The sequence below is a fragment of the Cottoperca gobio genome, chromosome 19 (genome assembly GCF_900634415.1).
Source record: "Cottoperca gobio chromosome 19, fCotGob3.1, whole genome shotgun sequence".
Lineage (NCBI taxonomy): Eukaryota > Metazoa > Chordata > Actinopteri > Perciformes > Bovichtidae > Cottoperca > Cottoperca gobio.
In genome coordinates, this window is record NC_041373.1 from 6511745 (window position 1) to 6583833 (window position 72089).

The following is a 72089-nucleotide window of genomic DNA, read 5'->3' on the forward strand; positions in this document are numbered from 1 at the left end:
GATGAACACAATTCAAACATCATGTTGTTGAAGGGCTAATTGTTACAGTTCGATGTTACTTGGCTTTCCGACATGTGTATGTGAAAACGTAACTGCAGATTATACTATATCCCAAACCATAATCGTCTTTATTGTTTCTTTCCTTAGATTGAGATCGGGTTGTTGCTGGGAAACAGTCAGGTGATTTTTGAGAAGTCAGAGAGCTCATCCATGACCCTGGTTGGTGAGTGTCAACAATACTTAAAATAAATAAATACTTTCATCTTCCAGGCAATTGTTAACTTTAGAGTCCTTTTGTTCATTTATACAAGTTATATGAATGATATAACTTGGTGTTAACAATACTCTTATAACTGTCAAATAAATAAATCTTTGCATCTTTTTGGTCTAATCTCCACCTAACAATGTTAGTGCAAATGTTAAATACAGCCTCTAAAGCTGCCATGAAGATGACGATAGTGAGCTGCTGAAATCACTGCAAACCTCACTCTAATTTATATATTAAAGAAAAGTATGTTTTTATATTCACTGGCTGCGATTCTCCAAAACACCACAAGGGGGCAGACTTCACACATTTTGTTCTGCTTGCTTTCCCTCTCACATTAAGTTGGCAGTGGTTCAATATTAAAGTCCACCTGATGGGCAGTTCACCTTCATAACAAGGTTCACGTGTAATATGTTCCGGTTTTATGAATATTGCGATCATTTATTTAATTTAAGCAGTTGTTCAATGCACCATATTAGTTTCACTGCTAACAATTCTCAAAATAACTCCTGCAAAAGTGTCTTATATCTGTCAATACATTATTTTTTAACTGCTGTATACACAAAAGCAGAATGTAGTATAAGTATAAGTCCTTGTCGGTAAATAATCATAACACATTAGGCTCTCCTTTTCAGCCAAACATTCAAGTGTCTGTTTTTGTGTCACCCCTCCAGGGAAAGCCAAGACCCGAGAGTCTCGCCAGTCCATCATCAGCCCAGACTGGAACTTCGAGAGGATGGGTATTGGCGGCCTTGACAGAGAGTTCTCTGACATCTTCCGTCGAGCCTTCGCCTCCCGAGTCTTCCCTACAGACATCGTAGAACAGATGGGTGAGTTTCCCCCTTTTCTCTTTATCCCGCCATCACTTATTTATTAGTTTGTGCCCGTTTCATCGTCTCACTGTGAGTCAGATGATGATTTCAAGAGTTGTGAGGACATTTTCACACTTTCATCCATGACCTTTCTGAGTGTCTTCGCTTAGGAGGAAGGGTGCATCTACTCATGTGTGAGAGGCTTGTGCTCACTCATTGGGGGGTGTAGTTTGGTAGAAAGGAAATAGTGCCTGCATGAAACTGCTCACAACAACCTCTGTAGATTGTTGAGTTTTAAGCACCACAAGCCGAGTGCATCATGTTCCATTGTTTTGGAGAGAAGACCGACATCTCAGCGATGTCTCCAACACTGTGCAACGCACAACAATGTCTGGCTGCCAAGAATCTTTACATGTAAAATATTAAGAAATTTAAAATTGATATAGTATCACAAAACATAATATAAGTGTGTATCAATATTTTTCTTACACCTCTAACAGGTAAGAGGAAACATTTGTGTTTTTGATTTTGGTGTGAACTGTCCCTTTAAGTACTAATTTACATCGATGTGAGAACAATTCCTCAACATGCTAATGTTCACAGCTGCAATGAGCAGAATTGAGTAACACCTGCCAAGAAAATAATCATTGTTTTCAGTTATTATATTCCGCTTGTGTTGAATCCTTAAATCAACATTATGACAAACGAAACTTTGAATCATTCCTTTAAGGAATGAATCTTTGCCAGAATCAGTGAAACCCAACAATGAACAATTAGCAGACAAGGCAGCTCCGTCTGTGCTGCCCGGACCATGACTACAAACCCTGGCATCCCCTGACAGTGATCCCTGCACACACTCATTAATAGATCTTTGACAGCTGTCAGATTACCACGGTGATTCACTCTGCAAAGGCCATCAGGTAGTCTTCTTTGTGACTCATACACAAAAAAACTCCCTTCCCAAACAAATACAATCACATCTGTTCTAATCCTCGCTCCCAGATCTAGAAGTCTTGTGAAAACCTGTTGTAAAGACCTCTGAGCTGGGCAAATACACACTTTACTTAAATCTTGTACACATACCCACAGCGTTCAGGGCCTGTGGCAGCGTCCAGCAGTGTGTGAGCTGACCTTTAGCCAGGCGCTTGTGTGCAGGAGTCGGCCTTTGGCTGTGGCCAGCTGGCCGCTGTAATGAGATGGCATGCCCTGATAGAGCATCCAGCTAAAGGTAAAGCTGTAATTGGCAGGCGTGGGGAGCAGGGAGAGCAGGCGCTGACAGAGAGGTGGTGTGCGTGTGTACGTTGCACATTTTGTGTGTGCGGTGGAGCAAAAGTTTAGAAAGTTTCACCTTGTCTCCCCTTTGCTCCCCGGAGAGGTGAAGCAGACAGACAGAAGCTTCAGCACACAACACAACCACATAACTTTTCCCTGCCTCCTCCCCCACCTGTCTGTCATCCTGCCTGCTTTTCCTTCAGCAGGTCCAAATGGCAGCTCAGATGGTTATCTGGGGCCTCTCAATTAGTCTGGGCTAAATGTCATTAAGCAGGTGCAAAAGGCCATTAAAAGACCTACACTGTAAACTTGGTTGAGTGGAGAACTCGCAGTCTCTGCACTTGATCTTTATGGAGGAGGAATAAAACAAAGGAAATCAGCGGTGCTGTGATGAGAACGGCTGGAATAACTGTCCAGATTATGCTGCCTAGTAATAAATTCATGGTCAAGTCTGGACTCTGAAATCTCCAAACTGTTCATGAGGGCTGAGCGATTCATCACATTTTATTTTCAATTACAATTTTGCTTTCCAAAGATTGTGAAAACAAAGTAATGCAGATAAAACCATTATTGTGTCACAATGATGCTCTTCTTTTGTCTTGTGTTATAAATCCAGCGCACCACAGCCTTTCCTTTACAGCTGTGCCCTTTGACCTTTTTAGCTATTTGAGTTATTGACTGGAATATGTTGGATATATTTTTACCAACTTTTTAAATACATTATATCTGTCAGAGTTTTCAGATTTTAATAGGTTGTGGCATTGCACTATAACATTTGATGTCATTTATTATAGTCTAATTGATTTTTTGATGTTTTAGATGTTGAATATTTGGGTTTAGTAGTTTTCTGTAGGTTGTGGAACATTTTAAATTTATTTAAATCTAAATTATTTAAATATTTTACATTTATTTAAATGCATACATATATAGTAATATTTATATATATATTAACAAATTTAAGTGTTAAAGAAGTCATCTGATTGGGATCGACCTAACAAAGATAACTAGTAAGTAATAAGTAAAAAAAAAACAAAAAGTACAGCGTGTGCTCAGTTTGACTTCCATTCTTCTCTCCCTGGTTGTGTCGGTCTCCAGGCTGTAAGCATGTGAAGGGCATCCTGCTGTACGGACCCCCAGGCTGCGGCAAAACCCTGATGGCACGACAGATTGGCACAATGCTCAAGGCCCGGGAGCCGAAGATCGTCAACGGCCCCGAGATTCTCAACAAGTACGTCGGAGAGTCTGAGGCCAACGTCAGGAAGCTGTTTGCAGACGCAGAGGACGAACAGAAGAGGGTGAGGCGGAGGACGCATTACATTATATATCGAAGGCACAAGAGCACTCGGAGTGCATTTAAAAACTGCAAAATTGAGCTTTCAAGAGGTGTGCAATTGAAAGCACAGCTAAACAAAAAATTACAAACTCCACATTTTGTGATAAATTAGTTTTATTACGACTTCCAGATGTAAATGACTTTGCTGAACTTATTATCTGCACATCAGATAGAATCCCCATGAAACACTGATAAGCATTTCATCTCTCTAAACAGAAAGAAAAGTAATTTCTGGAGAGTGGAGAGATCTGCCCTTTAGCCAGACATAACTTTGGTAAAGGTGTGTGTGTGTGTGTGTGTGTGTGTGTGGAAGGGGGGCAGTGATGGTTGGTTTGGATGGGGAGACACTAGCATCGAGCTTCACTCTGCACCACTTAATGAGGGGCTGGGCTGTCTTTGACCTCCTATTAGACCTTCCTACACACACAGACACACACACTCACACACACACCATCCAGTGTGTAATAAGGACAGCTCCACACCTGCTTTAAATGCTACGGCTGAGACTGACAGGCCTGTAGATGGAAGGATAACCCCCCACCCTGCTGCTCTCTCACTTCTTCCATCTGTCTCTCTGCTGAGGGTCAGTTCTGATTTTCAGGGCAGGATGAAAGAAAAACATCGTCTGTGTCTTTGTCGTCTTCATGTCTCCGAAAGAATGCAGAAAATATAACCAGGATTTTATTTTGAAAAAGCTTTAAGTTCACATTCATCATTTTACATAGTGTCAGTTTTATTAGTACGTTTGAGCTTTCACCTTAAGGCTGGTCGACACTTTGTTAAACAAATGTTAAAAGATTTGAGAGACGCCACACATGACGACATGTAAAGATAATATTTGCTGTCTCCGGGGGTCACCACACACAGATATTGAACATGTTTAATATTTGCGATACAGGTGATATTAGACAATAGTAGACGGCACATATTTACACCTTTCTTTCTCTCTGTCATTCCTTCTCCTCCTCGTCTCTCTGCGGCACAGCTCGGTGCGAACAGCGGCCTTCACATCATCATATTTGATGAGATTGACGCAATCTGTAAACAGCGTGGCAGCATGGCGGGCAGCACAGGCGTCCACGACACCGTGGTCAACCAGCTGCTGTCCAAGATAGACGGAGTGGAGCAGCTCAACAACATCCTGGTCATAGGTGCTCACACACACAAATAAACACACACATTCTCACCTGCATTTCCGCAGAGTGACACACTGACAAACTCACAGCCTCTCAAGAACCATTTATCATTTTCATCTGTCCATCTGTGCCTCCCTCAGGTATGACCAACAGGCCTGACCTGATAGATGACGCCTTGTTGAGGCCAGGAAGACTGGAGGTGAAGATGGAGATTGGTAAGAAGTGAAGAACGCACTGATAATGTTTCACTCGGAAAGAAACTCTGAATGTTTTAGATTTCAGTAGTAACTTTATGAGAAAAACTCACAAATTTGCGAGAATATACTTGAATGAATTTTTTTTCTTTTCTCTGAATATTACCCCCTCCCTCGGCCCTGTATTTTGGTTTTGCTTACCTACAATAGCCCCAATACGCTGTTGATACTTTGGCTGAATTATTTAACTTCCTTAATGTTCACTGGTTTACAGAAAGTTAAGACCAGCAGCTTGAGTAAGTAGTTTAGTGTCTGCTCCCAGCTGTAAACGTGGGACTTGATCTGTGTCAAAGAGAGCATTAGAGCAGCAGGACTCCTCACGTGGCCATCGTACCTTTCCTGCCTGCATGACAGTCAGTTTGAGTGAGAGACATAATAACTCTTTTTGTTGAAGCTTGAAGTCCCCTCATTTGCCCTCTCTCTCCTTCCAGGGTTACCGGATGAAAAGGGACGCGTTCAGATCCTCCAAATCCACACGGCAAAGATGCGTCAGAACGACCTGCTGACCGCTGACGTAGACGTTAAGGAGCTGGCAGTGGAGACGAAGAACTACAGCGGTGCAGAGCTGGAGGGCCTGGTCAGGGCTGCACAGTCCACTGCCATGAACAGACTCATCAAGGTCAGTCCTCGAGGGACACTCGGTATATTACTGCACATATTACACTCTTTATTGTCCATGTCCATTTACTCTCAATTGGTTGATTGGTGAAGATGAGTTAAGTAAGGACTATTAATTATTCTGTTTAAAAAAATATATTTTTAGTGATTTGTAATTTAGTCTATAAGATATCAGAAAATAGTAAAAAAAAAACAACTGAACAATTGATTATTATTATTATTAATATGAATAATAATAACAATATATTTATTTATGTAACACCTTTCCTACAGGGGGTTTATTTCAAAGTGCTTTACAATAAAGTAAAAAACAAACAAGAGAATAAATAAAAACAAGTGCAAATATTGCGCAATAAAACCAAACAATCAAATGAATAAAAAACAAAAGAGGCAGCAGATAGCAAGAGCAGATATGCTGAGAACAGAAGAATATGTAAAAGATAGAAATACAACAAATCAAATGTGACAGCTAAATAAATCATTTGCAATTGTTGTTAAAAATGTTCACAGAGCTCACATCTCTTTTAGCCTTCAGAAGGGAATTCCATAGTTTCATAGTGCTGAGGGTCGAGGATAAATCCACTGGTTGTTTCAGTGCAGGGCATCATTCACTGGGGAGGGGAGGACATGTCCCCCTCACTTTCAAATATCTTGTCATCCTAAATAAAATGAATAATCCGATTCCATCTTGTGTAAATCTTTGATAATACTATTAAATGCTTAAAGTGTTTTTAGAAGCAGTCAGTGGAGTAATGTAATGTGCAGGAAGGGTACGCTGCTTTACTGTGCCACTTCAAATAGCCACCCAGGTGTGTGTGTTTGTGTGTGCGCCCTCACTTAAGTGTTTTATCAGGTGCGGAGGCTCAAATCTACACACTGAAGGTGAAGTTCTCATCTGTTAAGTGTTCTGCCCCCGCAGACACACACACACACACACACACACACACACACACACACTGAGCAGCAGATATTGGAGGGTGTTGATAAATGACAGACAAGGGCCTTACACATGTCTGAAGACTGTGACGTTTCTCTTCACTCTTCTAAACACTTATTCTTCCCTCCCTCCTCCTCTCGGTCTGACCTTTCTGCTCTGAGGGAGTACATTGTCTCCTGACACATTGTGCAATCTAAATGTGCAATACTTCATGTAATGGATTTCATTAGAGAGGGGCATGGAGTTCATCCAGGAATGAAAGTAACTCATTATCTGCTGTCGCTCAAGTGTGTGTGTGTGTGTGTGTGTGTGTGTGTGTGTGTGTGTGTGTGTGTGTGTGTGTGTGTGTGTGTGTGTGTGTGTGTGTGTGTGTGTGTGTGTGTGTGTGTGTGTGTGTGTGTGTGTGTGTGTGTGTGTGTTGCAGGCTAGTAACACGGTGGAGGTAAACCTGGAGACAGCAGAGAAGCTGCAGGTCACCAGACATGACTTCATGGGCGCTCTGAATAACGACGTCAAACCTGTAAGTTGCTTTACCTCTCTCTCTCTCTCTCTCTCTCTCTCTCTCTCTCTCTCTCTCTCTCTCTCTTTAAAAAGAAAATCTCTTTTCTGTGTCTTATACGTTTTGAATGAGAAATAAAGTAAGAATTAAAAATGTGACATTTACAGCCTTATCATACAAATAACCCAACGTTCAAAACAAACAATTCTCTATCTCCACATCCTCCCTCTGCCATAAGAACAACTCTGTTGAAAATATCATAACGTACATTTGAAAAATAAATCCTGTATTGTTTTGGTGTTCAGGAAGTAACCAGCGCCTTGTTTTTACAACCGGGCATCGAAATACACAACATATATTCATTAGAAAGCCTTCAACGTCAACATTTCTCCCAATATCATGTGGATGATTGTAAGTGCCTTGAGATTGGCTTCCTGAAACCCACACTGTCTCCAACATTTGGCATCCCCTCCAGCAACATGTTACCATGACGTTTTTATTCTCAATCTAAACTATTCAAATGCGCTCTCAACTCTTGTTCCTTACAGATTTATAAATATTTCAGGATTGTTTGATCAGCCTGCAGCACAGAGCCTATGTAAAACATTTGAAAGTGCAGTTGAAATTCCTTTTCTCACTTGACCTCAAACACAAATCCCAGACCGAAACAATATTCCTCTCTCTCTTCCTGTCCAGGCGTTTGGTACCAACCAGGAGGACTACGCCACCTACATCATGAACGGGATAATCCGATGGGGTGACCCGGTGTCTGCGGTCCTGGAGGACGGGGAGCTGCTGGTGCAGCAGACGAAGAACAGCGAACGCACACCGCTGGTCTCTGTGCTGCTGGAGGGTAGGACTCACACATGCTAACCTTAGGCAACATCTTTAGTCATTATGCAACACTTTACACACAATAAAGTCTCATCAAGGCCCTAAAGTAGAAACTGCAGTTTAGCCAAACTAACACAGTTTAGGTTGTGTTACTACAAACAGCTGATTTGTGTTTGATCCTCTCCCGCAGGCCCACCTAACAGTGGGAAAACAGCGCTGGCTGCTAAGATCTCTGAAGACTCCCAGTTTCCCTTTATCAAGATCTGCTCCCCCGACAAGATGATCGGACACTCCGAGATCGCCAAATGCCAGGCCATCAAAAAGGTAACGCTAGACAATTTAAAGAAATGAGAATTGATCTAGCTGTGTGTATTTAATTATTCATCTAAAATATATTTCATCTAGAGGATGAATGTGGGGCATTGAGGGATTTACCATGTAGAAATACTCTATAAAATATGTGATTTGATCGCATTTTAACCTGGAAATGTTAATATACACAGTGGAAAAACAAACAAACGTATAGAAAACAAATGTTTTAGTCTCTAGGTAGAAAGTATGTCAAGGTGTGGAGAATGTATCTTCAGTAGAGATGCAATTAAAGTTAGACTTAAGTACTGACTCAAGAAATATGGAAGAACACTTTTTGAATTGAAAACATTTACAGACACTATTTTTGATTTGACAATTTAACTAATACCATAACAAACAAATCGTTCCTTTTAGTGCTTTTGGGTCGTGCATGAAGCTGTGTGTCTATTTCTGCTTTCATCTAAACCTGTTTTGTCCTTTTTATTCCCTCCTGATAGATATTTGAGGATGCCTACAAGTCCCAGCTGAGCTGTGTGGTTGTGGATGACATTGAACGTTTGTTAGGTAAGACACCCGTCGGGACCAATCAAAGAGTCACTGTACTACAAGTCAATACATACCTAAAGTACTTTTTTATTTGGATGGACATTAAATTGTGAATGAGAAAATTGTTAATCTGTGTCACCAGACTACGTCCCAATTGGCCCTCGTTTCTCCAACATGGTGTTACAAGCGTTACTGGTGCTGCTGAAGAAAACTCCTCCAAAGGTAACAAACACTTTGTTGTGATATTTATTCGTAGCATGCTCACTGTGGGGATGCTAGTCCTAAGGTGGCAGAAAGAGGGCAGCAGATCTTATGGATGCCAGTGCAAAGTCTTGAGAGGAATTGTTGGACTGGCATGTGTGTGAGCGCCTGTGTGTGTGAGTGTATGGTTATTAAGCGAGTGTTTTGCTCCGGGCCCGTTGTGCTCACAGTGAATGGTGGTGGTAGAGACCCATTTCTCATAGTTTCTTTGGTTGCAGTTAGTGTGTGTGTGTGTCTGTTGTTGATGGGTTTGTGAATGAGAGTATAGCCCACTATATGGCTGCATGTGCATGAGAAGTGGCGCAGGGCCTGCTGTTGAATGCCTGGCTGCAGTGCTCCTCTGGGGTTGTAAAGCGCTGAGCCCAGCAGGGTGCCTGGGGCCGGGGGAGGCCAGGGGGACAGGGAGGAGAATGGGCTCTGTGAGAGAGCCAGGACCTGGCAGCACCGCCGCCTGTGTGGCACCTCATCTGCATGCAGCATCACAACCCCCCACGCCATGGGGGGGCAGCCAGCAGCCATAATCCCCCTGTCTACTCGCCACTCCTCTGCCTTTCCTCCTTCGTCGTCTTCCCCTGGTCCTTCTCCAACTTGTCGGCTTAGTGGAGCTACATTTCTTTTGCTTCTCTTCTTTCTTCTCTGCTCACGTTTGTCTTCTCTACTGTTGTGTCCTGTTGTGTTTATGCTCTGTCTTCTCCTGTCTCATGTTATTGTCTATTCTCCGTGCTCCTGTTGTGACTTAAGGCCCCTGTACACTGTCAACCTTCATCTGGGACAGCCCAAAATCGCTAACATGACGCTTCAGATGGTTTGTTACAAAGAACCATCTGAGAAACGGTCATTGGAAACTGTTTGGAAATGGTAAAGCACTTTCAAATAAATGCTTGGCGGGTGATTGGATGAACCGTCCGTCAATCAAACTCTTACAGAAGCAACTCTGGAGAAGAGCAGAAACCTCTTTTCCAATTAAGGAAAAGCCTTCAGTGCCGTTCAATAAAGAAACACTCCAGTTCTGATATAACTGATGCTACTGCAGTGTCTAGGCTAAACTCTTTAGGAGCCGCAATTGTTGTTTTGAACGATCATTCGCACAATCATGTGGCAAATGTGGTGAAATCTAAGGTCAATCCAGAACGGTGGTCCTACATCTCACTCAGACACGGCCGATTAGAGCTTTGGCGATAAAAGACATGCCTGCATAATAAATGTCACAATGTGACCGCTGCTGTAAGCCACATCTCCAGACTAACTAATCAAAATAAAACCTGAACAGCTGCAGAAAACATTGTGACAGATTTGCAAGCATTTTCGAGAAACACAATACTGCACTTTTTTCTCTTTTGAAGAGCAGCATTCATCATCAGACATGACATGCCTCAGAACTAATATCGGACACAGACTTGTGGTAATATTTTATTCGAGCCATCTCACACAGTGAACCTGCGAGCCAGCTGTTATTACACAGTGTGTAGGTGCCTTCAAATAAAAACACACAATCCATAATCCACATGACCCAATCTCCATTTATATCCATAACACACACACACACTTTTAATTTGGACCCACGAGTCTTCTGACTGTGAAAAGGAAAGCAGCTAAAGAAAATGAACAAATGACGGTTTGAATGAACAAATTGAGGTCTGAGCTCACGTCTGCTTCTTTCAGGGCCGTAAGCTGCTGATCATCGGCACCACAAGTCGTAAAGACGTCCTCCAGGAAATGGAGATGTTGGATGCTTTCAGCACCACCATCCACATTCCCAACATCTCAAGTGGAGAGCAGCTGGTCGAAGCCCTGGAGGTAACACACGCACACACGCACGCACACACTCCAAAACAGAAGCTTGCACAAACACACACACGTTGGCATGCATACACTGAATCCATGCAGCGGCACTTTTAAACCCCACACTATTTAATACACTGATTTGGTCAGCGAAGGTGTTAGAAATGTGTTTTTCAGAACCTATTATGTGCATTGCTTCTACGTTGACGCACTATTTCGTTGCTGATATTTTATGCACTGTAGTGCCAAATTCTTTGGAATAATCCCTGAACTCATTTCCCAATTTGAATAATGAATGAACATTTTTAATCCGATGCTCTCCTCTCTTTGTCTCCTCCACAGCTGCTGGGCAGTTTTCAGGATGTGGAGCGGGCCAGCATAGCTGAAGCTGTAAGGGGCAAGAATCTGTGGATCGGGATAAAAAAGTTGCTCATGCTGATTGAAATGTCCGTGCAGGTGAGAAAGAGATACTTTGTTTGCTTTTGCGTTTTTTAGCCACGCTAGCAAGAATGACTGTAGTGATAGCAATGCCAGTCTGTCGGTCTGTAAACCGCTTTGATCCAGAACTGTCTCCACAACTCTGGGATGGATTGTCATAAAAGGTTGCTGCAGACATTGATGGTTTCCAAAGGTTTGATTCTGATGAGTTTGGGGTTCTCCCCTCCCTTTTCATATAGCGTCCACGGTTTTAAGTTAAATGTGACCATTGGATGGATTGCTATGAAATATATATTTGCCTCAGCTTTACTTAGAGGAATACTCCCCCCCCCCCCCCCCCCCCCCCAACATTTCTATATCAATGAATGTTCCTGTGTTACCTTGTATTCGTTTTTCTCTCAAGCCTCCACGGGAAACAAAGAATTAAAATGGGAATGAATTGAAGTAAACGGCCACATTTAACAGCTAAACTATATAAAAACATCCGTTTCACTCTCTCACACTAGTCGTGCAGTATAATCCAAATCTCATATTGTCGTATGCTCACTGCTACATACCTTACTGTCTGAAACTCTTCCGCACAAACAGTCTCACGCTTGTGCAGACGCGCTACTCGTCTGTGCGAGTCTGAAGTGTGTTAATCAGCACGTTTTAGTGAAAATGCATGTGTTTAGGAACTAGTGAGCATACGACTAACATTATACCTGCTGAACATTAGCATGTTAGCATTGTCAGCGTGCCGACATTAGCATTTATCTCATAGCAATGCTGTGCAGTACAGCCTCGCAGCTGCGAGCGTTCTCTCTGAACATATCCACATTTTTACTGAGCCCGAGCAGCCCGTCCCTCCTCTTCCTCCACATCTGGCCGGCATTCTCAACAGTCAACAGAATCTGCCTCCGTCACAAAGAACTGTCATCTATTAGCTGGAATGACAAACTGTGTGGCTTTGCTCATGATTTGTTGAGCAGCAGGATCCAGGACGTCTCTAGTTCACAAACCGTTCTCCAGCAACAGTTGAGATCCAAAACATTCATAGCTAATGAAACCATGTTCTCCGTAGCTCTTCAAGTAACATTCACATGTTCTGAATCAGAGGGAAGCTACTCATAAGAACAATCATACACACCTCATGGTTTTGGTGTACCTACAATTTAGAGCGAAATCAATAAGGATCAGTCATCCAACACATACTGCATTAAACGCATAGAAGAACACACAGACCACCAACTCACAGCAGATTCTTGGCTTCCTTTCAACACGTCAGTTGTATGTATGTAGATGAGTACAGTAGGCATACTCACCTTTAGGGGTTTTGTGGTTTGGCCTCAGAGTCATGTTTGCATTTTTCAAAGAGTCCCTGTTGACTCTGTTGCTGCAGTTATTTCAGTTTTCCCAGTAACCCAATGATTTACTTGCAAAGCCTTGTAGGGGCCCTGACCCTGTCAAAATATTAGTATAATCAATTCAGTTAGTTCTGTAAAAAGTCAAGTCATACATCACTCTCTGAGACGCAGTGTTCTTGGGAAACTTATTGATTTGAATGAGAGTCAAATGACTGCTGGATCTTATCTTTTTTCTTTTTTTACACATTTCTGAGGAAATAAATGTTTTTGTTGTTGCTCTTTACAAGTAATGCAGCTCCATTAAAACAGTGTTGCATCGACTACATAGTTAGTGAACACCTGTTGCTGGGGGTGAGCTTCTGCATAGAAAGCTCGTAAGCTGGCTAACAGGACAATAAGTTAACAACATTAACTGCTCTTATGTTATCAACATTTGTTTGATAGTATTTAGTAATTCTGAAACTAATCAACAGTTTTTAATGTGACCAGGCCTTAAAGCTGGGGAAGGCAGATGTTTTAGCCTATTTATTTTGCTGACTTCTGCACCTTCTTATGGATCTGCCGTCAGGCTTTAGAAAACCTAGACCGTGACAGGAGACTTTGGCCGATTGCCTCCCGTGGGGTACAATAACGGGGGACTGAAAGTCAGGATCTCTCTGCTGCTGCCTGGATTCTGTTTTTAATCGCTTTCTTGCAGTTCCCCCAAACTAACTTTAAAATTCGGATACGAATTCAGTTCCAAAAGACAAGTTTCAGTTGCATATTGAGACCTGAACATTTACAGTAGATTCCAACTACACTGTTAGAACGGCATGATCCACAGATGCTTTGTTTCACTGCAGCTTCCTCTGCAATTCTCCTGAGACAAGAGTGTGGGCTCCATATTGGTCAGTTCATACAAATAAATCCAGATAGTTTGTTATTGTTGTTTGCTAAAAGCTATCAGACTTGCAGAAACAGACCGAAATCTGACTGCTGGTTGGTGTTAATCCCCCCCCCCCTGACTGTGTGTCTGTGGTATGTTGATGATGTGTACCGCCTGTTTGTTGAGGCTGGATGCTGTGTAATTGCTGTGGTATGCACAAATGCAGCCATGTTCTGCACCCCACACCCCACTATGAGCCTGAAGAAGTATGAATATGTGTTTGCCGAGACATGCTGCAAACACACACACACACACACACACACACACACACACACACACACACACACACACACACACACACACACACACACACACACACACACATTCATAGTGAGTCTTCTCTTTATCTTTTTTCCTCTCATTCCAAAGTTTCTGACTGCTCTCATGTCTTAACTCTAGTAGCTACAGGCGATTCCAGACGTACTGTAAGTTATTGCATAGGTTGCCATTAATTTTACTTCCTCTCACCCTCCCCTTCTCTACAATCCTGTTTGTACAAACGTCAGCGTGAACTCCAGGACCTGCAGACTGCTCCCATGTTTCAACACCTTGTTCTGAATTTTGAATGAAACAGATGTTTGTTCACAAAGAAAATAAGACCCGTTAGTAAATGTATGTTTATTACATCATATGCATGTATGCACTAAGAAGTAATGTGTCTGGTTTCTTTTTTTCTTTTTTTTAGATGGACCCTGGATCCAGAGTGAAAAAGTTCCTGACTCTACTGAAGGATGAAGGAGCGTAAGTATTCGTTTCCTGTTTCTGAGGCCACTCCTTTGAGTAAAACTGACCGTCAGTGACACTGAACACTCGCACCACGCACACATCTGTTACTTCTACCTCTCAAATGTAGCAGACAAAAGGAAAAGAAACTAGATAGAAGCACAAAATGTTTACATTTTGATCATTGTATCAAGTGTGATGAATAATAGACATTGTGTCTCTCCCTGCAGACTGGGTTCTGATAAGTTTATCTAGACTCGGCGGAGCCACATAGTGAAAAAGAGGCATCCTTCAACGGTAAGACTGCAGAGCCTGCATCAGGCCACATGGTCACATTTCATGTTCCTCCTGGTGAAGGGAGCTAATGAAGAAATCTGTTAGTTCAGTTTAGTGATGTATTGCCTCAACGTAAAGTTTCTTGCACCAATGATTTACAAGTCGTGTCGAGCAGAAGTTCAACCACAGAGTCTCACGGAATGTGAGCTTCACTAAAGCCAGTGAAAGTAGAGCAGAGCCATTGTGTTGTACTGTACAGATAAATAAACACTCAGTCATCATTACTGTACTGGTACAACTCAGCTTTATGTTTCATTCCAAGAGAAATCTACCTAGAAAGAAACTGCAGACATGCATTTAAATCTAAATACACATTTTCTCCCTGTTTTAATGCATGGATGGATCATTGTGTAAAGCAGATTCCACTATTTAAAGTTGTATTCCTGTTCTAAATTTGAATCACCAAATTGCCTTAAAGGAATAGATCAACATTTTGGGAGACACACTTTTTGTGTGAGATGAGAAGATGAACACATTCTCACGTCTGTAGGTACGAAGTCAGAGTTCGATGAGTTCAGCTCATGAACAGCTCAGCGATCAGAAACTGAAGGGTGAAAACAACCAGGTGTGTATTTGTGCGGAGCTAAGTGTGGGATAGTTTCTCAGTCGGATGCAGTGACGTCCTGGAGTCTTTTCATACATAACACTTCATAAAACCACAACTTGTCGTTTCTACCCTTCCACTTCTGTACGGATTAAACACGTAATCTAATAATCTTTATGCTGATCTAAAATAACCAGCTGCAAACTCTTGGCAAGAAATTAATATTTCAAAAACTTTTCCTTCAATCGTGTTATTATTCCTAATATCTCTGGCTATCAACAGTCTGTAGAAAATATATTTTCAGAGTATTACTGCACTTGCACTGTAGGTTATAAGTCTATGGATGAACATTGACTTCATCCCACATGGCCACCATAATCACATAAAACAATAAGTACACGCACAATCTGCCGCAGTGTCGGGGGGGATTTCACAAAATAGGATTCTTCAGATAACTTCAGAACTGATTGTCTTTTATCCGCATGTTGATAATGGCGAAGTTCCAGAAGATATCTCTCTTTTTAAAGTTATCTGGCTATCTCGCTAATCCTGCCTTGTGAGATGCAGCCCGTGAGGACACGCTGCCCAGGGTGGTGACGAGCAACACAAACTTTTTTCAACTTTTTTTTTCAACTTGCAAGCCGGAGCTTCGCTTCTCATAACGGCCTCAGAGACTTATGGTATAGTTAGCGCACGGCGGCGTGCCTAAAAATAGGTCGACTAGACAGGTGCTCTCCTGTGGCAGCATGTCTCCGTTGCATGCCTGTCTCCTCTCACTTTTATTTGTCTCTGATCACTCAGTTGCTGAGGAACGGAAGCCTGAAAGAGGCTGGCAGGAAGAAGCAAGCGAGAGATAGTTTCCATCTCTCTCTCTCTCTGCATCCTTCCCTCCCGTCCCCGAAGATCTGCGCTTCTGTCTTCTGCACTGCAGCTTTCTGCAGCAGCTACCTCCTTCTCTTCAGCGCTATGTGAACATGTAAAATAAGAGAAACGAGCGGTGTTTGTGATATCTGTGTATATTGCATTTGCAGAAGACTATCGCTGTAATGTCCATTTCATGCAGAGCACTCTACTGGGATTTTATATGTAAAAGAGTCCAGGCAAAAGATACGTGTCTATGGCAAGTGCATGCACAAACACTTATCATAACACTGTTTGTTTATATTGGCCTTATTCGTATGCACAGATCGATCATTCCAGGACTTAAAGATCTCACTTTGTTCTTATCGTGTTATGTACTTGCTCGTGTCTGACCTTTATATTTTGTCAATAAATTAATTATATTCCTAACAAGAAACTCTGTCGTATCTGGAATTAATGATGAAATGAAGGACCACCAAATGTGATAAATGAAGTTGCCTCACACCTCGGGGGCTCATGCTGCTTTAAAGATGTGTTTCCATGCAAACGTTAGTGTGTACAACACAGTGTGATATATGTAGGTGTAGTGTGGTGTAGGTATTTGTAGGTTCAGTGCTCCAAAATAGAGCTGCAAGGATTTGTCGAGTGACAGAAGAATAATCTTGCAAAACTATCAGAAAATGTTGTTTTAAGTCATTTAAAGGCTTCTCCTGTAGAAGACTTTAAGAAACGGGGATGGACATTTTCTATTTAAAAGAAATCTGACATTTTGTAGACCAAATAATTGATTAATCTAGATACTAAAGATAATTAAAGTAATCGTTAGTTGCAGCCCTACACCATAACCACTCTCAATTTACCAGAGTTCCTATGAAAACCCTTTTGCCACACAAGAAGAAAAACAATCTGCCACCAGTTGTTTTCATTATCAAGTGTTATTTTCATAATTACGGCATGTTGAAATCATAAGTAGGTGTCTTTATAATTATGATCTATCATAATTATCTCATAATTATGAGAGATTTGACATCTCATAACGAGATGAAGCTACTCAGACATTCGTGGTTAACCTCCACAGCATCTATGTTGTGCAATCACTGCTCAGCTCAACAAGAAAACAGTCAACCATCTACCAAGTAGCTCCTGCAGCACGCTGTAGGCTGGTGGAAGTAATCCACAGGGTGCAGATGCTGTGATCCAGTCCTTTACGATTTCAGACCCAAAGTAGGAAAAGTATTTTTTCAGTAACCTCATGACAATGCTACAAATGGAAATTCTGTTGCTACACGTGGTCTCAATATGTGCTTGATCATCTCAATATACATATTAACTAGTATGTCCTCTGAAGTAAAACTACTGTATAGTGCAAATTAACAAACAAGTCTTCAATATTATTCTGTATTTACTTTTAATGCTATGCTGGACACTTTTTAGGCAAAGGCCGGCATTGTTCTATATTTTTCTTATTGTTGCCAAATCCCACGAAAAGATTAAAAAACCACAACGTGTAACCGTCTCACAATACAAATCTAAAGTCTTAAACAACTGAGCACTGTCATTTTAAGCAAATGTTACTTAAACAAGACCAAATAGTGTATTTGTTGGTTTTCAGCACCAGATTAGTGGATCATAACATATCAGGAATGGAATTAATCTACAGTTGCTCCAATTCAAAATGAGACCAAACTGTTCTATGGATGTCAGTTTTTGAGCCACAACAAAGACCAGCAACAGTTTGTTTTTAGCCTTTTGCTACTGAAGCAGTTGTTGATCACTTGCAGCTCCTTGCAGCCGGTGAAGAGGAGTCAGCAGACAATGAGGCTATAAAATGGTTAATACAATGAATTAATTTGTTTTCAACTGTGAATTACCGCAACCATGAGGGGTCATTGAGCACACAGACATAAATGTGCACAAAAATAATATTCGGCTGATGGGTCCAGTAGTATACGAGATTAGCTGCGGACAGACACATGATCTTACACCAGGGTTACGCCTGGTGGAGATAATTATACTGTCAATCATGCAATGTGATAGGAGAACCATTAGTTTAGTATAGAGGTGTGTGTGTGTGTGTGTGTGTGTGTGTGTGTGTGTGTGTGTGTGTGTGTGTGTGTGTGTGTGTGTGTGTGTGTGTGTGTGTGTCTCTCTCTGGGGATGAAGCAAAAAAACACGAGACAGTTTTGTTCTTCAAATATATAATCTTAGTTCAGTCATACAGATATATACATTGTATAATAAATAATATTTATAAAAACATAACATTTACGATTATAAAATAAAAAGGGAATTATTCACTTTAAAACATTTGTACAAAACTTTGGATATAGCGGGAGAAGTGGAGGATGGGGGTGGGGGGGGGGGAACTGAACACAGAAAGGTAGGCCCAGGTAGGGAGGGCTGTGTAGAACATGACACAAATGCTAAGCTATGTCACAAAGAGAGGACAGCCTATACACTACTGGGTATTTGTGTTGTTGAATATAATTAATAGGAAGCAGGTGGGACTGTCAGAACATGTTGTGTGGAAACCTCTCACACTTTGTTCCACCTTTGTGAAGAGCCAGCCTGCCATCCATCCGTTTTTTCCATTCACCTATGTTTGTCACTGGCAGCAGTCATGGCACACACACACACACACACACACACACACACACACACACACACACACACACACACACACACACATATATAAATCATCCAGCAGCTGATGAAGTATCCCAACCTTCTTCTGCTTAAAAGGACAGTTCACCCCAAAATAAAACGTTTTTCCTCTCACCTGTAGAGCTATTTATCAATCTAGATTGTTTCAGTGTGAGTTGCTGAGTGTTGCCTCGGCCGTCTTTCTTCTGTTAAAGATAATGGAACTAGATGCACTTGGCTCGTGGTGCTTAAAGCGCCAACAAAATACATTTGAAAATCTCAACAGCAATGTCTATTTCCAGAAATCATGACCCGGTTAGTCAAGATAATCCACAGAGTTTGCTGTGAGCAGTTTCATGTAGGAACTATTTTCTTGCTACCAAACTGCACTCGCCGGACGTATCACCGCGCAGAAGGAAGTGTGCACCTACTCATGAATGAGAGGCTTGTGCTCACCCGCTGGCGTGTGTAGTTCGGTAGATAGAATATCTGATATCTCCAACACTCAGCAACTCACACCAAGACAATGTAGATTGATAAATAGCTCTACAGGTGAGAGGAAAAATATGTATTTTTGATTTTGGGTTGAACTGTCCCTTTAATGTTCTCAGAATCTACATGAACTGGAAGTCTTTTCTGTCCACCCAAAAATCACAACTATTTACCTCAATGATCTTAAAATACTTTCCTTTTTTTAGTTTTTTTTTAAGTACAAGTCAGAGTGAACTGGGCAGACATACATGCCTCTGAAAAAAACATGTTTTGAGAAAATGACAGTATTGTTCCTCCAATATCTCCAAAACCTGTAGGCAGGAGTGTTTTTGGGGTGTACTGACAAGAGTACAAGTTCATAAATCAGGCTTCATCAAAACCTAAACTGAGTGAAAATATGGAGAGAAGGAAGGGAGGGTGTGAAAGCAGAACCTACTCTGGTCGTCACATGTCCCCCTTTTTCTTTTTTACAGTGATAAAAGAAAGATTTGCATCATACAAAAGTCTCTAAGATGGACCTGATGAATGCATGAAGTGTTAGAATAAAAAGATCTCCCAATAATCACTTTGCTCATAAGACCAGAATTAATAATAAGCATGCTGAAGCTTGACTCGCACTTGATGCATACATTTATAAATGAAACCGCCACAAATCTTCTACTCAGTCTTATAATGTGAACGCTGGTTGTTTTCACTCCTTAGATTGAATAATGTACGACTGATGCGTCACACGTGTGGAAATCATGAGCAATTTACAGGTTGATCGTTGCCCTAATGCAAGAACAAAGTCGTCATTCATAAGAACTGCTAGCTTGCAATGACAGAGAATTTGCTCACATAAACAATGCACAAATGTGAACCACCTGGAGTAGCTGAATAGTGCATACATATACATATGTAGGGTTGTTAGTTAGTGGAATGAGCATGCTTGTTCACACACATGCTGCATACCTCCAGTCCCAGCCCAATGCTAATATTTCAGAAATGCAGGGCTATAAAATCCAACTGTAGCATATATCTTCCAGGTTGACTGGTGCGGTCGAGTCAGTCAGCGGGGAGAGTAGCAACACTGAGGATTTCATCAGCTCAGTAGTTTACAAAAGACAGGACTGTGGCACCTCCAACACCTGTTAAGTTCAGTAGTTACAAAGTGATGGTTTCCTGGGGCTGCCGTGTTCAGTGTCACTTAACACTAAGTGACGGTGTAGAGGTTGGTTTAGTTTAAAAGACAAACAGGTAAACCAGCCGGACTGGCCGGGGAAGTGAGGTGTTAGTTAGAAGATGTTTTTTATTCAAAAGCAAAGAGAGTCTGAAAGTTTTTTTTTTTTACTGCATTTATCTCACAGGTAAAAAGTGTTAATGTACATGCCACAAACATTGTGTTGGCATGGAGGGGGGAAATAAATAAAGACAAGGGGGGTGGGAGGGGCCCAATGCTGCAGGGGAAAGTGGCACAACTCCTCGGACTAGAGATCAGTCAGGTCAACACAGGACGCTTTCTGCTCAGACTTTATGGAAATGGTGGTAGTGGTTTGGAAGACAGATTCTCGGGCAGGGTTTATACAAAAAAAAAAGGTCTAGAAGTATCCATAGCTGATGTGCCATTGCCCATTAGGGCCTGAGTGTGTGTGCTGATGAATATGTTTGTGTCTGTGTCTGGGGAAGCAGGGAAGTCGTGCAGGAGGTGGGGAGTTGAAGGGTGGGTGGGCAGCACTTGTAGTCCAGTTTGTCTGAAAGCACAGTCCTCTCTCACTTGCACGTGTGGACGTCGTAGACACGCACGCACTCCTGACAGCTGACGTAGCAGCACCAGTGGAAGATGCAGTGACACTTCTCTTTGCGTTTCTCAGTCCGGGTGTTGTGGCCGCGGCCGCAGCACAGCAGGTCGCAGCCCTCGATGCCGTGCGAAGACACGTTGCAGGCTCGGTCGCGCGTCCCGAAGGAGCCGGTCTCCGGGTTGGGCTCGCAGAAGTTTGGCGAGCCCTCATAGTAGACCAGGTCGCGCTCGGTGGGGTGCTTGAAGAAGTTGTACTTGACTCGCAGGGTCTCCACCCAGCCTCGTGACTCGCGGTGCTTCTCCACCACCATCTCTGAGGCGCTGTCGTACTTGTCCTTCAGGTAGTCGCCCAGCATGCGGAAGTCCGGCTGCGCCCACCAGCACGTCTTCACCTCGCAGCTTCCTGACAGGCCGTGACATTTACAGCGCAGGTGCATGTGGTCGAGGATGGTCTGAGAAACACAGAAGACACTTTTATGTTCACTTTGTATGAAGGTTTAAAGCCTATATTGGTTCTAAACTGGACTTGCTTAAATTTCCTGGTTGGAATAAAAAGCATGTACAACTTAGGCTACATACTGAAGGCAAAGGTGACCCAATCTGATTTATTTTGTGTGCATATCTCAGATCTGTTTTTTTTAAATATAAAACCGTGTAAACGCATGGAATCCGATCTTTTCAATTCTAATCGGATCAAATCTGATACAGGTCAGATTTATTTGCAATGCGACCTCAGTCATATCAGAATTCAGTCAGTGAACGGAGAGTGAGGTGTTAGATTTCATAATAATAATCATTATTATATAATATTATTCCACTGCTCATGAACTTATATATGAAAGCGTAAACGCTGACTTCAGCGTGGGAAGTGCACTTAGCCTACGGGTCAGTTCCAGACCGTGACCAGTTCACACTGGAATCTGGTCTTGGCCACATTAACAAAAACTATGTCAACAGCCAAACAAAAAGAATCTGATCTCTGCAATAAATCTGAATTGAGCTTCCAGTGTGAACATAGCCTTAGTAAAGCTATTTATCAGCCTGGCAAGCAGCCAACTTGTAAGCTTTCATAACCCATTTTCCTGATCCTTTAAAGCAAGACTCGACTAAAAATAAATCTTGAGTGTAAAGAGTCACTGCCTGTAGGCTTTAATGGTGGCTCTGAAGCTTGGATTTACAGTTACAAGGAATTCCAATGGCAATCCAGAGTCGTTACACAAAGATATAGAATATAACTTCTTAAATGCATAGACCACTTCTGCCTTAGCCAATAAATCGCTAAATACACTTATTTTGGCAGAGCTTTTGGAGTGTGGTGGTGAGAAGTGTCTATGGACGTTTTGACATTTGTTTGCTGTGTCTGTTACCACTGGAATCCCCTTAAACTGCTGTGAATTCAAACTGACTACACCCACCATCCTCTGGGAAGAAAGCAAGCTACAAACCTTCAAAGCCTACAGGCGGTGAGAATTTGATATTGAAAAGGTAGACTTTGGGTGGAGTTCTCCTTTAATTAACTTGAATGTGCTGGTCCTAATTTGATAAGTGACTCAGTGCTTGTGAGTCAGTGAAGTCAGTCCCCATCAAGCAAGATCTGCGGGAATTTTTATGGTCAGAAATTCACAGGAAATTAAGCAACTCAGACTAACAAAACCACTGAAGACGAGCAGGCCAAGAAAAACAATATGCCACTGGCTGCAATTTATTTAAGTGTCAGGCAGCTGTGAAGTACAGAGGCTCGGCTGCTGCTGCTAATTCTCTCTGAAGTCACTGGCTCACATCATGAGTGTGCTGCCGTGGGGGCTTATTATACCTTTGTGTTTTGATTTGGTTGTGCTTTAATTCAACAGCTATATTTAGCTGCAGAATTCCCCCAGCTGGGGCGGAAGGCAGGTGGCTGTGGCACCTCTGGCTGAGGAAGGGGAGAGTGGGGGCAGGTGTGTGTGTGTGTGTGTAGGGGAGGGGGACTAGAAGTGACATCACTCTGTGAGCTTGTCATGCCAACATCAAGTCCCAGAGAGCCCCGGGGCTAAATAATGGAGCGTGAGAGGGCCAGGTGGAGAGGAGACTCCTGACAGTACTGCTGTTCAGTTAGCTCCTGTGGTCTCCCTGGCTGCTCCTGTATGCTCAGATCAAAGGGCTGTCTTGTTGCCGTGTGGTCCCTCCATTTGCCCCTCAGCAAGCAGCCGGGGAGCCAATTTTTTTCAGAGCGGTGACAGCAGCCAGTGATGTTTTAAGTCTGAGCTGATTTCCTTCTTTTCCTCCTCAACTCACTGGGGTTATTTGACTGTCAGGGAATTTTTTCATTGGGATGCAAGGCATGAAAGGCGAGGTGTGGGGGCGCGAAGCGGGCGGGAGGCTGTTGCTTAGATGAGTAATTAACCAGTCAAGTCAAGTGCTCATTTTTCGCTGGAAACTCAGAAATGTGAGGACAAGTCAAATACCAAATCCCTGCCCGTCACATGAACAATTAGTAATCCCAAACTGTAATGTTGCCTGGATGAATCCTCTCCCTTTGCACGCCAGTCAGGTCGTTATCCATTGTTTACTGCATCTCTGTTTCTGTTTTCCCCTTTTGCTACATCGTACAATGTGCGCTGAGGTCGTCTAATTAGCTCTGCCATGAAGGTTATGTTTTCGGTTTGGTTTGTTTGTTTGTCAGCAGGATTACGGAAAAAACTAGTGACCCAGTTGTCATGAAACTTGATGGAGTAGTTTAGCATATTGAACCACTGCTGTCTCATCACTTCAGTCTTGTGGTAATCAGTATGTGGACTAACTCCCCTGTCCACTTCCTATTGTGCGTGGACTAACTCCCCTGTCCACTTCCTATTGTGCGTGGACTAACTCCCCTGTCCACTTCCTATTGTGCGTGGACACCGGCTTTCATTCCCAACTCGTCACATAGGGACGCTTGGTCAAGTCTCCTTCACTTTTTAACGCACTGGGTACCCCTTGGCGTCGCTTGCAACAAAACTAATTTATTTCGGAAAAGATCATGGTTAAGGTTTAAATGAGTATAATTGTTACGTAACTTAAGTTATGAGCGTAAGTTAAGAACTACCTGGCTACAGGACGTAAGTTAGGTTTGTTACGTAAATTAACTTACGTACATAACTTAAAATATGTCTTGTTTCATGCAGGAAAAGTACCCATCCATCGACTCCAACCTCCTCCCGACACGGATGGAGCGAATAGAGGCGCAGAGTAGTTGCTCTGAGCGTCTATTGCTGCTGATGGGTTTACCTTGGAGTAAGTTGAAAGCCTGGTGCGTCTCATACAGATCCTTAGGGGTGCCTAGTGCCACGGTATCAGACGCCAAGGGGTGTGACCAATCGTTGTTATTTTACGAGCTGGGTGAGCTTTGTGTCGACAGTTTGTGTTTGTTGACCCTTGCCTGTTTCAACATGACAATACCCCTGTACGGAAGGCCATCTCCATAAAGAAATGGTTTTCCCAGTTTGGTGTGGAAGGATTTGAGTCCTGTGTCAACCCCATCCAACACCTTTAAGATGAACCTGAACACTGACGGTGAGCCAGTACTGATCAGCAGCCTCCTGTTGGACCTCACTGATGCCATTGTGGCTAAATGGGAGCAAATCCCTGCAGAAATACCTTCCACAGAATCTTGCGGAAAGCCTTTCCAGACGATTTGAGGCTGTTGTAGCAGCAGATATATGCCCCTTTGGCCATGTTGTGCATATTAATATGGAATACATAAACCTAGCAAGACATCCATGCACATTTTTCCCATGTGTCTAATGTGTTTACCGTGCGTCCTGCCTCGTTGTTGTGTCGGTTCATCGCGGAGCGGGCGTCTGGACGATTCTCTCTGGCGTCTGCAAACTCCCTGGACACCAGCACCCCAAACTCTGCATCCTCACTGCAGCCGCCCCACTTCCAGCCCTCACCGGGAGGTCCCTTGTGATGGGAGTCGCAGCCGCACATGGTGGACGTGCCCTCGGCACAGGAGCGCGTCACTGCAAACGCCACGCCTGCTGAAGCTATAGCGTGGACAAACGCTGATTCTCTGGTTGCTGAGAGGGACGGATGAAGACAGACGGAGAGAAGAGAGAGATAGAGTGTGTCAATCTTGTGTTTAACATGGACAAGGCAATCTTTTACTGCTGCCAACATCCAGACTGAAGTATTGAAAGGGATACCTCCAGGCAATAACCTTTTAACACAGGATTTCTTCTTTGAGAAGGCATTTATGTACCACTGCGAAAAACAAGAAACCTTATATGGAAGGAAAAACTTGAACTCTCATTTAATTTAGAATATGTAAACATAGCTCACAGTATTTACCATATAATCATCGATGAGGAAGCACATACTACAGGACACATGAAGGAGCCAAAAAAATAAAAAAGAGTCCCTGCAGTGACATCAGCCCATTGTGGTTGTGTCAGGAGGGCCTAACGCTCAGTGGGATCTCAGTGACCTCCTGTCATCCCTGAGGTGTGCTGTTTTGCATCTGGATAGTGTTTCAGGAATGTTGTCATCCCCCCCCCCCCTTCTCCTACCCGGGCCCAAGGCCTTCTGGTGAAACCTAGCAGTGTGTCGGCCTGTTTCTTTTTTACACTGAAGGATGGAGTTACGCCTCCTTTGAAGGCAACAGCTTATTATGTAACCAGACACCATTGTTTCACAATCACAGCACACTTACCATGGCTCACCCATTACACTCCACTAGCTGTGTAACACACACACACACACACACACACACACACACACACACACACACACACACACACACACACACACACACACACACACACACACAGTAAGGGGAGGTGTCCTTAAGCAGTGGCTTGACTTCTCAAGAGCATTGAGTGGCCTGAGTTTCTGATACATACAATTGCGTGATTTGAGTTTTTTAAAATTTGTACGAACACGACCAGAGAATTAAACCCGTAGTCTGCCGACCACAGTGGTCACTAAAGCCAGAAATTCCTCACCAATTCTGCTGCCAATGAGGCTTTCGAAGCCCGTTCAGACTACTTTACAAGCCACAGATAAAGTTTGCTTATGTTTTGCTGGAGACTAGTCATATTTTCCCATCTTGAAAGTATCTGCAAGCATAGTTACAAAACAAAATACCTTTTTATGTTGGACATTTTTGTTTGACATTTCTAAGGGTATTAATGCTTATAACTCACAGGGTGGAAGGTCAGATGGATCATCTGATGTGGTCTTTAGTTGTGAAAATGTAAAGCTGGAGCTGAAATACTGTAAATCACAACTATATTCAGTAATATTTGAAAAATAACAATACAAACTGAACTAATATGTTAACAATATGTTCTTTTATTATTAAATCTAAACAATGAAAAACTAACTAAACTCTTGTGTGTCTAGAAACACTATAATTTCATCGTTCATAAAAGGGACCATGTACAGTTTAAAAGATGAATGCCAGATTATAGCTTTAAACTATACAAAGCTACTATAGCTGCAACAATGACCCCGACATGAAGACCAAAAGATAAAATTCATGGTCAGTGAGTACAGAGCTGAGCAGCTTTTAACAGACTTTTAAAGTTGGTTCTGGATACAGTGTTGATCTAAATCCCCATGAGTCCTTGCATGATTGGATGACACTCCGTCCTCAGGTTGGGCATCCCTGCTCGCCCTGGCAAGCCTCACTGGGCCCTCCACAACAGGGGCCTGTGAGCCCTGGGCCCCTGGAGCTCTGGCTGTTAGCCATGGCTAGCGCTGCTTCTGCTACCTGCTGGGTCCATCAATCCGCCTTTGTTTCCCTTGTGTCACACTGTATTATCCACACAAAGGGCCCAGCGACTCGCGCCCCCACAGCCCCGCTCTGCCCGGAGCTGGCATTCCCTAAACTCCCTAACCCCCCTCTCTCTCCAGCCACCCCTCCGCCAACACCCTGAGCTGAAATCCCATACACCACCACCCACCACAGAAGCTCAACCCCCACTTCCTCCAGGCATCCACCAACTGCACCACCATGGCCAATACGCAGCTTAAGGTGGCTGGGGCTGGTGGTTGGTAGCTCTCCGTTCCCTAACTCAAACTTTTCCATTCATCACTCCCAAAGTGAGACTCTCTCCTTCCTTCCTTCCTTCCTTCCTTCCTTCCTTCCTTAATTCCTTCCTTAATTCCTTCCTTTTAATTCCTTCCTTCCTTCCTTCCTTCCTTCCTTCCTTCCTTCCTTCCTTCCTTCATTTGCTTCCCTATCCCAAACTGCACACCCGGGCTAGGTTGGGAGAGATCCCCTTTCAGCCTGTTTTCATGACAGAGTCAAAAGGGCGTGTGAATGGGGCGTCCGTGGGAGCTGGACTGTGTGAGGCGCGCACTGGTCTTCATGCACAGTAGGGGTTTTGCGGAGCCCCCCGGCCCTTTTCTATTGCCTGTAATCTCATTTGGCCTCCCCTCTCCCTTTTATTTGACTGAGGAGCTTGGACTGCTCACACTGCCCATTTCTGCCCAGATTCCTTCCCCTCTGACACACAGGGTAATTCATTTCTAATCAGCAGCCTCACTCACGACACACAAACTTCTACCTTTATAATTAGGCCTTGAGCGGGACACCTGTGCCTATTGTTCCACCACTCTCAAGTTTAGTGGGATTGTTTAAAGGACACAGTTAGTGTGGGGATATTTTACAATTAGTATTCTGCTGTGTGAAGCGCCTGATGGATGTCTCCAGTATATCAGCCCTACTTGTCAGGCTTTGTTGATACATTTACCGCGCTGACTCTCTTTCATGCATGAGAATGTAAACACCTTTGGGAAAACCGAAAAAGAAGTCACTCAGTCTGAAGACAACTGCGATACTGAAGGTGAAGATGGATGGAAATTGAATAATGTACCTGAGCTCATTTCTAACTGCAGCCAGGAAAGGTGTATATTATTGTAATTGCCATAGTTGTCAGCAAAAGCCCAGAGAACAGGCAGTGCTGAGCCATAGGGTGTATGTTTTGTAACAGCCTGTAATAGCCTCAACCATGGTTTTTAAAGTCGCAAGCTGTTGGGCACAGATCATTGAGATCACAATTATTTTTAAGCCTTAGATACATATTTACATTGTTACAAAAGGCTTTTTTCTAAACGAGCACTTGTAGGTAAGTTACCTTTATCTAGCACAGGGCCGAAGATGGCCAGGTTGTCCTTGATGGTGGTACAGTTCCATCGCCTGCCCCTAAACTGATGCTGGCACTCCTGGATCCCCAGCTTGACACCTTCTGCAACACTGGGCATGATCTCTATGTAGTTGCGACAGAAACGCAGCTGCTTGGGCACCAGGCCCGGGATAGAGCCACACAGGATGGGTTGGGAGCCCAGAGACGAGTACTGCTGCCCAAGGGCCAGGGACCTGCAACACACAGAGAGGGGGAGCAGCATTAGGTGAGATCTGCGGGACATAAACAAATCTCTGTATCTGTGTCATCGGTATAATATGTAACCATCTTTTGTTATTGTTTTGACTGAGAGAACCCTAGTGGCAGAGAATGACATTGTGCGTTTAAGCATACTAGTGGACTCGAAATCAAAAGAACTGCAACATGATCTAAACAAGTTTATCACCACAACCAGGCCATCACGGCAAAACAAGGGCTCAATTTAGGTTAAATCTAATCACATTTCTTATTCTTTGCATTTAAGGGTTTATATTGTACCTCAATATATTTGTTTATAGTATCCCATAGCACAAAACAACTGTCAAGTAGTCAAATCGGACATTGGAATGTCTGGTCAGATGAGACATCCTTTTGTAAGATAAAATAAGGTAAGATAAACCTAATTAATCTCGAGGGATGGACATTCATTGGCCAGATAGTTCCTGATTTATATAAACATTTTGCCATTTTTTTAGGATTTTATTTGGGTTGAAGAAGGACTGCACACAAACTTCATCATTCTATATTTATTTCAACAACATAGTGCTGAATCAATCAATCATCTTTATTACATTTTATTGCGAGCACATTCTCGTACTGCTTCTTGTGGTTAGACAACATTTAACATTCAAAGACTTTGGCTTCTTGTGTTTTATCTTTCAAAGTATGGTATCAGACATTGTGCTCAGTGTGTATCAGCAAATGATACCCAGAACTAGTGCTTTTACAATTTCATAGGATGTGGGAAGTGAGACTGTTTGCCTCACAGTACAAGTCTGTGCCTTCGCTAAACTCAATGATGGTGACCTGCCAGGGAGGCCTCTTCTTCTGTGTTCATTGATCTCAGGTTGAAAGTGTAGCTTTGTGACAGTGCAGTTATTCATACTGGAGTGTTTTATTGACTTATATGTTTAATGTAGTTTATACTAAGAGCTCTTTTGTCTCTTTTTTTTTCTCCACCAGGAGAGGGGGGTCTAATAGGCCCACTTCAGGGCAGGGATATAAGCTATTAGTACTGACTGTTCAAAGTGTTCCCACTTGTTAGCATACACAGAGCTGCTGATCTAACAGAGAGCACACACGAACCTGTCTGCTTAGGTTGGGAAAAGCCCCCTGATACAATTTCAAATACATGAAAACACCTGCCTCTGCAGTTCAATCATTAATTTGCGGTTTTCCTCTGTAGCTGATTTGATAAGAATGACAATGTTTACAGCTGGGCTTACTGGTGATGGACAAAAACAGCATATCTGAACATATGTGCCAGAAACCTCCTGCAGATGTGTCTAAGCAGGGATTAATCACCACAACCGAGACAACCAAGATCAGCTTGTGATGCCAGAAACCATTATAGTTTCATTCAGGTAATTAATTTTAATTGCTTTCTATTTCTCTTGAAATAATAGTGAGAGAGTGGGAGAGAAAATATGTTTGCCATGTCCATGTTTTAACACGCTTTTTGTTATGACAAGCTCAAACTAAACTGTGCGGTTTCTTCCAGAAGGTCATGCATTTACTGTAGGATGTCATATGTTCTTCAAGGTGACATGGGGTGAGTAGTTGATATACAAATGGTCATTTTGTGGGTGAAATATTCCTTTAAAGAGATGATTGCTTTACAATAGATGTGTGTGATTCGGGTGTTCACAGGGTGACGATGTGCTGCCAACAGCTCTGAGAGAAGAGCTCTACCAATGTTGAGCAGACTCTCCAGCACTTGGCCGAGTCTGGAGGGCCAACGTGGCGCTGAAGGCCATGAGAGGATCACGGGGGAACAATTGACGCTGTTCATATCAGAGCGCCACTCAGGATGACCTCAGGAACCCCGCAGGGCGCAACCCAATTACAGCAGCCACTGACAGATGAGTGCAGTGCAGTGCCCCACCCCAACACAAAAGTCAAGCCATTGAAGTCACAGGGGGAGAAAAGAAATCCCCCCCCCCTTAGATAGGTTCACAGCTCATGTGCGCTTTTGCTTTCTTACATATGGCTACAACCAAAACCCTGCCCCCACCTCCCAACACCCTCCTCCCCTCACAAACACTGTTTTTGATCTCAGGTGAGCATTGTTGCAGCAGGCTCGCAGGTATCAAGGGTTGCCAGCGGAGCTTACACACTGAGACATGAGGCTGAGTTGTTTTGCTTTTACAGCTGGTGTAATGGAATATATGATTATCACATAATCAGATATAAGCCACTTGTGTTGTTGGCAGGAGCTTCTTGACTGACACTGATACACAACAAACAATTCTTAGTATGAAACCCTATCTGATCTCAGCTCCTCGAGGAAAGCTCAGTTACGTAAGGTATTTAAAAAAACTCTCAAACACTGCTATGCAAAAGGAAAAATAAGTCTTTTCTCTTTCATATCCAACTTAATAATTCAAACCTAAAAATGCTGTTTTGCCCAATTTTATGTTCCCATGCAGTAATTTGATAGTGCTCATCAATCTCATTCATGTTCTTGCCTCGAGTTTACCCAAGCGAAGGCAGCCACATTAGCTCATCTGCCAGTCCCAATCCCACCAACATCACTGAGTTCAAGTGTTGCTGACTTCACTCTGTCTGGTGACTGAGTGACTAAGGGCCTTAATTACACTGTCTGCTAGCTCGGTTACTGCCCATTAATCTCTCAGTCATGGGGTGGACCAGAGTAGGTGATGCCCTGCACGGAGCTTGAATTTGAACCTTGGTGTCAAATGCTCCCCAACAACATCAGTGAGTTAACTCAAAGGAAAATCTCTCTTGAGATATCTCTGTATTTAGACCGCCGTGCCAACCTCTGCTATATTTCAGGTTCTATTCAGGACAGCTGAACCGCTTGCCCACCACTCTGACATGCACGCTTAGCCAGTGAATTTGAGATTTCTGATGGAATCAATTAGCTAACCGCATGGGACTTTGTGGTGGACATAGCATGTTTAGACTACAGGCTGTGGATCTGCCAGCCGATTTGTCTTTGTTTGCAAAGGATGTGCCTCACTTGATCCATATGGACAGATGAGATGAAAGGGATATCTTTTTGGCTAGGTGCTAATGAGAGTCTTAACCCTGAGGGGTTATGAGGCGTATCGTGCAAACAGACACACACATAAGACGCATGCATGCAGACCACATGCTGATCCAGCCTGCTTTGCCTCACTTCTCGGAAGCCACGAGCAACGTGTCTCAACCGAGTGAGGGAGCAGCAGACGCAGAGACCTCCACAGAGGCAGAATGCCGGGGGAATCTGCTGCAGGGGACGAGACAAGCAGCAGAGCAGCAGCGAACGGCAGGGCTTGGCAGGTGCATGCCCAGGCAGGTCCGTATGGGGCCTCTACTGGCCTGGGGGGTTTACAGCTTGGTTGGGGGTTTTCTCAGTAACTAAACTGGGCTGATGTGAAAGTATGACGGGCCGCTGGAAACCACATAAATGAAGCAGAGGAAACAAAGGGATTCCACCACACACCTTGCTGAAGAGTGGAAATTCACGCAATCAAGAAACACTGTCAACAAAAACTTTTAACTCAACCACTCCCAATGCAATACAATCAACACTCTGGTGCTGGGGTAGAGAAGTAAAGTGGCAGCATCTCGCAGGAATTATTCTGTCTCTGAGGAGCACAGTCAGAAATATGTTGCAGCTGCTAGTGTGGGAGGTCTGCATTACAGGGGTCAGTGTGTAGCACATGTCTGTGCACAGATGAGCTTTCTTTTGTGTGACAGCCTCCAATGTCCAGAGGCACAAAAAGTACCAGGTGACCCCCTGAACCTGTTGAGCAGAACATGACATCTGACCTCACTGCCTTCAGCATTCAGCCTACAGAAACAGTTTGGAGTTCACGACCAGGGTCCGTATACAAGTATCTAAGAAACGGGGTGCTGATCTCCGGATGGTTTTTCCTCATTAATCAAAGTCATCATGATCAAGTGCTTGCTCATTCTCGGAGTGTACAGTCACGTGAACTTTAATATCTTGTCGGAGTTGCTGCTTATCTTTAAAGTGAGGAAAGCTAAATGAATCAATCTACGTCTATGGGGCAAACCCGTTGTTGGCCTTTAACACTGTTTTGGTTCCTGGTCCTAACCTAGCTGTGAAAACATTTTGCATAACCTGGCATATGAGCACGCACATTGTACATGTGATGGTCAACAGAGGTTTTACATTTCTTTAGAGAATCATTTCATGCATTTTCTTTTCTTTAAGGTTTTGATGTTGCTTAGTGAGTGTGCTTCTCATATCATTTTTACATTTGAGACTTTTTTATTGATGATTGATGAGCATGCACTCTCTTCCTTGCTCGTCTTGTGCAACACTTCACCAACATTTTAAATTATTTGAATTATAAAGTACAAATATCTACATTGTTATTTCTCATGATTGTATGTGTTTGTACAAAAATAAAATATTTTTTTAACATTTTGTACAACTTTATTTAAGTCAAACATGGACCATGTGTTGACAATGTAACATACCATGGATGAATAAAGAGAACAGCAGACACGTTTAACTATAAAATAAATGTTAAATATGTCACTTGCGGCTGCCATCTTTGGTCAGAGTGTGGAAAACTTTGCTTCTTCATCTTCTCTATCCTAGCAGTTAGAGGAATCTTTGAAGAATCTGGACATGTATTCAAAACCGTGGTAAGTGTTCTCAAACGACCTGCAAAACATAACTAGTCCTATAGCTGTTAAATACATGTTGTGGAGTAAAAAGTACAATATTTCATTCTAAAATGTAGTGGAGTACAAGTTTAAAGAAACAGCAATTGGAAATACTTAATTTATAAATACCGGTATCTCAACATTGGACTTTAGTACAGGGAACTTTGTTGGTTTCCAGCACTTGATTCATGTGAAATTATCAGCCTTGAGCAATAGTAAGAAAGGCACAAATTTAAATATGTTTTAAGTTCAGGTTTTTCTGACTGAAGTTTTTAGTGGTTTGTAATTCAGGACAAATTGGAGTGTTGAAGTGGCAACCAAAGTATGGGGGTGAAGCGAAGGATTAGAGAGCCTGTCACAATCCATCCCTCCATGCATTATTCCTTAGGCACTGTTCAAAGACTCATGGAAACCTGCATGCATGTATGAAGGCAGCGTGAGCTACATAGTTGTGTAGCTACTTGTAAGTTCCGACTTCCAACAAGGTGAGCACTAAGATGATGGCAAGAGGTGGGATGCCTCATTCGTATTGCTCATACGGCAAACATTGTAAAAGCGTTCATCTTGTACCAGGCATGCACCCTTCTTGCAGGACATGCTGAAAACTGCTGACACATGATGATATAATTTTCCATTATGTTTCATCACAAGTTGGAACACTCTCCGGCTTCTGCTTTCAGGTCAAGAGCAGACTTAATGCTGACGATGTATTTAACTACACCTTGTTTGCGCAGAGGTTCAAAGTTAATCAAATACAAGGATCAAATCTTTGATCTCCTATACAAAATATTTATTTCTTAAATATGAACTTTATTATATTTTCAGTTACTTGCAGTTGTCTAAAAGAAAATACAGCTAACTGTGGGATTTGAAAGGATTCAGTCTTTGGTAGGGCTGCATGAGGAAAATATGCAAAATATTGAATATTGCGACAACAATATAACTTAACAGATATTTAACTGTATTTCTGCTGCTTTCAGTATACTGCAGCAAACTGCTTGTTGAATAAAAAAATAATCCAACATTCTTATATTCAACATTGAACTGAATACAAAAAAAACTAATAAAAAAAAAAGGATGGTTACATTTTTACAGTTGCATAGTGCAGTTTTCTACTACTTAAAACAATATCGCAGTCTTTTGCCATGTGTTTATTGCTCAAGTTGACATTGCGGTGACGATTAATAATAAATTGTATATTGTGCAATGTTTAGTACCAGATTTAATATTAGCTTCATATCTGATAAAATGATATTGCATTCCAATGTATTTGCCATTATTGACGATGGTTGCCAGTCGTTTTTCAGCCATGTCTGAACAAGTTAACTTATTTCATTAAAGAGAAATTAATAATGTTACTTTTGCTGGGTTTGTGCCTGAAGCGCTGAGTCCTCCTGAGTGTGTGCTGTCACTTCCTCTGTCAGAGCCAGGCTCCTGAAAAGGCCTCTGCAGTAACAGGCTGGGAGAATATTGTTTGCATTAAACTCTAATCTACCTCTAATTTACCTCTATATGTTGACGCCGCAGCTCAACTTGTCAGATTTGCCTGGAGGACATAGTGTTGCTAAATGAGGCCCTGGCAGAGCAGTAAAAGACGTGCATTGAGAACATTTCATTTATAAATCCCACAACAGAGTCTGCAGAGAGATAAAGGCACTCGAAAGAGAGTAAGTGGGCCAAGGAAAGTTGCCGGCTTTGCCCGAGGATGGGACTTTTCCTGGTGGAGGCTGGAATGCAAAGCTCCTGTCTGTGTTTTGTTGTCTTCTGTTTTTCTTTGGCACACTTTTGATTTGTAGTCCAACAGCTCCTGGCTGATCAGATAAAAAATGACAGGACCCCTGAAAAATGTTCCAACCTGTTCTTTTTTACCTCCTTTGCCTCCCCTCCTTTCCCCTCTCTGCAGACTGTTACAGAGAGTGTGGAGTTGGGACAAGGAGGCCCTGCAGTCACGAGTATGGAGACGTGAAGAAGGAAACTGAACAGGGTGTAAACTTGTGAACCTGCTTGTCAGAAAGTGAATGAGAGCGGCAGTAGCTCTGCACACACAAGAGGAGAGTACAAGGCACTGACAAATGCGCGTCACACTGGAAGCTTGGTGTCCTGTCTGTAGGTGGACACGACAGAGTCTCATCTGTTGTCTTGAGAGGACAGAGCTTGTTTGAATGAGAGTCTTGAGGGACTGTGTGAATGAACCACAACTCAAACAGTGCATTGTTCCCTGCCACTGCTCATTAGGGGCAGCTTGTTGGCACTGCTGCTTGAATTGTTAGCAGTAATGCATCCTATGCAAATCATAACTCGTAGTGGATTGTCTGGAATTGTACATTGTATGCCTGGAATTTCTTTGTGGCAATTTCAAACACCACATAGTGTGTTTGAAAGTAGTTAAAAAACCTAATTGCTGTTGACTTTTGCACGCTGAGGTAACTTGGGAAAAACTCCGCTGTGGTGCTCTACATTGTTGGGGTTGAACCGAACTTGTCAGTCTGCAGATATTTCACTCACAGGCATGTCCGATCATAATAAAATCAACTGTCATGCATGTTTTTGCTTCTACTTTTGTATCCCTCAATAGGGCTTGGTGTCGTACATCAATGTTCCTAAAGCTGGCATCCAACGTCTGGGCAATCTCGGTCACATACGCTTTGATTATTCCTGATTTCTTTTTTAGGGAATGTACTTGTAAGGCTGCTTGTTATTAGTTTTGAAGAAACACCGTTATATTTCTCAATTTAAAGTATTGGGAAAAAAAGTTATTACTATGGTATCAGTACTGAAAATCAGTAATCATATATCAGAATAAAAAACTCAAAAGACACCCAACCCTACCACGACGAGGGTGAACAGCGACATTATTTATAACATTTGTTAGAGACACTGAATGATCCTCTCCTCGCTGCGTCCTGATTAGTTGTGTGGTTGCCCTGGTCAGTGACCTGGGGGCTTGTACAGGTGTGAGCAACACATCTCTGTCACTGACCCTGTGTGTCAGAGAAATTGCTTTCTGCTAATAATAAACCTCTGTAACAAGCCATACAGGTGAGATCAGCCAGGTAATGAAGACTTTAAATATTGTGTATGTGTGTGCCTCTACACGTGTGTGTCCCCTAATGATCTCTTTGCCTCTGGCCGTTACCGTTTTCCCTTTGAGGAACTGTCCTGGCCTGTGTTTTACTGCAACTAATAGCTGTGCACTGGGGGACTTTGTCATTTCCTACAAGAGCACATTGCATGTCCTTTGATAGTGTGTGAAGATTAGAACTCGCCTTAGCTGCTTTGAAATACCACTCTCCTTTGAACCTCTTGCCTAGCTGGGTTTGACTGGATAATGTCATTCCACATGCTTGTTCAGTGACGACAGTCTTGTGAGTTTATTTTGAGAAGTAACGTGTTGGTTTTAGTACATGAAGGTGCTCTCACTCACAGTACAAGTACAGCTAAAGATGTTTGCAGGGCTAGCGTTCTAGTCATTTTAGACAGTGGTGGAATGTAACTAAGTACATTTACTCAAGTACTGTACTTAAGTACACATTTGTAAGTACATGGCTGTTTTTCTGAGGAACGGTTGAAAATGACTTTTTAGAGAGACACAGAGCACAGCAACAGTTATATCAAACACTCACGTTTTACTAAATAAATAAAATGCTGCTTGTTACACGAATGAAATCGGTAGGCGTCGGCGAGCTGCCTTTTTATTTCTCAGAAACGTTTCTAAAATAAATTGTACACAAAATAAAACTGTAATTTATTTTCCAGCGCATCACACAATAATGCTCGAGACAACTTGGACTTTGTGTGTAGGATTAGCAATATCTAGGTTCTTTTGTTACAAAGAAAAGGGTTTTAAAAATCAATTATATTCGATTCAGAATCTTAGAAGATAAGAATCTCAATTCTAGCATGAATCTATATCTTTCCCCCACCTTACCCCTACTGTAGATTAACTACCCAACAATATATAAATGAGCTAAAATCAGTACAAACTTAAACATCTCGCAGTGGAGCATTTTCACAGATTTGAATACTTCTTCCACCATGGACTTTAGAACATATTACATAGTCATACATGTCTTTGAGGAATTAACTCCTTGTGTATTCCTTGTATCCCTGTGGATGTCACTCTCTGTGGAGACATTTCTCTTTGGCTTTAGCCCAAAATTGCCTTTGACCCTGGCCCTATGGCGGCCCTCAGCCATTCATAATGGAACCCTAAGGTTTCTTATGAATGACATTCTTCTGGACTTTCCTCTTCTTTTCTCTACCTTCCACCGCACTGGTGAGAATAATACCCGAACATCCTTGATCTTTTCACACAAGACGGCAGATTGAGGATTTTCCCGCAGTAAGAATCATTTAAGTGATCCCTTTGCCAATGGTAGGGGTTTTTGGGGTTGAAGATTGGATTGAAGATTGGAGGAGGGGGGTGTCACAGTCAGATAATGACATTCCTGAGACCCAGAGATGGACTCTATAGCCTCATTTAAGCCGCTCAGGTTGAACTGGAAAGGACTGTGTATAGACTGGGCAATTTGGTAAACCTAGATAGCTTTGCGTGAGATCTTTCGAGAGGTATGCCACTGACATTATTGAAGCTACTGCCACAAGTAGTTCTTCAAACAGCAAACACAATTTTAGTCAGGAAGCGGTATTGAGGCTTATACACGCCTTACATTTTAATTAAAGGATCTTGAAATTGAATCATCGAAAGCTTTAAAAATGCACAGGGCTTATTGTAGAATAGTATTTATATGCGTAATACCTTTGAAAGTTTTATTCTGCACTGTTAATAAATGGTGCTTCTTGTTTTTGTTGTTCTTCTGATACAGAGTTACTTAGAAGCAGTTATGAATGCTTCATATTTGTTATGTTTCCTAGTCAGATTGTCAGACTGCCAATATTGTTTCATTTCAATGAGTGGAAGTTAAACTAAACTAATTAATAAAAGCCTTTGTTGATCAGGACTGCAATAATGGCTCATTAAAGCTGATGATGATTGTTGCACAATTTAGTTTAGATAGTTTAGAACAATTTGCAGCAATTTACACTTGTAAAAATAAAATGTACATCAAGTGTTTGATGTCTCTGATTTAACGGTAATGATAACGGAGGATTAAGAGGATAACACTTATTTCATTTAAGCATCTCTTGGCTGTGCGGTGTGATATGATAATCACTGCCGATGCTCTGTGGCTGCTATCGGACTAAATTCATCTGAGATAATTCCTTGCTGAAAGTGACTGTCATCATTCACTTACAACCGCCGCTGTTTACGCAAGGAACACAAACACACAGCTGGCTGGCAGAGCCCCACACGGGCTTAATACAATATTATATGTGACTCTTATAAACAACCTCGCTGTTTGTTAAGAACAGAATATTATATAATAGTCCTCAGCCTCAAGTTCTTAGATATTGATATTCTTTGATCATTCAAACGTAGGTTAAAAGGTGAAAGCAAAACACAGCAATAAGTCCAAGAACAGATATTTTTTTCCTTTTCCAACCTCACAGAGAGGATGGCGTTGTCAGATAATTGGACAGAGACCAGGGATTATGTAGGGTCACAGCATAGCTTTAAGATGTCATGAATTCTCTCAAACTTTGATTTTGCCCATGTTGTTTAAAACTGCTGTTTCCCCAACATTCTTGCATTTCAAAGAGGCAATTTACTGCTCAGTCTCGCCTTTTCCAAACCCACCTCATTAGTTTGCTATGTCTTTCTACTACACCTCATCTTCGTCCATGCATATGTGCATATCACTGGAGTTATTTATGCTCTGTTTTGTTTTCAACACCCCATCTTGTAAAAGCAAGGCTGCCAGGCATAAAGCAGTCAGAACGGCTCTTCCCTCCAACCCGTCCCACCTTGGCTGGAGAATTTATGGCCAAGTCATCGCCCCTGAGACAGAAGTTGAGAGGAGCCTGCCTGGGCCCTCGCTGAAACTCGGCACCCTCTTGTTTGACGCAACACCTTATTTTGTCTCCTTTTGGACTTGTTCGACACCGCGGGGTGATGCCACTGACAGCGCTGTTTGACACCCATTCCTCAGCACCTGCCCAGTCTCCTGGAGCTACGGCTCTGCTTTTCATCTTTCCACCCTCCCAGTAACCCCTTCCCCAGCCTACACTTCAAAATTTGTTACCCAAATCAAAGGTGGTGTGCATTGTTGAGGTTCGAACATTATACCAGTGTCATGTAAGCTCCTTGAACAGAACAGCTGCAGGTAATTCACAGAGAGAAGAATCCCAAGCTCTTTGTCACTGTTGTCTGATGCGTCTTGCTGAAGCCAGGAGTGGGTGTAAAGTCCTCTTTGCCATTAACACTTCAGCCCTGTGGCCTGTGTGCTTGGCAGCTGCCTGCTCTGTAAATGAAACCAGAAGATGCTCGTGGTTTGGACAGCACTATGGTGGGACCACATGCTAGTTGGGCTACTAAAAGTGCAGTAGCTCTGACAAGTATTGTGTTGTGAGCCAAAAGAGCTTTGTCATACGCCTACGCAAATATCTCCAAAATAGAAGCTTTATGTTACAAAGGAAGACCAGGAGCTATGAGGTCAGCTGCATGTAGCTGAATTCGTAATGAGATAAACCTCTAAATTTCAGTTACTGGTGCCAAAAGCGATCTGGGATAATTTAACAAAGAATAAAACCCTGCGGCACCTAAACATATTGTCTCCTGACAAATCCGTGGTGGAGGGGGTGAATTGTGGTGCAATTGAAAAGCAAAATGATATGCTTAACTGTTTTCTTTTCTTTTTTTTAAAAGGATTAATTTAATTAAAGCCGATACCCCATGGCAGACTGCAAATTTGTAATATTTTTTGAACTGTTTACAAGTTTGACAGTGGCAAAGATTTTGTGTTCAACGCATACATCATACATATACCAAAAAAAAAGCCCAAAACAATTCAGATTGAATTCACGGCATGTTTGGGGGCCGGCGGCCTGAATGTAGAACTGTGACGCACAATAGCAAACAAAACCAAATGACGCCGATCTTATAAGTCATGATTGTTCTCCTCTCTGAGGCACTCCTAAAATTATATGGTTGTATTTCAAGAAAGAAATTGATTATGGTTTAGAAACAGGAGCCTCTTTTGAGGCTTTGTTGAATTTTCATGAACAACATCAGCGTTGTCATCGTCCTTGAGCGGTATCTGCAATTTATGTAATAATGAATGATCTTACTGACTTACACTGTTGTGTTGAAATGCCTCGTAAGTCCTTACACCTTATATTGCTGTTGACAATTCATACAAACATGGCAACCCCTCGCTAAAGTATTATTCCTTAAATTTAAAATACAGCTCTACATTTTGAATCATTCAATGATTCCCAAACTAAAAATTCATCCTCTTTGCATCACAACATACTCCAAAATGATAAATGGACCTGAGTGTAGAGGGGAAAAGAACGGCAAGCCTTTTCCGTTGCACGAGTATTTGAGGTTAAGATTCTTTGGACTGGGCCGGAGAACATTTTTCCACGCAGTCAACTGAAAGTGCACATTCTGCCCCTTCAGAAATGATCATTTGACCAAAAAGACTCTCTCTCTTTATGCGGCTATAGGGTCTGATGCTGAAACTGTGGATTTGTACTCACCACCAGATGGGATAGCCTCCAAGCACCCGTGAGCTGGACAACCACACACACATCAAATATCCAATCAGATACAAATCCATGAGGTAAGCCTTGTAGTGTGTGAGAGGGTAAATGGATCAATACATAGAACTTCCAGCAGGCAATGAAGAAGAGTTTCCAGGAAGAGAAGCTTTAGGGCAGCTTGATTGTTGAATGAGGGGAAGATTAAAATGATATTGAAAAAAAAAAAATCTTCCTCCTGTTTTCCCCCCTTCTCTGAGTCGGGCCAGGAAAGTGTGTCTGTCTCCTAGTAGTTAAGAGAATAAGTGTCTCTTACACACATGCACACACGCTCCTACCCGTCCTCTCCTTCCCTCCCTCTCTCTGAGGTTCTTCCCTAAGGTAGATATCTTTTTCTCTCTCTCTACTTTTTTCTCCCTCAGGATGCCTCATCCACAGGCCCAATATTAAAGTGGGGTGGGGGGGGGGGGCAGACAGGGGGGGGGGGGGGGTGAGGTTTGGAGATGTCAGCTGGCAAGCCAATCACAGAAGATGGCCTTAGGTTACGAAAAAAAATTATTATTCGTTCCCATCTGTCAATCACACGCCACCCCCTGGTAATGTGGAAAAGAAAGGAAAGAGTGAAAAGAGGGAGGGAGGGAAATGAGAGAGGGAGGTATGGGGAGGGACACATGAAAAAAGGTAGAGCAGAGTTGTTACTCAACTTGTTTCATGTGTGATCGTTGAAAAAAAAAAAAAAAAAAGATTCCCCAAAGTGGCTGGTGGTAGGTGACGGGATGTAGGCCGGCTTCCCCGCAGAAGTCTCTGCGATGCGGGGTTTACACCAGCTGACGTGTATGTTGACACATTGATTTTTTAGGGGTTGTGCCCTGACTAATTGATTCGGATATATGTGCATACTGCGCGCACACACACTGACACACATGTCAACAAACGCATTATCTCTGTCCCACTCACAGGGACATATACAGTGAATTTTCTAAATTGTTGTCCGCCCACCCCAACAGGGGAGGACATAAAAGGGGACACAATAAAGCCATAAACTGTGGTGGTGGCTGGGCCAGGCATGCAGGGGTTATATGCTTCAGCGGCCCAAAGGCGACACATTTTACATCAATACTATTGTCATTCTGATGGGCTGTGGGGCGAGCAGTCGTGGGACAGGGGGAGGAGGGAGAGGAGAGGGCGACAGACAGAGTGAAGGAGGAGGGTGGGACACTTGTGATGGACTTAGCCTGAAGTAAGCATGCATTTGATTCACACACAAGGAAACTGATCAGGACGAATACAAACAAGATACCGGGCAGAGATCAAACAAAGCCGGTTGTAGTGATAACAATCTACTTAAGAGATAAAGGATTATCAGTCATGGAAAGAATGGAAACCAGCGACCACTGCAGAAGACATTTTGAAACCAGTAATGAAGGGGTTCATCAGTGTAAAGTTGATACTTCACAGAACATAACTTTTTATGAACTGTGAGGCTCTGAACATCGGTATGATTTTAATCTACCAGTTTGCAGCTAGATTTGTTTTACGCCATGCCTTTTACAGACTGATGTCAGTGGTAACATGTTACTATAGTCTGTGCTAAGACTGTAGTTTCTTTGTAGTTGAATTTAAGAACAATTCACTCTTTTGTGACATGATTAAATAAGCACCCATCCTTTATCTGTGAACTAGACTTGAAGGCCTTTTTGAACACATACTATTAAAATGTGGGTTAAAACTTATTGGAAATACATTTACAAGTATTTAGACCAGATGGATTACCTGATAGATTTCAGATTGAGTGTGTGGAACCATGTGGAAGCCAGCCTTGGGAGATTAGTTTCCAAGTAAGGAAAGTCATAATGAGTTCAATAACATAGTAAGAGATTCATCCTGAATTAATATTGTAGCAACAAAAAAAAGAGAATGTAAATAATTTTTTTGGACTTTGGAGACGAAATGTCGCCCATACACAATTACAGACATTGTGCCAGTCCAAAAAACCTAAAGATATTCAGTTAAATGTGATGTGAAACAGAGGAAAGCAGGTCATCTCTGGATTCTCTAGTTCACAATGCTGCTTAAACAACAGGTGACACAAATATCACACTTGTTAAATACTAAGTTTGTCATGGACATGTCACTCTGACATAACTAAGTTACTCTTAAGTGATTTTAAATGAACCAGCAGTATTTACACTTGAAATATAAAATATCTGCCTCTGTTGTGTGTTGCCTTGGGGGCCGTGATCTTTCTGCCGAGGACCTCCAGGGCGTGAGTGAGCTCGGTGGACTGAGGGGGCTGGAAGGTCGCTCAGCAGGGGCTGGGAGCGTGCACTCTGCAGAGAGGAGGCTGAGTGGCCAACGTAGGGAGAGAGCACAGTGACCACAGTCTGGAGGTCAGTAGTGGAGTGCCCACCCTTCACCCGCCCCTTCTGTGTTTTATTCCTCCATAACAAAGAAGATGGGGAAACAGGCAGTGACTGAGCAGCACTCGACCTACCGCCCTGTTTGAGAGGAGAAGGGGAGGGGGGTCCTCTGAGCCTCTAAATGTGACAATAATTGATAGATATCTTTGTGCAACTTGTATGAAGCCTGCACTCCTGCTAGTCGTGGTGGGGAGTCTTCTGCATTATACCAATCAGGATGGCTTTTCAATGCCTCGAGTCAAGATGCGGTATGTCAGAGCGGTGCTGACAATGAGGCAGGTCTGTTTTCGATCAGGAACATTGTCATGTGTTACGGCATCGCCAGAAATGTGCCGAGCTCAGCTCTGGGATTTGGATGACAGTTGCTCTGCAGGAGCTATAGACGGTTTGCAGGGCCAGCGATAGATGGGGGGGAATGTGACAGTGGTCTAATTTATGAGCGCAGGCAAAGGAATCAGTCTGCGGTCTGCATCTGAACAACATTGAAACCACGTTTCCCAGGTTGAGGCCACAAGTGCAACGCGAATTGTCTGGAAAGGCAACAGTGATTAAAGGGATAGTTTGGATGTTTTGAAGTGGGGTTGTATGAGCCACTTATCCATACTCAGTGTATTACCTGCAGTAGATTACGGTTGGCTCGCTCCCAGTTCGCAGAAACAGACAGGAGTAGCAGTACGGAAGCTAAGCAATGTACTGTACAGCTGTGGACGGTGGCAGCGGCGAAATGTGTTTTAGCCCCCTAAAAGAAAAGCCCTCCGAAAAAGAAAAAGTGTACACTATATTTAGAATATCTTCACCACCTTACCTTGCCTTCAGACAGCCCTTTCCCACTGGAAACTGTAGCTGTTCTCTGCAGAACACGAGAGTTGCTGGTCTACCGCTGCCTAGATTGACACTTAAACTGATATGCATTTTTGTTTTGGTGGGCCTTTCTTTTAGGTGGCTAACTTACAGCTGTACATTGCTAAGCTTCAATGCGGTAACTCCTGTCTGCTTCTCCAAATTGGGGCTGTGCAGACCACCATCTACTGTGGTAGTGCGCTGACTATAGATAAGTAGCTCAAACAACCCCACTTCAAACAATCTGAACTATCCCTTTTAAGGTCAAGAACATTGGAGACTGATCTGAAAATGAACTGTGTCTCAACAACACTTAGTGTTTTGTACAAACCTCTGCAAAGCAAGGCCTCGGTCTACGTGTCTGCATCAGTAGGTGCAGAGGAGGGGGAGGCACACACAGCGCTCCCCTACCGGGCCGGTTTCTACGGTGACCTGAGAAAGGCCGTAACCAGGTCGGGCTCTTTCTCAGGGGTAATCAGCGCATTACCACAAAGAAGGACATGTGTTCACCCCCCCCTTCCACACCTCTTTACCCTCCCTACTCAATCCGACCAGCATGGCTCGACACAGGCAGCCAATAAAACCAGGATTAGGAGGGTATCTACACACACTGGGCTGTAGCGAAAAAGTTTTTGAACACGCCCAATCCCGCCCTGCTCCCTTCACAAACTTCTTTTCATTCTTCTCTCTGTCTCTCATTCCTTCCATCTTTCACTTTATTTCACTTGCTCCCATGTTTATATCCTTCCTTTGCCTCTTCCTTTCAGAGCCCTCACCCTGTAAGCTCTTCACACAATGGGGCATCCAGAAATTACTCATTTTGCTGGAGCAGTTCAGCAAATTCCCAATGCCTCTTCTTGCCCACCTCCCCCTTTATACTCTCTATCCTGAGCTTGTTTTTGCTGCTATGATAATGAAATGTGCTCCATCACAATGACAAAGCTGTGCATGTGTTTGGCTGTGTATGTGGATGAGTTGCATTTTTGGGAATTCACGCTCCTCTACATAATGTGCAAAATGTAAATCTCCCATTCGAATTTCATGACCAGGAACCAGATTTTCTTTTGCCTCCATCTGTGAAGTAATTGCCTGATAAATGAATACCAGATAATGATAATAATAATAACAATAATGTCCCAGTGTACAGTGTGCTCCGCCTGCACAGGAAGTGCATCGTGCTTACTGTCATGATTTGTCTGGAGAGTGTTGGAGGTCATGCGGTGGCTGAGAGACTGCTGCCTCACCTCAGAGTCCTCACTAATGTGTCCTGGAAATGGGACAGTGTTAGGGATAATATCAATGCCTTTTGTCAGGACTTTTTAAGACAGGGGACAAAGACGACAAGAGCTCTTCCCCCCAAATAAACCTTTTTCATTAGAGCAGCAAACACTTCATCCCTTGGCTGTGTGAGGGAAGCTCTATGAGCCGCTCAGCAAGGTCCCACAGGGAAGAGCCTAAACCCTCAGCGGTCTTCAGCCGGACACTGAGGCGGCCTAATTAAAGGGCACTTAAGCCCCACAATCTGCGGCGGTGCAGGTTGGAGGTGGTGGGGGTCCCTGCCGAGAGGGACAGAATTCATGGCACTCGTAAACAAGGGAGTCCAGGACAGAGAGACAGAAGAGGGCTATGTGCCAGAGACTTTGTTCACACAAGATGAAGAGTCAACAGCCTCCCCATCCCTCACCCCTCCTTAGCCATCCCCCCTAATAACCACCTTCTTCAGAGGAGCTGCAAACACAATGCCGTCCCACTCCCCTCCTCTTGCTCTCAATCACTGTTGGGACAATGAGGGGAACCTCCCCCCCCCTCCATCACCACCACCACCACCATCCTTCTGCCCCTCCCCGATCCCCAAACAGACACTTCTTTTATTGAAATTCTTTGGTGTTCTAATCCTCAGCTTCCTCCAGGGGCAATAATGGACTCCCTTGCGTCAGCCTTTTCCAGCGGGGCTATCATCCAAGCCTGCCTGGGTCACAAGTCCAACTCTCCTTTTTGGAGAAAGCTGCCCCAGCAGTATCATTCCTGTCACATCCAGCTCATCTGCAGGCCATACAAGCCCCAATGCCACTGACCGTAAGAACACCTTCGTATTAATAGCCATGTATATTTCTATATTTTTAAGTAACATTCTCTGCATTACTGCTGAGCAGGTAATGTGAAAATGTAAAAATATATCTACATAATAGATGCCTTACATTTTACATGGACAGAACAAGTTGGGAATAAGTTTTGCTTTCCTTTTTTTCTTCAACAGTATTTATCAGCTTTTGGCTGACATGCATGGTAGTTAATCTGTACCCCACACATAAAGTTTGCAAAGCATATTCATGTTGCAATCGTGCAATTAACTAATATTTTCATATCAATTAATCTGCAGATGATTTTCAAGATTAATTAATTAATCATTCGGTCTATTAAATTTCAGAAAATAGTCAAAATAAAATGACAAGGTGATCCCAAAACAAACAGAGAAATGCAGGAAATCTCCATGTCTGAGAGTCTGAAAACTGCATTTTTTGGCATTTCTGCATGAAAGATTACTTTAAAAAAGATAAATTGATTATCAAAATAGTTGGTGATTAGGGTTAGGGTTAGGGTCGATCTATCAATCGACTAACAGACAATCAATTGTCAGCTACTTTGATAAGTGAAATGACAGATTTAATGTAGATACATGCACTTAGAAAAGAGAGTGACCTTGTGTAATTATTATACCTTTCATGTTGACTGCTCCACTGCTCGTGATAAAGTTACTAGTTGTTTCAGTACCGACTCCAGGACGGCAGCAACCAGTTAAGTGTGTTGATGGTGACATCTGCTGGTCACATACAGTCAGAAGCTCTAGATTATCAATTACATGTCCATGAAATGTCTTGTAAACGTGGAGCAATCAGCCTGTAATGTGACACGACAACTAGACAATGCAACTAACAAATATGTTTGATATTTATGTATTATTATTCTGAATCAATACCACGTCAGCAATTGTGAAAATCGGCCATCATAATAGATCAGAAATCAAAATGATGAATTAAGAATTGCTTTTTTTTTGTGAACATCAGTCAAGAAACAGAAAATAAATCTTGCATGGCTCTAAAAACAGCAGCAGAATGTGTAGCATTTACCTCTATAAAATAGTGATCCATAGTATAATGGTGATTTGTTTAATAAAGGAACAGTTGTTGACAGCCTTTTCCTTGATGGGTTTGACTAATAGTTAGAATTAAATTACTACACTGACAGAATTGCAACATAGCTGCAATCTGTGGCACACCAAGGGATGTAACACCAAATTCATTAACTATAACATTACAATATCACTTTCTCTGCTACAACAAAGAATACAAAGCTTTAGAGTTTTCATTAAATATCATATCATAAGCACGGCTGTTTTTCTATCAATGCAACTGCATGTGTGTGATTTTCTTTCCAACAATCTTTAAGTGCCAAAATAATATAAAGACTTCAGTCTCTAGTAAACCATTAGCCACAACGAAGGGAAGACATATAATGCTGAGGACTATTCAACATGATAAAAAACATTCACATTATAATAGTTTATATTATACAACAGTTAAATGGCAATCAGTTAATCAAATGAAAAGATAATTGCAGACAGAGGATGAAGGTCCTGGGCTCAAATCTTGGTCCGGGTCCTCCCCAAAGTAAATAGGTACAGTATTATGGTTGTAGTTGATAATTAGATATAGGTTTATGAATAGCCAGATATGTCTTAGTCTAAATTCTTTATATGTCATTAGCAAAGAATGTTTTTCTTTCACAGCCACTGATGCCAGAACAAAGTAGAACATGAAATGCATCTGATCATTAAAAGCTTTCATCACTGGCATGAGTCCTATTTACTATCACATTGCGTCTGAAAGGCTTAGACAGATGACCTGCGGGCATTCGCCAAAGTGTTGAGGAATGTAGTCTACAGAGGAACATATTTAAACATCTATTAAATATGTAGTTGTGTGAGGAAATAGAGACGACTGCAGGACTTTGAGGCTTTGATTTTTATCATCGCTAGTAGAAGCCAAAGTTTTCTTATGGCCAAGATTAGATACCCGCTCCTGCTTGGTGTAAATCTTTTTTCAGATGGGTGCTGTACAACAAAACCTATACGCAATACCCTGAGACAGCGGACGCACTCTTCCCCTAAATGGGGTAAAGTGGGTTAAGTCAAGTATGGTTGCACAATATATCTTTTTTTTTTTTTTTTATGGTCATTGCAATGTCAACTTGCCCAATAAACGCACTGCGAAAGACTTCACTGCGATATTTCACTCAGAGACTCTTTGAGTTAGTTGAAAGAGAGTATGGGTAGAACACCGCACTTTAAAATGTAATTATCATAATATTTTTTTTAATTGGTGCCTTTTGTGCTCAGTTAATTTTTACTAATAAAAGAATGTTGGAATTAATTTCCTTTCCTTTTGTTTTTACAACAAGCTATTTGTTGTTTTGAAGCAGTGTACTGAACGTAGTAGAAAGGCAGAACTGAGTACACTTAAATATGTTTATTTATCATAATATTGGTATTGCGATATTCAACAGCGTTATCGCATATTTTCCTCATATCGTGCAGCCTCATAGGTCACTTAGATTATGTGTGCACAGTATTTATGTCACTGAAAGGACAAAAAAATAAGTTTTCTGTCTTCCTTTAAAATCCACACTGTGTCTCTCAATGCCAAATATATCCAGATGACGACTTGTTGATTTGACATCTGTAGGCGTCACCCTTTGCCCCCCTCCTGAGGTCTGTTTTATCACTGTCATGTATTTGGCCATTGTTGCAGTGCCAGCAATGATCTCACAGCACTGTCATCCATGGTTCGTATTTGAACAGAGCTCTAGGTTTACATCGCTAACACAGCTATAGCACCCAAGGCTATGAGCGTAGGAGAGAGTCCAAACTGTCAGACGGCCAAACCTGTTTCATGCCACTCATCACAGGGGTACCCTTAGAAACAGTGGGTGTCACGTAACAATGCATGCAGGTAGAACATAGTTGACCCCTTTGGCCTCAGGCTACTGTGGGCCTAAATTAGTATCAGGGCTTATCTTAGGATCTAGAACATGACACTGTTGATCTTTGATTTTGGGACCACAGTATCAGTCCCGTCAGTCAACCTTTGTTGCCTCCAGCAAGGTCTCTTCTCACCTTGGGTACATTAGTAGTCAAGAGCCTCCTTTTGTACATGGGTATCAAGGGTCAACCAGCATCAGAGCCCGTGGCTGCTTTAACAGAAATGACTAACTTTTAGTGAACTTAAATTTGATCTGAATGACCCTTCTTGAGAGTGGGATGAAGAGATGGCCGTGTTGATCTGTTATTCTGTCCGATGGTTATTCTGCCGCAATTTTGGCCCAGATTAAATGAATATTATTCTAGTGGTATATAGTTTACATTATATAATATTAGTTTATATTATGTGATATATAACATTATATAGTTTGTCAGTGCCATTGTGCCAATATATGCTCCTTTTAGCCAACCTCCACCTAAGAGCAACGCCATGTTTTATTTTACATATATTTTACAAAAGTTGTTGTTATAAATATTGTTCAGTAATCTTTTTTTAAATAAAGTGTGGCGTGGGTTGTGTGAATGGTGGGGTATCGTGGAGGGGTTTTGGGGTCTGGGGTCATTTTTAATTCTCAGTCTGTTCCTGGTCGATAGCATGGCTGTAAGCTCTTAGTCTTCCTCATTTTTATACTCTATTGCAAGAATTAAATGTATTTTATTTGATGGGGATGATGCAATTTAAAATGCTTCTAATACAGAGCAAAGAGTTCATAGCTATTTCTAATATCCAACCCTTGTCCCTAGTTGGGCTTTCACATGTACAGTGTACTTAAACTTTACAGCATTCAATATCATGAAACTACAATATGGAAATTAACATTAACATACACATAAACCAATACACAAACACAATACACTAATACGCCATGGTACAGTACAATTCTTTTAAATTTGAACAACATTTGCTTTTAGCCAGCACTTTGTTTCTTTGTTGTAAATTTTGATATTTGGAATAAATTTGATGCATAAATAAAATTGCTTACACTGCATACTTTTTGCATACAATTCTTACAATATTGTATACATTTTAGCTATAAGAAAAGACAAAATATAGGACATTTCTAATAATATACAGTACCAGTCAAATGTGTGGACACACCTTCTCATTCAATGTGAATGAGAAGGTGTGTCCAAACTTTTGACTGGTAGGCCTACTGTATATACATATATATATATATATATATATATATATATATATATATATATATATATATATATATATATATACATATATATATATATATATATATATATATATATACATATATATATATACGGAAAGAATAAAACATTTAAAAAGGAGGAAATATGAATTACTGATTTAATTAATTACTTGTGACGTTAAATATCCTTTTAAAAAACATATTGCATACATATATATATATATATATATATGTATGCAATATGTTTTATATATATATATATATATATATATATATATATATATATATGTATGCAATATGTTTTATATATATATATATATATATATATATATATATATATATATATATATATATATATGTATGCAATATGTTTTTTAAAAGGATATTTAACGTCATAAGTAATTAATTAATTCAGTAATTCATATTTCCTCCTTTGATTTATATGTTTTATTCTTTCCGTTATTAAATCCCTAGTGTCAATCATGTCCGTTTCCTCTGAGCCCGCCTCCGCTGTGACGTCTGAAAGGGGCGTGAACCATGTTATTTTAAAAACGCATTAAACGCCGAATAGGTCAGCCATTGGCCACATGACCTAAAGCAACCAATCACAGCAGAATGCGAGGTGTAAAAGCGTTCACCCTAAATACGGGGCCGTGAAAGCGAATAGCGGTGACGTTACATCATGAACTGTGCTGTGTTGTCACCAGCTGTTGTCTGGAAGACGAAGAGGAAAAGTGGACGTGTGTCTCGGTAGATTGTGAGCCTACACGAGCAGATCCGCAGCGCTTAGCAGCACGTTCGGAGCCGAAAGATGGTTACCGGATGACTGATGGAAACACAGGAGCCTCGCCGGTCTCCCGGTGATAGTACCAGTTACATAACTGAAGGCATCGATAAGACACAAACTGTGATAACGGACTAGTGCCAATACAGGTCGGAGTTGAAGCCATTTTTCTCTGCTGTGAGTGTACTGATTTATTTACTCACTTATAATTGACATGTATAAGTATATTTTAACTCCAGTAGTGCTAGCTAGTCCACTTGTAGATCTCTGTAGCCATGTTAAGGATAAGGATACAGCCAGTTACATTTTAGGCAATTTACACTACGTTGTTTACTCTTGTCAATCAGTTGCTGTTGACCAGGCAGATACTGACTTCCGTAGCAGGTTTTCTTACTTTCTTTTCTATAAATAGCCGACTAATATATTCATTTAGCCTTAGTTACACGTTAGTTCCATCTACCACGGCCACAGAAAATACTGGTTTGTGATTGGCTGGCAGGTGACCATTAAAATCATCATATTGGTATATTGATACATCATGATATGCAAAATCATATGGAAAATACTTCAATTGATGTTAACCATAATAACAACTCTTTTGTCATTTCACTGAAATATTGTAAATACATTTATGTATTCCACAGGAAGAGTAGCTGTTGTTATACAATAGATAGATAGATAGATAGATAGATAGATAGATAGATAGATAGATAGATAGATAGATAGATAGATACTTTATTTATACCTGGGGGGAAATTCTCAATAGCCTTCATGGTTAGCCTATAAATAAATAACAAATGATTGTATTGAATTATCGTGGAGCCCTACATAGACGTGATTATTTTAACTGTAAAATTTAAGTTGAGTTAGAAGCAAGCAAGTCATAAAAATACAATTTGACAGTATACACTGACTAAATCTTAATAATTCTGTAGATAATGACCTGAATAATCAGGCATGGACCTACTTTTATTTATCTTACAGCAAACGGATCAAGTCACGGCAGCTGGGTTCAAACTCAGGTAGAGTTTGTACAATCATACAGCAGGTAGAGTGCTCTGAAGTGGCACCGGCGCCATCATGAACGTGGGCACGGCGCACAGCGAGGTAAACCCCAACACCCGAGTGATGAACAGCAGGGGAATATGGCTGTCTTACATCCTGGGCATCGGCCTCCTACACGTCATCCTGCTCAGCATTCCCTTCGCCAGCGTGCCCGTGGTCTGGACACTCACCAACCTCATTCACAATCTGGTAAGCAGCACTACCACAGTTTCCTTAGAACATTTGTTGAATGAGTCAGGTCAGTTGAGGACACAGACAGTGATGGTGAAAGGCTTTTGGGAGTATTGAGTCAGAGGGTAACAAATCTGTGCGCTACGGTATCTTGAGAAGAAAGAACGTTCTTCTTGCTCATAGTCATGTTCTTTGTTAATGAATGGGTGCAAGTAATGTTTCACCCAGCCTTTAACTTTTAAGAGCTGTGGTATAACTCAGTCTTGCATCATGAACTCTCATTACCTAAGACTATCTTTCTGGCCCTAAAAAATATATGTAACATTTGAAAGTACAGGAGTCTATTAAAGGGACAGTTAACCCCCAAATGAAAATGTTTTTTCTGTATTGCTATTTTATTAATCTATATTGTTTTTTGTTTTTTTTACGCTTTTGGCAGCACAAGCAGAGTGTGAGAACAAACCTACTTGTTGCTTGTGGGCTTCCTGCTGGTTTTGGGGACTATAATCAATAATATTCTGGAGAATATCTGTCATCCCCCAGTGTGACATGTATGTATTATTTCTATGTTACAACAGTGCTCTACTTTTTGTCTCTTACTATGTGTGCCTTGTCTGTTGCAGTGCATGTACCTCCTACTCCACACGGTCAAAGGGACGCCATTTGAGACCCCGGATCAGGGCAAGGCTCGCCTCCTTACACACTGGGAGCAGATGGACTATGGTCTGCAGTTCACTGCTTCACGCAAGTTCCTCACCATCACACCCATTGTCCTGTAAGTGGCCCCTCTGAACCTAATGCTCGACCTTCAGTTGTGTGGGAAACAGCTGATCATAAAGGATGAATCTAATCTTGAGCACAAGAGAAAGAAGTAGAGCAGGATTGTACCTTTTATTGAGAACCAAAGCTTGGTGTTGGTAAGGTGTCGACAGCAGAAGACCATGTAGACAGCCAAGTCTGAATAACACGATCCCTCACCGGCTTCCCATCCACCGGCAACATTTGTTTTTGTGGATCTCTATGGAAGTGTGTGAGTGCTTTTGTCCCCCTGTGCCAGTCATGCTGCTTAATCAGTGTGCTACCAACTGATTAGTTTTTACCTTTAGCTCAATTCAAAGTTGTACTTTCTGCAAAGATTTTACTTTTTAATTGATTGATTAACGTCCCTGCTGCTCCCTTATTAGCCGAGCTCACAAATTGCTCAGGGGCTTAGTATTTGCAGCAGTACCCCTTGCTGCTTTCTTGCTCTTCTGTGTCCTTATTAACCAGCAGAGTTCAGTTTACAGGAAGCATTCTGGTTCCCTGGGCATGATGTGCCAGCTCAGCTTTGAACATTGTAGTGATAGCAGTTTTTGCAGGTGTACACTTTTTCCTTGTTAGTTTTAAAGACCTATTGTGTTGCAACCAGTGCCAGCAGGAGCAGACTTGTGGTCAGTTTCGAGGCTCCAGATGGAAAAGCTACATGTCTGCGAAAGTCTCTCTCGCCTTTATTACATGTTCTCACTTGTTTAGCAGAGAACAGGATGTGCAATATCTCATTCTAAGAAAAACCCTACCTAGTGTGTACAGTCACTTCTAAAAATGCTGTTTATGTAAGATCAGCGTAGTTTCTTATTTACTCTCGTGTCTCACCGGGAACATCTGTGCATCCTGTCAGCGTGTAGCCAGAACAGTCAGGGTTCATACAGGAAGTGCTGCGAGCTCACTGTAGAGGCCAATATGAATGTTTGTCTCTTAGTTGCTCTCCCTGTCTGTTAATTGAGTTGTTCTTCATTAAAGATGAGCTTTATAGATTATAGATTAACATTGCAGCACCACATTGTAGTCCAGTGAACTGATGATGTAATCCTATTGTTCAGCGAGTTGAATCTTACAGTAAAGTGTTGGCACTGTGTGAGTTATGAGTTAGGAAACATCTGGCTGTGATTGTCAGAGGATAAATAAGTGAAAGGGTTATTGCGTACTTAAAGGCACAATGAGCAGGATTTGTAATAAAAAAACAAAAGCAATGTATAGACTCATAGAAAAGAATAATACTTTTTAATCATCACTTATGACCTTTTAGAAGTGTTTGGCGTTGTCTGCAGACCCTTCAGCCCTCTGCCTTTTTGATTTTCTGGGGTCATTTTTGGGCGTCAACTTCTAAGAAAGACGACCAGGTGCCAGATCGTAAGCATGCATCCAAGAGGAAGCTGCGAAAATGGCAGACAAAGTGGCGAAAAAAACTCAAATAAAGTGAGGCGAAACTCGGACAAAACTCGTTCCCAAACGAGAGTGTATTTGGGGTTTCACCCGCTGGCAAGTATTGTAACCCTTGTTGAGCCGGGAAGGAGCGGCCAACTTTGATTAATGTGTATACAAACCGAAACCGACAAATCCTACTCATTGTGCCTTTTTAAGTGATGTTTTCACATCAGTAAATTGAATCTTTTAATTTGAGTTTTCCTTTACTAAAGACCTTGTTGTATTTCTCAGGCTTGTTAACAAAATGTCTTGAGAAATGCAGATCCGACTGATGCGGTTGATCTGTTACCGTTGTAATCATGACTTATTCTTCTCTTCTTTGTCTCTGATTCAGGTATATACTAACCAGCTTCTACACCAAATACGATCGGGTCCATTTTGTGGTCAACACGGTTTCCTTGCTTACTGTACTCATCCCCAAGCTGCCCCAGCTGCACGGAGTGAGGATCTTTGGGATTAATAAGTACTGACAAGGCGGAAGAGGACACCTCCTTCCCTGAGTCCCCGTGGACTGCTGAGAGCACACGAGAGTATCAGGCCTCTGACTTGGCCGCAGATCCACGAGGATCCGTGGCTGTCTGACTGTGCTGAGCAGCACTCTAAAGGAAGTCTGCTGGGGATACTGCCACGGTTCCAAACCCCTGGAACAGAGAGACAATACACCTTACAGAGAAGGGACAGTTTGCTGTTGTGATTGTTGGTGGCCGATCTCCTTTTGAGTTACAGGTATTTCAGAGACACTTTGTAAAAAGGGAGATTAATGATTATGTCAATTATTTTGCAGAACTTATTTTAAAAAAGGTGTCAGAGGGAGAGGACAATGTAGTTGCACAAATATCACGTGCCATTTTACACCCACTGGCGCACTGAGGCTGTAATCAACATTGAGTTTGTATGTAATGATACACTGCTGTATTTATTCAGCTGCACTCCGAGGAGAAGCTTCCTCTTTCTTGAGGTTTCTGGGTTTAGAGCAGAGAAACAACACTTTAATGAAACGGTAAGAGACCTGTGAGCTGCCGCCGAGGCGAGACACAAGAAACCACAAGGTTTTATATTTAGCCCTCGCTGTTCTGCTCCAGGACAAGAATGTGGGGTTAAGCAACTTGTATTTGTATCTGACCATTTCCATATTTGGACTTCTCTTATCCTGGTTTGTGTCACAGCAAGCCTCCTGTCTGTCCTGTGTGCAGAAGGTATGCGCAAGAACACTGTACTGATTCAATATAAGCAAAGGTCCTGCAGTTTAAGTTAAGAGGTAAGTATTTCTGTCCTTACTTTATTCATAGTTACACGTGGGGACTCGTTGCACTAGCATGAGCCAGCTGTGTCTGCATCTCAGTTTGGAATCCAGACAAAGATTACACACTGAGTGGACAGTTTATTAGGTACGCCTGTGCAATCTAAAGCTTCCAATATAGCAGCCTTGCAGTAAATCCTGAAATACTCAAAAGAGTAATGTTTTGTTCAACCTTCATTTACATTAATGGAAGGTGCAGAAGATTACAAACACCTCAAAATTCAATCTTTTTTTAAGGATCGAAGGAAACGCAGTTATACTTTAAGTATGTGCTAAAGGGATTCTGAGCTGGGTTACAAAGCTGCTTCATTTTAGAGTAACAAGGTCACTGATCGTTATACATTTTTAGGGAATATTTTTGTTTTAAAGTTTTACATATTGCTAGTCTAATGCATGTTTATGATCTTTTTTTTTTGTAGTGGAAGGCTGAAGTAACCATGAACCATTTCACTTGAATTAGTTTAACGTGAAGTTATAATATAAAATGATAGGGAAACTACAATTTGTTTTAGTAATGATTATATCTGTATAGTCATGGAATAAACCTGATATTTCTATGTTCATTCTTCTGCAAAATGAAAAATGGATCATTTTTGTTTTAAACATGCTGCAATCGGAGACAAAAGTAATGTGTTCTACTCCCCCACTAAATGTTATGATACCAAACACTGTTCAGGCTTTTAAAGAGAGATCTGAACATAGAATATCTTCTTTCCTGAATTGAAAATGTATTTTTGAAATGTGATGATGGATGTTAAGCTGAACAGTGTCGGCCCCACATCTTTCTCTCAGCAGTAGTAATAGCAGTAACCACAGTAGCATACATATTATTATAACTGCAGTAGTAGTACTAGTAGAAGTGGCAATACCAGTTGCATATCTTAAGGTAGATGAAGGGACACATTTTGATTACTTTTAGTTATTGTGATTCTGTTTCATATTAATTATAGCTGAGCCAGAAACGGTTCTATTCTGTTATTTCTTTTAGCAGATTGCCGTATTGAATTGATTCATTGATCCAACCAATGACAAACATGGACCAAAGTCCATACTTGTTGTCCATACTAGTTGACTAGTAGTCATTTCTTCATCATGATGTTTCTGAGATATTGTCACCATGAAGGGCTTTACTAAAAACATGGTTTAATTTTTCATAGCACAAAGTGATCATGAATTCTTGTTTTGTTTTGTTTTTCTTTATTGGATCGTTTAGGAAAAACAGTTTGTAAGGCAGTTTGGTTTGAATGTGGTTTAACTGTGAAACTCTGAAACAGATCAGCGTATGAAGGAAATGTCAATGTGATCCTCTGAAAGAGAGTTTGACCCAAAAATACAGTATTTTTCAAGTATCATCTAAATTGTCTTTTTTTGCTGCTTTTGTATCGTTGTAGTGCCCGAGATTGTATTTCATTTAAATGGACGAGTTATGTTGGATTAATTATGATGTCCGCCAAAGAGGTTATGTTTTCTGTACGGTTTGTTTGTCAGCAGGATTATGGGAAGAAATACTCGCCCGACTTTCATGAAACTTGGTGGAAGGGTGTAGTATGGGCCAAGGAACAACACATTTAAATGTTGGAGCAGATCTGTATCACAGGGCGGATACACGGATAAATGTTCACTTATGTAAACGGCTTTGGCGGAGTGCCCTCGTAGTTAAGACATGTACACTTTCTTTTTTTGTTTCCGTTTAACAGTTGGTACTACAGGGTGAAGGTTTGTAGAGGACTTTGAAACCTGCAGGAGCCCCCTGCCTTTTTCTGGGTGTAATTATTAATGAATGGGGACTATTCAGCATGAAATCAAAATATAGATTTACAGATCCGACTGATTTCTGTTACTCTAAACGTCCAGGCTTCATTTAGGACACAGAAATGTTGACGTTACATTTTAGAATAGTCAAGCTTTTAGTGAAGCCGTGTTTTAGTACTTAATAATAAAAGTATGATCTTGTTTCTAGATTTGTGAATTGACTTGTCCACTAATGGTGTGTGACAGAAATGCATTTTTACTGTTAGAAAAGGCTTTTGAGTTTTATTTCACACGGGTACAAGTGTGCACAGAGCATGCTTGTTGCTTTGCATTAGCAATGTTTTGCTGCCGTACACCAGACTAATAAAAATGACACGGTTGTCCTAAACCCTACACAGCTTAAACTCGCTACTTTGTACTCTCTGCCAATTCCAACTGGTAGCACGCTTCAAATCCAAAATGTAATCCATGGTCTTTATTTCGACATTGCAAGCTGATACAGGTACTGTACAGGCCTTGCTCTGTTACACAACACCGGAGGCTTGTTAAACATTGATTAAGTGAAAGTAGTGAATATAACAGGGTATCATGTTGGATCCATTGCTGTGACACACAAAGATCTGGCAGCCTGAAGAAACAAACAATGTTTGCAGAAAGCAGAGTTTTTATACTGTGTGATATTGACAATGAAGCTCAGAGGTGTAACAACATGTTGTGCAGTTTCATATATAATCCTGTGTTCATAAATCATAGGACTTTTGAAGGTCGCTCTTACTGATGAAAGATATAAAATAAAACATTCCGGGTGAAAGAAGCTGGAATCTTAGTGGCATATACGAGAGCAGGCAGGTAAATAGAATTCATCAATATGCAGATTAATGAAGGAAATTGATGGAAGTCATGAATAAGTCAAACGGTTTATTATTCAACACAAATAGACAGAATGTCATTTCGTCTGTCGCTGATGCAGCAGTTCCACTACATCACAAACTGATTGTGAGTTTAACGCTGCAGTAAGTGTTGTTAGGATCATGTTAGACATAATGTAATACACACTCTGTGTATCCAGAAATCAGAATCCAGTTTATTGCTAAGGAGGGTTTCACAGACAGCGACTCTGCTTTGTGTATTGGTGCATAACATAAACACGGTAAGAGAAAATGGAAGCAAATATTTAAAAAATCATGAAACATAGATAAAGAACATTACAATACAAATGTGAAAACACCTTATATGCAATATAATGTGATAAGGTTCCCAGCACGAAGTATAACAAGAATATGCAATATACAGAGATATAGTCCCAAATGTGTGTGTTGAGTGCAAGGCCGTACATTTCATTATTGAAAATGTAATAAATATCAGGGCTTGGGACTTGTACCTTGTAGGGCCACCTTCAGTCTCCATAATGAGGTAAGTGTTCTAGATATTGTTGCTCTTTTGTTTTTCTAAATCAAATCACAGTGCAGTAAATTTGAAATACAGTTGATGTTAAATATATTTTAACTTTCAACTTAATATCTTCCACAGAAACACAAAGGTCTGCAAGGATTTATTGTCTGGAATTGAATTAATGTTTAATTTCCAACTTGAATGAAATGAAAAATAACTTTTCTTTTCTCATTATGCCCATTTATATCATGACCATTCAGAGAAATGCAGAGCGGCAGCCAGACGTGTGTGTGTGTGTGTAATAATTTCTTTTTCTGATATTATCAAACGTAACGTTTAATTAAAATTTTGTGATTGAATAGATTTGTTTTTTTAATATCATATGAGCTTTAAGAGACTAAAGCCTTGGGCGGATGTGGATCTGTGAAAGTGAAAATGTGGTCCAATTTATTGAATTATATCCTGTGTCCTGTGAAGATTCAAGGCATGTTGTGCACAATAATGTGTGTGCAATACATTGTGACCACAGTTCTACATATTAACTGTTCATTGTTCGTATGATTCTTGATCTAATTTAAATATAAAGGATTTAGATCTGGTTTACCAAATACTATAGTTTAATAAAATATATTACTACAACTACGATCTATCCCCATCCAGCAGAGGGCAGCAAACGTCTGTCATTGACCTTAATCTGAAGCGACATTCAACCCATATAAATAGGAACGCTGCGAGGGAGAGATTATTGGTGTTTTTCTCTCGTCTTTTTTTTTTGTCCAGAAATGTTCTTCTCTCTGCTCATCCCCTCCTTAATGCATATCCACATTTACACTCTACAGTCTTATTTGTGTTGCTACTCACTCCACCGTTCCACACTCTCCCACATGATTTGTATTGTTTTGTATAACGCTTTAAAAGATCCTTGAAGGCTCTTTACATGGTAATGAAAACATACTTCATAATTGCTGGTCACTCACTGACTTTTGTTTGAAAGTCCATGATTATAATGCATTTGTAAAATACTTATAATGCATTATTGTACTGCATATAGTATATAAATAAATGCATTATAAAAAAGACAATGTACAACTATAGGAATTATACACTATGATCCTTGCAAACAAAATGTCAGTGGGTGACAATTATGAAATATATTTGACCTTATAAATCATTATAAAACGCTTTATAAGGTGTTATGATTATTGTAATAAAGTTTACGAGTACTAATAACTATAATTATACAGTGCTAAATGCAGATTGTAATGCATTGTAAATCTCTTTATGATGCATTATAGACCTGGGCATCATAAAAACTGTTACCCATATTATATTTCATCGTGACTCCCTACTGTTACTCCATGAAAGGTTTGTTCTGAGCAGCAGGTCTGCTTTGTGGATACTGTGGATCACGAGTGTCGAGTGTTTCATGTAGAAGGGAAGAAGGAAGTGTTAGTGTACGGAAGTGGTAAACTATAAATAGAACCAAACGCGAATTGGATCAATTAATTATGAGCTCTGGATACCCCACAGGGTTTTCAAACTAGCTGAGGAAGCCAAGGGCAGGACTGATGACAGCAGACAGTGTCCCCTTGAAGCTGCTGTGCTGTCACTGACATGCACTGTGAGGCTCTCAGAGGGGGCTGTACACTTTCTTAAGGTCAGTCTGCTGTTTTATGGCTGTTCTGCTGAACACAGGAAGATCACATGTGCTGTATAAAGTCTTGTTAAAAGTAAAAGCAGATGTGGTATGAAGCAGAACAGACAGTACAGTATGTTGATTATATGTTTGTTCATAGCAGCATGGTTAGAATGTTTAAGTGTACTTTAATAATACACTGAATTAGAATCCTAAAATTAGCATTTAAATTAGTTTTTTCTTTTCTTCTGCAGCTGAAGCATATTTGTAGCAGAAGCCTAGCTCCAAAATCATGCCTTTGTTGGTTTTAGAAGTGGAGGGGATACAAAGGTGGGGGTTCAACTAAACTAAAACACAACAAAGCACAGACTACAGGACACAAATAACATATGGTGCTTTCCATAGTCAAGAAAAAACCAAATGCTTTGTAAAGTTCTGAGACTAAACTGCATTGTCATTTACTTTTTAAGGGAAATATGTTTTGTCGCGGACTACGGTCGCAGTTTCAAATGTGGTTAACGATGTAAATTGTACACAAATCAAAACAAAAGCGTCCCAAACTACTTTAATTTAATGGTTTTAATTTAATAACACTGAACGGGGCTCCTCCTCGAACGCTGTATCCAGTTCTCTTTATACATCCGTGTCCTTGATACGTGGACTTATCAATGTGATTGTGAAATGTCAAAGACAAATGTAAGCAGGGACAACATGTGAATGACAATACAGTTTCGTGGTATGGGAACCTAATTCTTTTGAGCCCAGGCTGCTGAGTTTGTGTGTAAAGTCCTTCTTAAGTTCTTACTTATACTTTTCAGTTTCAAACCAGTGTTTTACTAAATCAGGTTGAACCATTAGAGCTAGGAAACATTTTGGGCTGTGCCAAATGTTGTTTTTTTTTACATTCTATTGAGGTCATATTTTATGACGTCATCATAAAAAAAATCCTCAAACAAACATTATGCTATGATAGAAATGGCACAAAAATCTGAACATTTGAAATGAAAGTGTTAAATGTGCCTACTGTAGCCTGATACATTATCATTTTCAGCCTGATCTAGAAAAGAAATACAGTCAACAAACACACCTGTTTTAGAATTTGAATGTCAATATTATGAAAGACGCTTCAAACTACTCAGTACAACTTTAATAAATTAGAGACAAAGTTTTTTTTTGAGAAAATTGTCCTTGATTATTAAGAATAAAAACTCATACTCAAAACTCATCAGTCCGGGCTTTCTGTCAGATTTTATTGATAATGACCTGTCAACATCATCAAACAACCACACTAGGCATCACATTTTTATTTAAATGTTGCAAAAACAAATTGCTGCGCAGACATATGTGACATCACCTCTTTCCAAAGAGGCCCCGCCCACTTCAAACCATGGACCAGAGCACGAACGAAACAAAAAATACAGAACTCTCATGTAAAAAAAAATTCAGGGCCTTTAAAGAAGCTCCAATGCTCTCGAGCAGGTCAAAGTGGCTATTTCATCTCAAAAGTCGGCTCTAGTGGCGTCCAGATAATGCTTTTGTTACCTGACTGCAAGCTGCAAGAGCAGACATTGACCAAGTCTGATCTCCTTCAGAACAAACACAATAAAAACTGTGATTGTGATGAAGTGTGTTGAATGTAGAACTTTTGGAAGAGTCTTACAGAGTCCAAACTGTAATGCACTGAAAACCACTTTAGTTCTGTAACATATGAGATCGTCTGTGGTGACACTTTCAAATGATGAATAGCTTTTAAGAATAAGCTGTCTGCCCAGGGCGGAGCCATAAGCCAACTCATTACGCCTTAACCAGATCTATCATGGGAACTATGAATATTCATAAACTGCTCTTGTTTTACATTATTAACTTACTCATTCCGCCCAATAATAAGATTTATGATTGCTCAGTGACTCCAGAGTTTGAAACCAGTGGCGTAAAAATTCTCCGGTCACCATGGTGGTGTGGCATAAATTGAGAAGATGTTCTAGAAATGCAGTCATAAATAAAACACATCACGGCCTAAGAGACAGGCCTAATTAGCTTTCACTGCACATCAATTTAGCACTGCACTGCTGGGTATTAAGCCATGACTAAATCTGAAAATTCTTAATTAATTACCTAGGGCTTACTAACATTTTGCGTTGGCTTTATGTTATTTTTGTATTCTTTTCCCTCTTCAAGGACATCTAGCTCTATTGTTTTTAACAGTGTTTGTCTGTAGGTGTGTGGGTGTGTGTTGGCTTTGTGGTGTTTTATTATCTCACTTTGTGCGAGTGTGCAGGGGAGTAGAGAAGGGGAGGAAGAAGAAGAAAAGGGAGGAGAAGATGCAAAGAAGAGAGGGAAACGTGTGTTTGAATCAGGGCTGTAGTCTTAACTCTGACTGTAGCGGGGCCACGAGGGTTTTTAATGCTGATCTATTTTTGAATTATATAAGTATATAACAAAATAAGTCTGATCTAAATTGTTTTCTTTCCTGTGTTTATGACTTAAGAACGGGTGAAAAACAATAAAATATATCTATCTATATATATTGTTTGGTCAGGATCATTTCTATAATATAATAAATAAGAGTTTGTTGTTGTAATGCTCATCTCGGCCACAAGAGGCTGAAGTGCACACTACCCCATAATTATAGAGAATTGTAGAGTCAGTGGTGTTATTAAACCTCTTGTGACCAAAATGAGTATTACAACAACAAACAACGTAAAAACATGATCCTGACAAAAAATATGTTTTTCACCTGCCAATCATTCTTTTCACCTGTTTTCACAGATTAAAAAAAGGTGACTAAGAGGGTTTTAGGTATTCCATGCCCTCGGACTGGAATATATTGCAGAAAGTTTTAAAACTCCATGATTTGATTTCTTTGAATGCTTTTAAATCCATTTTGAAAGAACTAGAGACAGAATATTTGGGGTGTCGGGGCCCAAACTGATATTTTGGATGCGTGGCTTGTAATGCACTTTGTTCCTTAGGATGTTATTGTAGTTTTGTCTGTTCTTCTGTTTTGTGTCTGTTTACAATCACTGGTTTGTATATTGTGCTGCTGGCTATCTTCACAAGGACTCCCTTGAAAAAGAGATTTTTAATCTCAAAGGAACCAATCCTGGTTAAATATTAATAATACAATTAAAAATTGCTAATAAATGAATAACTTATGTTGTTTTTGGTGTCTAATCAAACATTTCTTTGTAGGATTTGGAGCGTTTTTTACTCCAGCCCTGGAATGTGTGCTTCCCCTTCCCATCCCTGCGCTGTCATCACGAGTACCTCCTGAAGGATGCAGTAATTTCATCTAGTGGACCACAATTACATTACTCTCCAACCCCTTTGAGCCTGAAGGATGAAAGCTCACGTTGAAAGCCTCTCGTCAGGCACAAAGACATTTCCATGGTGTTAGTAAGACATATGACACACTGGTGTTACAAATGTCTCTCTTACTGACAAGCTTGTATTCGCCTGACCTTATAGTTTCTTTTTAATCTCCTTAAGTGATCCGGGTCAAGAACAGAACATCTGACACCTCTGCATTGTTGGGATGAAGTAGGGATGTGCGCAATTAGTCGACTAGACGATGAAACGATGCTACCGTCGCACTGAAATGTCATGTCTTCTTAGTCAAATGTTGCTTCATAAAATCAAGCACCCGTTAGCTACCAATGTTTACAACACCTATTTCAAAGGGTTCTTATTTAAAGGGAAATATTTTTTAATATATAGATTAAATTGTGTACAATTTTGGCTTTTTTTTAGACCAGTAGACCAGTCTAAAGGCCCTGTCACACATATCCGTATTACAGAAACGTATGCCGACGCATACGAAATATCAGCAATACGTTGATATAAATTAAGGGCAAGTTGTGATCGTTCGAAGGATGCAGACGTTACGTCGAACACGGCAGACATACGGCCCCATCACACAGTTCTGTATGGCAGAAACATATGCCGGCGTATATGAAAAGTAGCAAAAGATTTTTCAGAGTCATGTCAAACCTATTGATAGCGTATCACTTACTTATACAGAATGTATCAGAGCGTCTGGCCAACAGAGCTGGAAAAGTGCCATTTGGTTGACGTCATGCTGATGCTGGAGAACGGCTAGAATGTACTCTTGTCGCGGCCTCTCAGCATCCTCCATGCTCTCTGATGATGGGTTGATGTATTCATCAAGACGTGCTGTGAAGAAGTGAGGATGAGCTACTCACAGGGACCCTATGTACTATTTTCAAACCCCAATAAGCTCCCAAAACACTAGCTGAACGCTAGCTGTACTGTAGAAACATGTCGTCAGGCATCATCTTAACATAGGGTAGGAATAGGGTATCCACTCGTTATCAATAAGTTGGCTGTAGGATTCACCGTCAGCCGACAGTAGCCTATATCTAACGTTCCTCTAACATATTTACATAGGTATTCACAAAGGTATTTACGTACTATACTTACGTAGGTAAGTATTCACGTACGTATTCCGTATTCATGTATGTCTAACGTAACGTAATTTATGTCTAACGTCTGCATATCTTATGAAGCACACGTCGGGTACGTCCAAACATCAGCGTTCAACAACGCACCCCAGCGTAACACAGCGAGCTCTTAATGAATACTACTTATACCTTACCTTATATCAACGCAAACCAGCGTGTTGCCGATATTTTGTATACGCCATATTTTTGTATAAGTTATGCATTCGTTGGGCATTCGTCCGATACATTTTGGAAATGTAAGTGATACTCTATCAATGTTCACTTTTCCGATCCGATGAAAAGTTGGACGTATTTGGACTACGACTACAAATTTTCATATACGCCAGCATACGTTTCTGCCATATGTGTGACAGGGCCTTAAGTTTAAACTTCCGTTTCAAAGTCGGGGGAATTAGTCATTAGGAACATCCCTAGGAAGAAGTAGCCTTCTTAGATAAGTTACTTTCCATCGCTAGATTCAACCCACAATGAACATTTTATTTATTCCATATGTTTTAGATTAAATCACATGTATCCACACCTATAAATATGGATTTCTGCTTAGCTCGAAGAGGAGTGCACAGATAAAGGAAACGCTTGTCCACTTCGATTAACGGTAATTAATGATTAGCATTTTTATGATATTGAGCTGTGTGTGTCTGTCTTAGATCACTGTACTGAACCTGCTTTACTGCAGCTATATGCCCACACATCATCTTACACCGACTTCCTGTGTGCGATCTAATGGGTGGGACATATTCTCTATAGAATAGACGAGACGGTAGGTGTTAAACCATTTAACTTAAATGATCCTTAATAATGTGGCATGAATTGAATCAATTACTATTGGAATGCAAAGTTAATCTACTTTCTGCATTCAAGAGTTCAAAGCTTCACTGGTAAAGGAAGCCTCTCCAATGGGTCATTATTTTGAATATTAATCATTTAATCTATACTCGGCTTTTTTGATTCAAACCACTCAAATTTTCTTTTCTTTTAACATCAAATGTAATGCTTCTATCCCCTGTGTTATTACGGAGTCTCATTGACAGCTGCTGCCTGAGGCCATGTTAGGTCTAAAAATAATTAGATGGGATGGGATTATACTTCGAACTTCAGACAGTTGTTGCATTCAAAACGTTTTTAAAGAAGTTCAGGGTTACTGAGCTTTAAAATAAATATAGTTTGTTCTTTTTTTTTTTTAACAAGATCCTCTGAGTAACATAATATGCAGTACTAAGAATTATGATTTTTCTTTTTTACTGCAGACTTCTGGGAAAACTATACAATCAGGTTTATACAAGACTCTGTGGCAAAGAAAGGGCCTCTCTGAGTCTTTTGCTGAAGGAACCTTGAAAATGTTCTCTACCAGGGAAAGAAATAACAAGATGCACAAGTGTCCATGAAGTGAAAGTGAGTTTCTACAGTAACACAATCTTTTACAGTGTGGTAAACATCCTTTTTACAAGTCTGTCCTTGATTTAGAATCAATCTAAGCAACTGTTAACTTTATTACAGACCTAATTTTAAATCAGACATTTTAACATGTAATAGCAGGAAAAGCATTTGTGTACCTCATAAAAATGATAACAACTGCAGTCCATAAAGGTGGTCCAATTCCCCGGCCCTGTGCATGCTGGATTACTGGGAAACTGAACTCTCATTAATAGTTTTATAATAATTACTTACGGCTGCTGTGACAAGTCAATATAGCTGCTGGGAAAACATGTCTATTGTACAATATGTTCCAATTCCATACAAGATCATTTACACATTTAGTATACAAGAAATATACGTGGTTTACCATTTTTACTAACAGGAAATGATAGGTGAAATGATACAAGACTCGATTTTGGAAAGCAATTAAACTTTTTTCCCAAACTTAGTTTTTATTGTTTTCATTCAAATTAAAATACAAGAGATAATAGAAGTTGACAAAGAATTTACATATAACATTCATAACATTATAACATCATTGCAAACATGTATGCCATTGCTTGAATAACAAAATATTCCATAATACAAATAGTAGGGAATGAGCCCTTACCCCAAGTGAAGGAGTTCAAGTACCTCGGGGTCTTGTTCGTGAGTGAGGGGACGATGGAGCGAGAGATTGGCCGGAGAATCGGAGCAGCGGGGGCGGTACTGCAGTCACTTTACCGCACCGTTGTGACGAAAAGAGAGCTGAGCCAGAAGGCAAAGCTTTCAATCTACCGGTCGATCTTCGTTCCTAGCCTCACCTATGGTCATGAAGGCTGGGTCATGACCGAAAGAACGAGATCACGGATACGAGCGGCCAAAATGGGTTTTCTCAGACGGGTGACTGGCGTCTCCCTTAGAGATAGGGTGAAAAATGACGAGATTTGTTTTCTCAAATTGAGTTAGGGGTGGATTTCGTATCTTTAGGGGTTGAATAATAAGAAAATCATAGGGTCCAGGTTTTATCGACCCCATAAGCCTCGTTTTGGCGCAAACCCAAAACGGCCGCCATCTGAACAATGAATGTTGCATATCTCAGCATCCCATGGTCTGATTATGACACTCTTGGTGTCTACTATGGGGTTGTTAGGGGGCGCTGAGTTGATTGGTAATGTTTTTGAGATGATTGTTGGTCAAGATCACCCTCACACACTCAGGGGCGAGGTCAAGATTTATTTGTTTCAGTCAGCCTTATCCTCCTCCTCCTCATCGCTCTCTTCCTCTTCCTCATCCATATGGTAATCTTTCTGGTTGCTACAACCTTCTACATAGCACTTGCAAAGAGGTGTGCAAGCTAGATCATTCTTTGCACAGGAGCAGTTCCCTTTGCATTCTCCCTTACACCCGTATTTGACCATTGCAATCACAGCTCGGGGTGCTGGGGGTACAAGGCATCTGACTGGCAGCTCTCCCTCCGTCCAACCATTTCCATCTAGACTCGGAAGTGAGGGATGAGGAGAAATGTAGCCCTTGTCTCGCATGGTTACATTGTTTGCCCGCTGTATATGAGGGATCAGTGTGCTACGGGTGGGAGGGAGCATTTCACTCTCGAGATTTTTAGCTCTGAATAGTTCCCAGCGAAGATCAGGTAAGATTCGGGTTGAGCTTTTTGGAGCGTACACTTTGCACACGAATGTTTCCAGGTGTTGAAAGGTTGGCTGGCATAACTGGAATGGCGCTCTCATCAGTGATCGGCGTGGATATAGGACCTTCCCCGAGGCAGCCGAATGTTTCAATGATGGGATCATTGTCGTCAAGGGAGAGGAAGGCAGTCACCCATGTCTTCTTGGAGATTCCTACTTTCCTCCCCAGTCTGCCCCTGTGAAGTGATGAAAGCCCAACAGAGCTTTAGACTTCTGCCTTCCAACGGCTTGTACCCGCTCGCACATGTCTATCTCTCGGTGCTTTGTACCTTTCCCGGTCAGAAACTTCAGTTGGGTCAGTGCACCAAGATGATTGCATGATACCAGGTCCATGAGTAGGACGAGGACGTCGGTGTCGGGCGACCAGACATGCACCTTGCGCCAAGTGCACTCTTGAAGGCATAGCAGGACATGCAAGGGGATCAGCGTATCAGTCTTCGCTGAAAAACCTCTGTTGCTTTTCGGCTTGAGCTTCACTTGTCTGTCTGTACGAGTGTTCTGAATTAGGATCTGACATGCCACGTCCACTGTTTTCTTCTCTTCTGCTGCTCGTCGTTTCCCGACCGTCTTGGCTCGGCCAAAAAGCAGATGTTTTAGAAGCACTTGCAGCATAGGAGGGTTTTCGAAGGACCTCAGCTCACCGATGAATTTCTACTCATTTCTCTCCAGAATTTCACTTCTTAGAGCACTGGAGACGTCGAGCAAAGCTGCAAGTATCGGGTCATCTTGATCTTGCATGGCATAATAGTCTACAGCTTGACTGACTGCGCTAGACAGCGTGATCTTGTCTGGTTCATTTGGAGATGCAGACTTCACGAACTCAACATACGGTATACTTTTGAGAATCAGATCCTTGAGGTACTTTTTGTGGTGCCAGCCAAACTTAATGTTGTGTTCCTTCAGCAGTGACACATATTCGTCATTGATTTGGTTCATATTGAGTACGGTACCTTCAACTGACAGAGAACCCGGAAGAGACATAAGCAATTGGGTGTCACAAAGATTTCTGATCATGAACTCATTGACGTTCAAATTTTAAGGACATGTTCGCTGAGCGGTACGAAGGCAAGCTGAATGGTAGTACTTCTCCAGAACCGCCGCATCGCCGATCCCTTCAAGGTCGGCCACACACGTACGAACAGTATCATCTGTGGTGTTATCCTTGATATGGAGTAAAACTTGACCTCGACCGTCGCTGTGTATACCATGCAAGGTAAATGTCGGTGATGGCGGACAGAATGAGCATGATGCGAAGACACAGACAACCTCCTTGGGCTTGGTTTTGAACCTCTTAGGCCTGACATTGTTGACAGGTCAACTCGAATCAGCTTAGCTACAATTCTCTGAAACAAAGGTAAATTGTGTTATGTATTTTATCGTTTCTTCAATTATCTTTTTTACTTATTGCCTGTCATCACTACAAAAGAATAAACATCTGCCCAATGATGGTCGCAATTACCACTTAGCACCACCTCAAAACTAATTCTAAGTCTAAAAACCCTGACCTTGAAGCTATATATAAAATTGTCACCAATTGACTCGGCACATTACAAAAGGCATATATTTGACAGTAATGTGATGTTAGTGATGACAGTAAAACCACAACATCCATAGATTAGAAGTTGTGAAACCGAAATTTTGTGATTTGGGGGTTATTTGACCTTGACCTATAGAGTGTGACCATGACCACCAATCATGTCAAAAACATTACCAATCAACTCAGCACCCCTAACAACCCCATAGTAAACACCAAGAATGTCATAATTAGACCATGGGATGCTGAGATATGCAACATTCATTGTTCAGATGGCGGCCGTTTTGGGTTTGCCCCAAAACGAGGCTTAATGGGGTCAAAAAACCTGGACTCTATGATTTTCTTATTATTCAACCCCTAAAGATGCGAAATCCACCCCTAACTCAATCTGAAGCAAATAAATCTCGCCATTTTACACATCAGCCTCCACTAGTAAGGATGCCACCTGGGCGCCTCCCTAGGGAGGTGTTCCAGGCACGTCCAGCTGGGAGGAGACCCCGGGGAAGACCCAGGACTCGGTGGAGAGATTATATCTCCTCAACGCCTCGGGATCCCCCAGTCAGAGCTGGAGGACGTGGCCCGGAGAAGGGAAGATTGGGGTTCCTTACTGGAGCTGCTGCCCCCGCGACCCGACCCCGGATAAGCGGTAGACGATGGATGTATGGACAAACATATATTGTAAGATATGTAATTCTTACATTTATGCAGTAACATAAATAGAGAATACATTTAATAAATTAATATAAAAAATATTAAATGTTCGATATATATAAAATAAAGAGAGTCCTTGTCAAGAGAGGTGTCATACTTTCAAGTTCTACACCTATAAGAACATATTTAGCAAATAATTATTTTCAACAAAATAATTATTTCTTTCCTCCATTTTTAACAGACATTATTGCATTTAGGCGATAAACCCCTTTCAGCTATGCATAAGGACAAAAGTGTACATTAAAAGCACGCTGACAAATAAAGCAGTTTTTAGTATGCATACTGATCTGCTACACCCACAGGGGACATATGGTGCTATCTGCAATATATCAAACGCACCCGTTCACTAAGGCGGGCTGTTTAAACTGCCGATGCCCCGCCCACTCATTCGCTCCAGAGCACATGCAGGGGTGTCGCAAACTGCTGTGGTAATTGTCACATCTGTTGTTTATGTGGCCTCTCACGCCTAAATTCACCCCCTAAAGTCTGATATGTTGCTTTAGGACACATTTGTGGTGAAAATAACCCATCCTTCACTGGTTTTCTGGCTCAAATGCGCTGTCTTTCCCCGAAATGGTGGAATAGGAGAAATATGGCAGCTGCTCAGATAACTAGCTTGCTCAGACCACCAAGTAGCTGACGTTTTGTTTGGCTCTACACTGCTGGGACCTTAATGGCATAATGCCATTGAATCCTTATCTGAAAGGGTGCCTGTTATTGACTATCAAATGCTTTTTCTATTTAAAGAAAGTTACAGTAGCTAGTAAGAAACCTAACCTATTATTTACTTATCATGATATATTCTTTGTTTACTAAACCCTGTGCCTTTATGACAATCATAAAATCAACTAAAGGAACATCACAAAATATGTTGACCTCAAAACTCTCATGAAGTTATAACAATTAATTGTTAGGTTGGGCTCTGGAAATGATTTGTAGTCATTTAGTTTCTTTAGTTTTAAAGGGTGAATTAGGAAATGGTATTCTTTTGTGTTAATTTTTGTCAACAAAAAGAAAATTGAATATCAATATTTTGTTTTGTTAAATTGACATATATCCTGTCTGCTTATCATGAAACTCCTTGTTAACTACAAACCTCAAAGCTGAGTAACTCCCACAAGTTCACATGTATTAAAATCATCCAACTCCTATAAATGTCCAGTTTACTGCTCCATAAATACAGTGTGCAGTTACTGGAAGGCAGCCAGAGTTGTGTGTGGTTTTTTGCATTAATTTAAATGACTTGCATCCATTAACAGTAATGTATAAGAATGTTTCACACGACAGAAAGCAAACATGAACATTACATCTTTTTTAAAGCAGCCACAGTAATTGTGCACAGCAAGAATACTCAAGAGGGAACCAGAATATTAAAGTTCATAAAGTGAGATTAGATTGCCCGTACTGTGCTAAACCTCCAGGCCTCAGCTCTTAACGTGTCACACCTGGATCTAGTTTATAATAACGACCTGCTGTATCACCACATCCTAATCAAATGTACTATATAAGGCCTACAGTATGCACGGAAGCAGCAAATAATTATAGAACTGCTGACAATACCTTATGTGGATTGTTTGTACTCCAACGGTAGCTAGATTTCAGGCTTTTCTCTGGCTGATGGGATACGGGTGGAAACTGACAGGGCTCTCAGTGGGAGACTGATTCTAAAACCATGAGCATGTGTAGTATAAAAACTCCTGTATAAAAGAAAACAATATATCAATAAGTTAAAACTATCTTTACAAATCTTTATAAACTGTATATATATATATTATTATTATATTCTTGATGATGTTGGAGATACCTTATTTTAGGCCACTAGCCATTGTTGTTGT

General features: G+C 41.3%; 3 protein-coding genes across 4 annotated transcripts in view; 2 read left to right on the forward strand and 1 right to left on the reverse strand.

Annotated features, from left to right (window-relative positions):
* Window positions 1-16470, forward strand: part of LOC115024801 (vesicle-fusing ATPase-like) — a 25849-nt gene extending 9379 nt beyond the window's left edge. The window contains exons 7-22 of the mRNA XM_029456649.1: window positions 148-223; window positions 940-1095; window positions 3445-3644; window positions 4668-4833; window positions 4959-5033; window positions 5504-5691; window positions 7052-7147; window positions 7823-7979; window positions 8151-8284; window positions 8770-8836; window positions 8961-9040; window positions 10742-10876; window positions 11204-11317; window positions 14256-14311; window positions 14524-14590; window positions 15975-16470. Of these exons, the coding sequence (XP_029312509.1) occupies window positions 148-223; window positions 940-1095; window positions 3445-3644; window positions 4668-4833; window positions 4959-5033; window positions 5504-5691; window positions 7052-7147; window positions 7823-7979; window positions 8151-8284; window positions 8770-8836; window positions 8961-9040; window positions 10742-10876; window positions 11204-11317; window positions 14256-14311; window positions 14524-14548 (1725 nt within the window). The 3' untranslated portion in view covers window positions 14549-14590; window positions 15975-16470. The remainder of the gene's footprint in view (window positions 1-147; window positions 224-939; window positions 1096-3444; window positions 3645-4667; window positions 4834-4958; window positions 5034-5503; window positions 5692-7051; window positions 7148-7822; window positions 7980-8150; window positions 8285-8769; window positions 8837-8960; window positions 9041-10741; window positions 10877-11203; window positions 11318-14255; window positions 14312-14523; window positions 14591-15974) is intronic.
* Window positions 16471-20918: 4448 nt separating this feature from the next.
* On the reverse strand, window positions 20919-40642 carry wnt3 (wingless-type MMTV integration site family, member 3). The gene is made up of 4 exons (XM_029456400.1): window positions 40563-40642; window positions 28047-28288; window positions 24718-24983; window positions 20919-21398 (listed from the first exon to the last, which is right to left on the reverse strand). Exons 1-4 carry the CDS (start codon window positions 40640-40642, stop codon window positions 20919-20921), a joined length of 1068 nt encoding a protein of 355 aa, XP_029312260.1.
* A 10069-nt stretch (window positions 40643-50711) lies between these two features.
* ormdl3 (ORMDL sphingolipid biosynthesis regulator 3) lies at window positions 50712-57792 on the forward strand. Of its 2 annotated transcripts, none has more exons than XM_029456643.1 (4): window positions 50712-51016; window positions 51852-52121; window positions 52727-52878; window positions 54682-57792. In XM_029456643.1, exons 2-4 carry the CDS (start codon window positions 51948-51950, stop codon window positions 54815-54817), a joined length of 462 nt encoding a protein of 153 aa, XP_029312503.1. In that variant the 5' UTR covers window positions 50712-51016; window positions 51852-51947; the 3' UTR covers window positions 54818-57792. The 2 variants fall into 2 exon arrangements, with proteins under 2 accessions (XP_029312503.1, XP_029312502.1); XM_029456642.1 differs by having other exon boundaries at window positions 50713-51044.
* The last annotated feature ends 14297 nt before the right edge of the window (window positions 57793-72089 follow it).

Bases quoted from the DNA above. Each gene is read 5' to 3' on its own strand.
- wnt3 (XM_029456400.1), bottom strand. From the start codon at position 40,642: ATGGATTTGTATCTGATTGGATATTTGATGTGTGTGTGGTTGTCCAGC. The intron at 28,289-40,562 runs GTGAGTACAAAT...TGTGTGTTGCAG, and splicing joins GGAGGCTATCCCATCTGGTG to GTCCCTGGCCCTTGGGCAGC. The intron at 24,984-28,046 runs GTAACTTACCTA...CGTCCCTCTCAG, and splicing joins CGGCCCTGTGCTAGATAAAG to CAACCAGAGAATCAGCGTTT.
- ormdl3 (XM_029456643.1), top strand. From the start codon at position 51,948: ATGAACGTGGGCACGGCGCACAGCGAGGTAAACCCCAACACCCGAGTG. The intron at 52,122-52,726 runs GTAAGCAGCACT...TGTCTGTTGCAG, and splicing joins CCAACCTCATTCACAATCTG to TGCATGTACCTCCTACTCCA. The intron at 52,879-54,681 runs GTAAGTGGCCCC...TCTCTGATTCAG, and splicing joins ACCATCACACCCATTGTCCT to GTATATACTAACCAGCTTCT.